General features: G+C 45.9%; 3 protein-coding genes and 1 long non-coding RNA gene across 6 annotated transcripts; 2 read left to right on the top strand and 2 right to left on the bottom strand.

Moving 5' to 3' along the window:
* Window positions 1–657: 657 nt before the first annotated feature.
* On the bottom strand, window positions 658–17,387 carry LOC135237439 (protein SSUH2 homolog). Its single transcript, XM_064304582.1, has 12 exons — window positions 17,192–17,387; window positions 16,481–16,585; window positions 15,987–16,062; window positions 13,649–13,778; window positions 8,338–8,398; window positions 7,415–7,536; window positions 6,819–6,881; window positions 5,925–6,007; window positions 5,055–5,147; window positions 3,854–3,959; window positions 3,049–3,156; window positions 658–2,371 (listed from the first exon to the last, which is right to left on the bottom strand). The coding sequence occupies exons 1-12, from the start codon at window positions 17,214–17,216 to the stop codon at window positions 2,231–2,233; spliced, it is 1,113 nt and encodes a 370-aa protein (XP_064160652.1). The 5' UTR covers window positions 17,217–17,387; the 3' UTR covers window positions 658–2,230.
* Window positions 17,388–21,080: 3,693 nt separating this feature from the next.
* LOC135237241 (uncharacterized) lies at window positions 21,081–26,236 on the top strand. Its single transcript, XR_010324781.1, has 4 exons — window positions 21,081–21,258; window positions 22,550–22,665; window positions 24,060–24,224; window positions 26,069–26,236. It is a non-coding gene; the product is annotated as an uncharacterized LOC135237241 (long non-coding RNA).
* A 1,070-nt stretch (window positions 26,237–27,306) lies between these two features.
* On the bottom strand, window positions 27,307–49,500 carry cand2 (cullin-associated and neddylation-dissociated 2 (putative)). 2 transcript variants are annotated; one of them, XM_064304152.1, is made up of 15 exons: window positions 49,322–49,500; window positions 47,848–47,991; window positions 46,842–46,996; window positions 45,704–45,827; window positions 44,328–44,584; window positions 41,738–41,843; window positions 40,902–41,047; window positions 39,926–40,218; window positions 38,494–38,635; window positions 35,270–36,781; window positions 34,079–34,174; window positions 33,655–33,824; window positions 32,957–33,121; window positions 29,816–29,923; window positions 27,307–27,815 (listed from the first exon to the last, which is right to left on the bottom strand). In XM_064304152.1, the coding sequence occupies exons 1-15, from the start codon at window positions 49,387–49,389 to the stop codon at window positions 27,582–27,584; spliced, it is 3,720 nt and encodes a 1,239-aa protein (XP_064160222.1). In that variant the 5' UTR covers window positions 49,390–49,500; the 3' UTR covers window positions 27,307–27,581. The 2 variants fall into 2 exon arrangements, with proteins under 2 accessions (XP_064160222.1, XP_064160223.1); XM_064304153.1 differs by lacking the exon at window positions 27,307–27,815 and adding an exon at window positions 27,824–28,413.
* Window positions 49,501–49,717: 217 nt separating this feature from the next.
* sec13 (SEC13 homolog, nuclear pore and COPII coat complex component) lies at window positions 49,718–61,665 on the top strand. Of its 2 annotated transcripts, none has more exons than XM_064304154.1 (9): window positions 49,718–49,885; window positions 50,555–50,599; window positions 50,940–51,055; window positions 52,567–52,718; window positions 52,901–53,034; window positions 54,785–54,918; window positions 57,059–57,260; window positions 58,903–59,049; window positions 61,176–61,665. In XM_064304154.1, the coding sequence occupies exons 1-9, from the start codon at window positions 49,883–49,885 to the stop codon at window positions 61,284–61,286; spliced, it is 1,044 nt and encodes a 347-aa protein (XP_064160224.1). In that variant the 5' UTR covers window positions 49,718–49,882; the 3' UTR covers window positions 61,287–61,665. The 2 variants fall into 2 exon arrangements, with proteins under 2 accessions (XP_064160224.1, XP_064160226.1); XM_064304156.1 differs by having other exon boundaries at window positions 49,723–49,885; window positions 57,059–57,179.
* Window positions 61,666–70,529: the final 8,864 nt, after the last annotated feature.

Below are 70,529 nucleotides of genomic sequence, written 5' to 3'. Positions count from 1 at the left end.
AAGAGGTGAACCAATTCCAATTGGTCGGCCTCCTGCACTTAAACGGACGAATACACTGTATCAAGTGTGGCTGAATGGAATCAATCAATCATACTTTATATAGCAGATGTCATACTCCTTAGTGCTACACAAACTGCTTCACCATGAATTAAAAGAACAGATAAGTTCAGAACATACAAAGAAATACAACAAAATGTAAAAGAGGCAGTACAATAAAATGTAAATGAGTAAGAATTCAAGTAAAAGCAATACTAAAAAGGTATGTGTTAAGTTCCTTTTTAACCCATCCAAAGCCCAAACAGTCCTCAGACCCTCCAAGGGCTGGGGCCACAGACACTGAGTCCTGTATCTAGGTGTGAATAATAGGTTATAACCAGTGGATCTGAGGGCCCTGTTAGGCCCATACCCTAGAAGGAACCAAACTGGTAGGGGTGGGGGGAGCTAGGTGATGAAGAGACTTATTAAATAAAATAAGAATTTTAAAATAATACTATAACGAATAGGTAGTCAACAAAATTCTTTTGAAGCAGGAGTTATGTGTAAAGGGCATTACAGCAGTCAAGCCTGCTCATTATAAAAACATGTATTGGTTTCTCAGCAGTCTCCCGTGTTAAAAATGGATGCACCTTAGCAATAATAATTATAAACAACTCAGAATCTGATCCTTTCCATTTTATTTATTGGCGATTTACACAACATTTTTGCATCTTTATTTCTGTATAGGCTACAACATTTGACACGACGTGCATCTCAATCTGGCCGTCCAGGCTTTAAAGGCAGCTTCCAGAGGGAAACCAGTGGTTAGAGAGAGAAGAATACTTTAAACCCAGTCTAAATACCAGATTTACTTCAGGCTTGTCAAACCTCACTGAGTACATTTCTGTGGTTGCCACTCCTCATTGCATCAAACCTGTACATTGTGTACAGAGGGTGAATAATGTGTGGCTGAACCTTTCACTTGAAATTCAAGGCTTCAACAGTTTTAAAAAATGATGTGGAAGACTAAAAGACTAGCTCGGCCTTTTGTGAAGATCACCCAACGACGAACATCCAATGATGGTCTTCAGCACCTCGTTTCCTGACAGTAGTGGTACTCTACCCAATGTGTCAAATCAATACAGCACAAACATGAATAGATCAGAATTACATTTAAAAGGCAGTAAAAGTCCAGTAAAGGTTAGATTCAGCCATCTTCTGATTAAATGTTTTATAGGCACCTTTCACATATATATATTTTAAAAAATTTAACAGACTGCCAGAATACTTTACATGATAACCATAGCCCTGACCCCCCCCCCCCCCCAACCCCACCGAGGAAAAGTCAAAAGTCAATGTAATCATTTTTAAAGAGAGTGAATAATTTCCTGTTTTCTGGCACTTAGGACTGTGGAGATGGGTTAAAGGTTCTGAGGTTAACTGGTATTCTGTTTCACATCACACAAGCAAGGATAACTTCAGTAAAATAAAACACACATCTCAGAATGAAAGACATTCCAGATGCAACATCATTTGCTGAAACTCTCCAGGTTGTGGTTGGCCAAAGGGTCATGAATAGCAGCTTTGTAACAGAATTATTTGGCCACTCTGTTCCTTGGATGTAGCGAAGTCAGTTCTGTGTCCCTCCGACACAATGAAAGCTCTCACCTTCAAAATCCCATAATATACAGTGCAAACCTGTTTCACCACCCAAAGCATTTCTAACATGTTACTCTTAGTTTTTCCACATTTAACTTAGCCAGATAGCCAACAAACTATTTTCTACATCATAAGCTCCCACCAGCAGCTAATGAAATACGCACAGCTTTGTTTTTTGGATGTTAGCAAGCGAGCTAGTCCCAGTTGCACCATTTCTGCAAAGGGGTAAACGCTCACAACCAATGAATACATTTTCAGACTCTTTTGGCTCTCAACCGGTATCAGTGGCTGACCTTTGCACTCAAAAACACAAGGCATAATTTGCAATTGCCAATTCCACAATGAGATGGCGCATGCAAAAAGAGATAGATGTAGGATAATCTGTTCCGAATACACACGTAGACATATTTATATAGTCATAACACTGCATAAAATACTCTTGACTCCTAAAGTAATCAACAGCTGCCTAACCTAAATTTTGCATTCTATTTTGCTTTGCTATACTATTCTATGGTACACTGCATACAGAGGGTGAATATCTATGGTTTGGCAGCAATTTAGTACAGTCATCATTGTTTTCATACACAAGGAGTAATTACATGACAGTGCAACAGCAGGTAGCTGGGTAGTCCTCGGTGCTGACCAGGAACTCGTTCCCATAGACAAAGTAGGTGTGTGTACCGCCTTTCCACTTGTACGTCACTTTGGTGATGGGAATCAGTTCTATAGTCTGTCGCTAAAAGGAGAGAAACATTGGAAAAGTTATCATTTTAGCATCATCTTTTAGGTGTAAGAGTGACTGATCACATGCGTTTTAAAGTTAGCACTGAAGTGCGTGTACAAGAAATCTGGATGAGGTTGTGCCTCTCAGGTTAAAAAATAATTACTGACATTAAAACTTCCCCAAAGGCTGCCTTTAGGGAAAAAAGAGTGATGGCTTACAGAGACGAGGCTGGCAAAGCGGTGAGGGGCCAGGTGGAGGGGCCTGGGACAAAGCGGGAGGGGCCGAGGATGGGAGGGCCGGGGCAAAGCGGGAGGGGCCAGAGGGGAGGGGCCGGGGCAAAGCGGGAGGGGCCGAGTGGGAGGGGCCGGGGCAAAGGGGAGGGCCGGAGGGAGGGCCGGGCAAGGGGAGGGGCCGGGCAAAGGGGAGGGGCCGGAGTGGGAGGGGCCGGGCAAGGGGAGGGCCGGGTGGGAGGGGCCGGGGCAAAGTGGGAGGGGCTGGAGTGGGAGGGGCGGGGCAAAGGGGAGGGCTGGAGTGGGAGGGGCCGGGGCAAAGCGGGAGGGCTGGAGTGGGAGGGGAAAGCGGGAGGGGCCGGAGTGGGAGGGGGCGGGGCAAAGCAAGGGGGCCGGGGCGGAGTGGGAGGGGCGGAGTGGAGCTGGGGGGCCGGGGCGGAAGCGAGTCGGGGGACGTACCTGCTGCAGGATGCGTGCTGATTGGGAGTACTTGTTCTGATGTTCCCTCACTAGCCTCTCTGCGGCCTGTCCCACTGCCGGATCGGGGAACCCCATCACCGGGAACACCTGCACCACACAGGACACCAGGGATCGCCAGGTTAGATCATTACCCTGGCACAGTCCTGCACCCCTTACTTACCCCCCCCCCCCGCCGTTCCCTTGCCAAACCGTGGGTTGGACCCGCCTGGTGGACTGTGAGAGGGGTACAGGAGCTGAGGTGACGTTTCTGTATTTGCGCATTAATAAGGCTTTGTAAGGAAACTTCATAAGGGTAAATATTAATAAAGGGGTGTGGGCGGGCCATCCCAGTAAATTAAGTGGGACTCATGGGTTCAGAGAGTTTGGGAAACTGCTCATTACCCCACGCACTTCCTTTCAGCTCAGAGGTATCTATTCCATGCAGTTGTGGGGGGGGGGGGGGATTTGCAATGATCTATCATACTACAAGATTTTTCTACTTTTCGCAGCATGCACAGAGTTACTGCCGTTGTAATGAATATTGCACCCAGGTTTGCTTAGTGTTGCTGGAGCCACACCCACAGGCAGCGCCACACCTGAATCATCTGATACATTCCAGACCGAGACTACATTCCACAGCTCAAGCCTCACACTGAACTACAGCACAGCAAACTGACTCCATTACCCACAACCACCGGCTACAGCATCCCTTGTGACCGATGGCAGTTTGGCCCAGACACACGTAAGCACACGTGGGCACACGCACACACTAGCGGTTAGTTAGAGTCAGAGACAGGCTCAATACCAGGTACTGCGTGTCTTTGAAGAGTTCTTTCCCAGACACCGAGTTCAAGTTCTCAACCTTCAAACCACTTGACTGTTCCACGACAAAGTCATCCTTGTTATTGGTCCTGGAGAGTGTAGACAGAAATGTTAAGAATATTAAGAATTTGAAACCACAAGTATATCTATCTTAGGCTTAGCTGTACAGAAAACAAGATCTGCAAACCACATAAAATGTAATTCCACACAGAATGCATTCAACTATGGTTATAAAATGACACCGCAACATGCTGTACAGATCTTTTAAAAAAAACAACAAAGTTTTTTACAAGAAGACATCTCTTATGAGGACTACTCTGACCGATTTTTCTTGCTGATGCCTTCTGAAAGGGCTATCAGGCTCTAGTCCTGGAACCCAAATGGTCAGATCTCGAAAAGATCAAGACCTCCCTCGCCAGCTCAGACACTGGGCAGATTCTCACAGGGAGTTTACCACAGAAACCGTTTTCCAGTCAGAAGCGCTACTCACTTCCAGCCAGTCTTCACCGAGTTTCTGCACTCATTTATGAGCGTGTCACGAAAAGCAGGAGCGGGTGGGGAGGGGGTATACGTCTGCAGGAGCGGGTGGGGAGGGGGTATACGTCTGCAGGAGCGGGTGGGGGAGGGGGTATACGTCTGCAGGAGCGGGTGGGGGAGGGGGTATACGTCTGCAGGAGCGGGGGGGGGGGTATACGTCTGCAGGAGCGGGTGGGGGAGGGGGTATACGTCTGCAGGAGCGGGTGGGTGGGGGTATACGTCTGCAGGAGCGGTGGGGAGGGGGTATACGTCTACAGGAGCGGGTGGGGAGGGGGTATACGTCTGCAGGAGCGGGTGGGGAGGGGGTATACGTCTGCAGGAGCGGGTGGGGGGAGGGGGTATACGTCTGCAGGAGCGGGTGGGGAGGGGGTATACGTCTGCAGGAGCGGGTGGGTGGGGAGGGGGTATACGTCTGCAGGAGCGGGTGGGGAGGGGGTATACGTCTGCAGGAGCGGGTGGGTGGGGGTATACGTCTGCAGGAGCGGGTTGGGGAGGGGGTATACGTCTGCAGGAGCGGGTGGGGGGGGGGTATACGTCTGCAGGAGCGGGTGGGTGGGGGTATACGTCTGCCAGGACTGGTGGGAGGTCCTGCGTTTAACCGCCTGAGCGGACGCGAGCACGACGCCGGCCGGAGGGGAGAGACTCGCCATTTGACGTTGAGCTGGATGTAGACGTGGAGCTGCCGCTTGCCTCTGCAGGCGTCGCACTCTTTGGACCCGTGCCCTTGGCACGCGGAGCAGCTGCAGGGAAAGAGAGCAGGGCAGGGCAGGGTTAGGGTGGCAGGGGCGCTGTGTGAATTTCAGCCAGCAGTGCGGCGGTGCCCCAGATCAGGGCTCTCTGGTCCTGGAGAGCTACGCTTCCGCTCAAAGGCTTTAGCACGCTTCACTCGTGTTTTACTACTCTGATTTTCGTGAACTTTAAGCAGTTTAACTCCTGTAAATGATTTCAAATGGCACAAGGTAAGGAGTGAATAGTCAGAAGTTAAAAGGAATCTTTTACTTCACAGAATACTGACCTACATTTCTGAGTTCAAAAAGTAATGTTTGGCTGAAAAATTTAATCTCAGAATTAGATGTCTTTTTTGTCAAATAAATTTTTTTAATCTCTGATTGCTTGAAAATAATGCATGCACAAAAACCTTTGACCGGTAGTGTACACCATAAAAGCAGGAAATCAATTCAGATTGACAAAAGCAGGTGAGGTGTGTTCACTGTGAAATAAACTGCTTCAAACAACTCTTCAACTGCTGCCAAACAAAATATACAACAGACACATTTTCTGCAGCTCTCCAGAAGTAACAGAGAATATCTCTGATCTCGACAGCTGTGAGTTTGACAAAGTGCACTTATGAATATTTTACTGTGGCATCACCTGCTTCTGTTGATCAGTTCAGTGCAGAATAAGGACACAAACAGCAGATCCTGTAGTTCTCCAGGACCAGGGCGGGGAATTTTATGGAATATCAGGGCTGGGAATTTTATGGAATATCACCCAAATCCAGGAATTGGCCCACTCACTTTTCTCTTCCTCTCCCGTTACAGTGGTTGCACTGGTCGTCCCCGGTCCGCACTCCAGCCCCATTGCACACCCAGCACACTTTCTGTGTGGGACAGGGTGCGGACGTACCAGAAAATTAATATTAATACACACAATGAGAAAGGAAACCAGCTTTGTTCAGCTGTGTGACCTGCCATTACCTCAGGTATGGTAAATTCAGAGAGATGCACCTCAAAGTGTTCTCAAGCTGAAGGGAAGGAGGGAGAGAGAGATGGAGGGAGGGAGAGACGAAGGAGAGACGTAGGGAGGGAGGGAGGAGAGATGGAGGAGAGACGGATGGAGGAGAGGGAGGGAGGGAGGGGGGAGGGAGAGAGACGGAGGGAGGGAGGGAGGGAGAGGCGGAGGGAGGAGGGAGGGAGGGGAGGGAGAGGCGGAGGAGAGAGGGAGGGAGGGAGGGAGAGGACGGAGGAGAGAGGAGGAGGGAGAGGCGGAGGGAGGGAGGGAGAGGCGGAGGAGAGAGGGTGGGAGGAAGAGGACGGAGGAGAGGCGGAGGGTGGGAGAGACGGAGGGAGGGAGGGAGGGAGGGAGAGACGGAGGAGAGACGGAGGAGGGAGGGAGGGAGAGACGGAGGAGAGAGGAGGGAGGGAGGGAGGGAGGGGAGGAGGAGGAGAGGCGGAGGGAGGGAGGGAGGAGAGTGGAGGAGAGACGGAGGGAGAGGGAGGAGGGAGGGAGGGAGGGAGGGAGGGAGAGGCAGAGGGAGGGAGGGAGGGAGAGATGGAGGAGAGACGGAGGGAGAGATGGAGGGAGGGAGGGAGGGAGAGGCGGAGGGAGGGAGGGAGGGAGAGATGGAGGAGAGACGGAGGGAGAGACGGAGGGAGGGAGGGAGGGAGGGAGAGGCGGACTTGCGGGCTTACGTTTCCGGCTCCGGCGCATTCCGAGCAGGGCTCCCTGCCCCGGCCCAGGCACTCATGGCATTCCTGCAGGAAGGAGACTGCGTGTGTGACGGAGTGTAATCATTACAGTATGTTACACAGTGCATTAAGCAGGCGCTCTTATCCGGAGCGACTTACACAACTTTTTACTTTTATTTTTTTACATTGCATCCATTTATACAGCTGGATATATACTGAAGTAAGGCAGGTTAAGGACCTTTGCTCAAGGGTACAACAGCAGTGTCCCATCTGGGAATTAAACCTGTTACCTTTAGGCTACAAGCCCAGCACCTCACCCATTATACTACACTGCCTCCCAGCATTGTTCTCCCGCACAGAACCCATTCTGAACACCCTGGACTTCACAGTCACGCCATACACAGATAATCACAGACTAAAAACTTAATCCTAATCCATTATCCGACCACCGGGGAGCATTTGCTGGTGTGCAGGTATTCAGTATGTATTCATTGTCTCATTCTTTTGCCCTGCACCTGAAGAAGCCAGTTGGATGTGCATAATTATGCTATGTTTCACTCAAAAATGTATGTTCTCTCATCGCCCAGCAGGGGGCATACCTTGACCGAAGAGGTGTAAGGAACCATGACGTGTGTGCTCTGCTCCTGAAAGTGGGCGGGGGGTTGCACTTGAATGTCCCAGGGCCCTGGAGCAGGCTGCGTATAGGCGTTCACAGGCTGACCTAAGGAGACAAATCCAGGCCAGGTTTGAGACACCACCACCAACAGCAACAGCAAGCAAGGCCACAAACGAATTAATTGGTGACAGCAGAAATAAAGAAAGAATGAAATAAGGGCGATAAACAGGATGAGATTATCCTAAAAATGAAATAAACAAAGGACTCAGATTCATGAAATTACTGCTGGCGCTAGGTAGAAGTTTGGCCAAACCTAGTCAGATTCAAATTTGCTCAAACTTTCTGATAAGCTTGAATAAATGGTGTTCCCACTCCAGTGTTCTCCTCCCGGTGTTCTCCCCCCGGTGTTCCTGCCCCAGTATTCTCCCCCCGATGTTCCCGCTCCGGTGTTCCCACTCCGGTGTTCTCCCCCCGGTATTCTCCCCCCGGTGTTCCCGCTCCGGTGTTCCCACTCTAGTGCTCTCCCCCCGGTGTTCCCACTCTGGTGCTCTCCCTCCAGTGTTCCCGCCCCGGTGTTCCCGCTCCGGTGTTCTCCCCCCGGTGTTCCCACTCTGGTGCTCTCCCCCCGGTGTTCCCACTCTGGTGTTCCCGCTCCGGTGTTCTTCCCCCGGTGTTCCCACTCTGGTGCTCTCCCCCCGGTGTTCCCGCCCCGGTGTTCCCACTCTGGTGTTCCCGCTCCGGTGTTCTCCCCCCGGTGTTCCCACTCTGGTGCTCTCCCCCCGGTGTTCCCGCCCCGGTGTTCCCGCCCCAGTGGTCCCGCCCTGGTGTTCTCCCTCCGGTGTTCCCGCCCTGGTGTTCCCGCCCCGGTGTTCCGGGTCTGCTGTTCCTGGTCCGCAGCGTACTTGCCGTTGTACTGCTCGTGAGCCCACTCTGTGGCCCTGGCCTCGGTGAACGTCTCCAGGCGGTACTGCAGGGGGCACAAGCAGAGCGAAAGCCCGTCTTCAAGCTTGTCTTCAAGCTTGTCTTAAAGCAGGTCTTAAAGCAGATCTTAAAGCAGGTCTTAAAGCAGGTCTTAAAGCCCGTCTTAAAGCAGGTCTTAAAGCCTGTCTTAAAGCAGGTCTTAAAGCAGGTCTTAAAGCAGGTCTTAAAGCCCGTCTTAAAGCAGGTCTTAAAGCCTGTCTTAAAGCCTGTCTTAAAGCAGGTCTTAAAGCAGGTCTTAAAGCAGGTCTTAAAGCCCGTCTTAAAGCAGGTCTTAAAGCCCGTCTTAAAGCCCATCTTAAAGCAGGTCTTAAAGCAGGTCTTAAAGCCCGTCTTAAAGCCTGTCTTAAAGCAGGTTTAAAGCCCGTCTTAAAGCCCGTCTTAAAGCAGGTCTTAAAGCCCGACTTAAAGCAGGTCTTAAAGCAGGTCTTAAAGCCTGTCTTAAAGCCCGTCTTAAAGCCCGTCTTAAAGCCCGTCTTAAAGCCCGTCTTAAAGCCGTCTTAAAGCCCGTCTTAAAGCAGGTCTTAAAGCCTGTCTTAAAACAGGTCTTAAAGCTTGTCTTAAAGCCCGTCTTAAAGCAGGTCTTAAAGCCCATCTTAAAGCCTGTCTTAAAGCAGGTCTTAAAGCCTGTCTTAAAACAGGTCTTAAAGCCTGTCTTAAAGCAGGTCTTAAAGCAGGTCTTAAAGCCCATCTTAAAGCCCGTCTTAAAGCAGGTCTTAAAGCTCGTCTTAAAGCTCGTCTTAAAGCCCGTCTTAAAGCCCGTCTTAAAGCCCGTCTTAAAGCAGGTCTTAAAGCCTGTCTTAAAGCAGGTCTTAAAGCAGGTCTTAAAGCCCGTCTTAAAGCAGGTCTTAAAGCAGGTCTTAAAGCCTGTCTTAAAGCCTGTCTTAAAGCAGGTCTTAAAGCAGGTCTTAAAGCAGGTCTTAAAGCCCATCTTAAAGCCTGTCTTAAAGCAGGTCTTAAAGCCCGTCTTAAAGCAGGTCTTAAAGCAGGTCTTAAAGCCCGTCTTAAAGCAGGTCTTAAAGCCCATCTTAAAGCAGGTCTTAAAGCAGGTCTTAAAGCCCGTCTTAAAGCCTGTCTTAAAGCAGGTTTAAAGCCCGTCTTAAAGCCCGTCTTAAAGCAGGTCTTAAAGCCCGACTTAAAGCAGGTCTTAAAGCAGGTCTTAAAGCCTGTCTTAAAGCCCGTCTTAAAGCCCGTCTTAAAGCCCGTCTTAAAGCCCATCTTAAAGCCCGTCTTAAAGCAGGTCTTAAAGCCTGTCTTAAAACAGGTCTTAAAGCCTGTCTTAAAGCCCGTCTTAAAACAGGTCTTAAAGCTTGTCTTAAAGCCCGTCTTAAAGCAGGTCTTAAAGCCCATCTTAAAGCCTGTCTTAAAGCAGGTCTTAAAGCCTGTCTTAAAACAGGTCTTAAAGCCTGTCTTAAAACAGGTCTTAAAGCCTGTCTTAAAGCAGGTCTTAAAGCAGGTCTTAAAGCAGGTCTTAAAGCAGGTCTTAAAGCCCATCTTAAAGCCCGTCTTAAAGCAGGTCTTAAAGCTCGTCTTAAAGCTCGTCTTAAAGCCCGTCTTAAAGCCCGTCTTAAAGCCCGTCTTAAAGCCCGTCTTAAAGCCCGTCTTAAAGCCCGTCTTAAAGCAGGTCTTAAAGTCTGTCTTAAAGCAGGTCTTAAAGCCCGTCTTAAAGCAGGTCTTAAAGCAGGTCTTAAAGCAGGTCTTAAAGCAGGTCTTAAAGCCTGTCTTAAAGCAGGTCTTAAAGCAGGTCTTAAAGCCCATCTTAAAGCAGGTATTAAAGCCCATCTTAAAGCCCGTCTTAAAGCCCGTCTTAAAGGCTGTGGGCCTCTGGAATTCCACTCGTTTTCCAGCACCAGTTCACTCGCTGGCCTGCTGGCCTCCCAGCACTAGCCACAGGCCAAAACAAACAACCCGCACACCAACCGTGTTCACAAACCACAGCACGTTTTCATCAGATGACATCATGTTTCCGTCTCGTGTCCACATGGGTATCCTCCAGGTACTCCAGTTTCCAGAGACATGCAGGCAGGCTAATTGGAGACTCTAAACTGCCCATAGGTATGAGTGTGTGTGAATGGTGAGTGCCCTGCGACCTGTCCAGGGTGTAGACCTGCCTCTCGCCCAATGCATGCTGGGATAGGCTCTAGCACCCACCATGACCCTGCCCAGGATAAGCAGGTATAGATAATGGATGAACCCTGCTCAGGATAAGCGGGTATAGATAATGGATGAACCCTGCCCAGGATAAGCGGGTATAAATAATGAATGGACCCTGCCCAGTATAAGCAGGTATACATAATGGATGGATGGATGCATGGATTACATTTTTGAATAGGAGTGGCAAACTCAAGTCTTGGAGAGCTGCCATGTCTCTGGATATATTTATGGTTTACTTTCAATCAGCTGTTAAATAAGGTCTAAAGAACAAGGCTGGTGGACTCTTCGGCCAATCAGTGACTCAGCACTACAGGAATGGATTCAAACATCTGTGCATCAGAGGGCTTTGAGAACTAAGAACAATTCCAGACAATCACTGTAAATAGAACTGTGGCATAAGAGATTTTACCTGTGCAACTCGCTGTGCAGAACACAGTAAACAAGGGACACAAGGACTGATGTATTTTACCAATGATACAAACTGAAAGCCCAACCGTGATACATCAATAAGGAGTGTCAATTCTGGAGCACACAAATAAATAAATAAATAATAATAAATAATAAATAAATGAATAAACAGAAATGTAAATGTAGAGAAGATTCAATTTCACCGAAAGAGCAATGCCTTTCAATTTACACAAGGAATGATTTCACTGAAAGCACTTCACTGATGTTCTAACGCTTTTTCCTGTAGGCTGTAGGCATTGCACAGTATAGCACTGTGCAGCACTAAAAGAACTAGGCTGGAAAAGTGAAGGTCTGTCACAGCAACAGAGGGGGGGGCGCTGTAGGCACACCAATGACAGAGGTACTCCAGGAAAACCCCTCTGCACAACGTAAACCGCATGTAACATCACCCGAGTATCTGTGGGGTTCACAGAATCACCACAGATACTCCAAATGCATGAGATACTCAACTCCTGTGCCTTCTGTCCCATAACCTTCTCAGCTACAGGTTACTCCAGTTGTCAGCGTGAACTTCTGGTGCTATATTAAGTGTGCAGAACACCCAGTGCGATGGTGTTGTATTTGATCATGCCCGTTCACGAAAATACATGACCAATCTAATTGCAATGTTCAAGTTTCAAAGGGAGGAACAAAAGCGCCATGATGCAATTTCTAAAAGTGAGAGCTGGAGACGTGGCAGGGAATGTCTGTTCCGCAAGAGAAGATTGACAGCTCACTAAACAGACAGCAGCTGGCAGGTTATTATTCCATGTTAACATAAGCACTTCAGACCAATACCGCTCCAACTTGCAGTGGGCAGTATGAGAATTTTACTACACACAGAATTTAAAATATAATAATTTCTCAACTGATAAAAAAAAAATGCTTAATATCACATCTTAATATTGCTTTGGGTCCTTACGTACAGTACATGTCTGAATAAATTATTTTAATTGCACAACATTTTTAAGAGCTGAGAATCTGGTGAGTTTAAAGAATCTATAATATCAACACGTGGAATTAAAGAGAAGGGCACACACACTTTTGTAAATATGGCACAAATACGGCTTTCTGGGGTCACTACACAAATCTCGTTAGGCTTATTTCCACGACAACAGATTCCAGACCTCATCCTGGCTTTGAGTTTAAACTAATCCCATTCTGGCTAATGACATAACGATTGACATCACTTTGACTGGACCGCACACACAGTCACAAGCGGTATTGTCAGTGAAAAAATGGGAAATCATGAAAACAACACGTAACACCACAAAATATGAGGACATTTATGCAATGGATAAGTAAATGCTTTGATATCTCCTCACGATTATTAGGATTATTTATGGATTGATCCAATACATCAATCGGCTTTTAAAGAGATATGCATAAATAAGAAAAGCAAATATATAAATTCTAAAAACTAAACAATACGTATTAATAGCAAAATCAATAGAGGACACTGTAACCAATAGCCAGGATGTCTTTAACGTTGCATAGATTTTGTTACCTTACGTTCTGAATCATACTGTTATGGCTTCTACCTGTCATCTGCAGCATACAGTAGAAGACAACTAAAACTTTAATAACAACAATAGTTCAGTTGAAGTAATAGTGTTTGAACAGTGCAATCAGTATATTACACAAGGACCTAGATTACAGTTTAAAACCTACTTTTGATGGATTAGACATACACTAAATTTAAATCCCCACAAATGTAGCAGCAGGCAAACATTCATATAAGCCCTCAAGGCATGACTTGCCAAGCAGTTATTTTCTATAGCCATAGACTATTCTACACTTTCATTTTTAGACTTGTTTTCAGATTCAGCAATTGCTACTGCTATGGCTATTGCTACTGCAACTCCGATTCGGAGGACTGCACATATCAAGCTCGGGCGTGCCCTGGCATTTTAAACAAAAGAAGAGCCTGTGGAGAGCTTCAGAGAGTGAAACTATGCCAGACATTTCTTTTATTCCTTTATTTTGGCAGCAACCTGATATCAGCCTAATCAGTGTAATGGTTTTCTTCCTGTCCTTTCACTTTTTTCCCCACTTTCTCAGGAACCGGTGCTGGTCTTCTGTACTTTGAATGCATTACTGTGCACACACACTTATCCTGATGGAACAGGCCTGCTTCAGTTTGTGGGGAAGGGGCATCCTGTGTGACCCAGAGCCAGCAGAACACAGCCACATTTCCGTGGGAAAAGAAGAGGGGTGGGGCCCTTACCCTGTACGTGTTGAAGGACCCACTAGAGCCTGCGGAACACGGCTACGTTTCCGTGGTTACAGAAGTGGGGTGTGGCCCTCACCCAATAAGTGTCGAAGTCCCCCCAGAACCCGCAGAACGCGGCTACGCCTCCGTGGTTATATAAGAGGGATGGGGCCCATACCCGGTACGTGGTGAAAGGGTGGGGCCCTTAGCCAGTACGTGTAGAAGGGGTGGGGCCCTTACCCGGTACGTGCTGAAGGGGTGGGGCCCTTACCCGGTACGTGTAGAAGGGGTGGGGCCCTTATCCGGTACGTGTAGAAGGGGTGGGGCCCATACCCGGTACGTGTAGAAGGGGTGGGGCCCTTAGCCGGTACGTGTAGAAGGGGTGGGGCTCTTAGCCGGTACTTGCTGAAGGGGTGGGGCCCTTACCCGGTACGTGTTGAAGGAGTCCATGGCGGTGATCATGCCGTCCTTGGCAGGGCCACTGCTCCAGCAGCAGTGGTTCGACACGAACAGGCGAAAGGCTTCGCGGGCGGTGTCCTCGCTGATCGACGGGATACTGCAGAAATCCAAATGCACACACTCAGATTCTCAAACGCCAGCGATGTCACTCACCCCCGCCCCCCCCGCCCCCAATCGAACATGCCCACTCAGATTCTCAAACGCCAGCGATGTCACTCACCCCCGCCCCCCCGCCCCCAATCGAACATGCCCACTCAGATTCTCAAACGCCAGTGATGTCACTCACCCCCGCCCCCCCGCCCCCAATCGAACATGCCCACTCAGATTCTCAAACGCCAGTGATGTCACTCACCCCCGCCCCCCCCGCCCCCAATCGAACACACCCACTCAGATTCTCACCCCTCCCATCGAACACACCCACTCAGATTCTCAAACGCCAGCGGTGAGATTTCCCCACTGCATCACTCAGGGAGATCAGATTTTTAGTTTTTTCAGACCCTACACATCTCCGGGAGCCACAGGCTTCATGGCTGAATATCTTTCCAGCTGTCAAAGTGCAAAAGCCCTTGCTTATGTGTGCTTATGACAAAGTCTTCTGTCCCTGTAGAATCTAAAAAAAATCAGTCTTTCCCAATTAATCAGGGGGGAAAAGATAAAGAAAATCACATCCCTCAATGTCCAATTCAGTTGGTGAATGAAAAGCCTTGGCATTTCTTTTTTTAATCTTTTGCTGAGACACTGTTAATTCCTTGTTCCTTCTGGGTACATTCCTCCAGTTTAGTCTGGATGTCAACTACTGCTACTACTAACTACAGAGAACAACTATAACTGTATACCAGGACGGTCCAACCCTGTCCCTAGAGATCTACCATCCTGGAGGTCTTCACTCTAACCCTAACAATGCCCGGTAGATCTCCAGGAACAGGGTTGGGCAGCCATGCTCAAGCTGTTGAATGAGGTGTGCTTTGTTAGGGTCGGAATGAAAACCTACAGGACAGTAGATCTCTAGGAACAGGGTTGGGCAGCCCTGCTCAAGCTGTTGAATAAGATGTGCTTTATTAGGGTCGGAATGAAAACCTACAGGACAGTACATCTCCAGGAACAAGGTTGGGCAGCCCTGCTCTAGCTGTTGAATGAGGTATACTTTGTTAGGTTTGGCGTGAAAACCTACAGGACAGTAGATCTCCAGGAACAGGGTTGGGCAGCCCTGCTGTAATCCATGCTTGGGTTCCACACAGTCTAACCCACTGAATATTCATACATACTTCACCAGCATGTCACTGTAGTGTTCCACATAAAAAAGAAAATAATATACATACAGCCTAAGGTAAGGAAAAAGTTATGGAAAATGGTATATGGTAATGCTATATCATGAGAACCTAAAATTATAGGCATGGATCTCATGTTTTTATTTTAAGAAGTTATTAATACGAGAATGCTCTTTGTTGTGTTGAAGATGTCTTGCAATCCCAAAACTACCTCCCACTCTGTTCCTGCAGGAGAATGATGTCACTTTCACAATGGCAGGAGAACCCTTACTTCCACTCTGCTTCAATCAATCAATCAAAGTGTATTTACGTATCACCTATCATGCAGGAATCCAATAGAGTGTTTACCATAGAATATATATTTTTAAAAGACCAATTAAGAGACACAATTGATAAAAAATAATACATTAATAATAATAATAATAGAAAGTGAATACATTTAAATATAATTGATAAACTGTAATAAAATGTAGTGCATAAATTAGGAAGCAGGTGGAACTAAGCGGGTGGTTGTGCACTTATTGTACATCACTTTGGATAAAAGCCTCTGCCAAATAAATGTAATATAATGTATGGGTGAACACAGTTCAAAAACAGTATTAGAACCCTTACTTGCGCTCTGGTTGTGTGGCTGAACACTATGTCAGTTTAAGAACAGTATTAGGAGCCTTACTTGTGCTCCGCTTGTGTGGCTGAACACTGTCAGTTTAAGAACAGTATTAGGAGGCTTACTTGTGCTCTGGTTGTGTGGCTGAACACTATGTCAGTTTAAGAACAGTATTAGGAGGCTTACTTGCGCTCTGGTTGTGTGGCTGAACACTATGTCAGTTTAAGAACAGTATTAGGAGGCTTACTTGTGCTCTGGTTGTGTGGCTGAACACTATGTCAGTTTAAGAACAGTATTAGGAGGCTTACTTGCGCTCTGGTTGTGTGGCTGAACACTATGTCAGTTTAAGAACAGTATTAGGAGGCTTACTTATGCTCTGGTTGTGTGGCTGAACACTATGTCAGTTTAAGAACAGTATTAGGAGGCTTACTTCCACTCCGGTTGTGTTGGTGAAGGTTCAGGCGCAGGTGGAGGATAAGCAGGGGCGGGTGGAGGTAGGTATCCGCCTGATCATGGTTAGACAATTATACGGCGAAAAACATAAAATCAGTCAGGAAGCACACAAACACTGTCCAACGCTGCGATCGACAATCTAACAGCACCCTGACAGCGTGCATATAGACTGCTTCACAACAATGAAAATGTGTCCAAAATACTAATGGTAGTTTTTTTTTACCAGAATAATGTAATACCTAACTAAATATTAAGTCAGCTAAAATCAAATTAACATAAAATCATAGCAACTGATGTGGTGTCCATAGGAACATGTTTACTGGACATACTGTTCTTTCCAGGGGTCTGCACAGTCCCCACATCTCAATCCAATGGAATGCGCTGGAACAGGAAGCTCGCGGCATGAATGTGCGTGAAATTCCCAGTTCACATATGACCATCTGCACGTACACGTGCAAGTGTTATACATACCACCACCTCCCATGGCTGTGCCCTCATACCCAGGCACATTGTCGAACATACTGGCAGGGGGCGCGGTGGCTCCTAGGAAATTTGACCCCTGCGGGGGAAACATGGCTAAAAAAAATAAATAAAAATTAAACTTTGTTTGGTTGGGACTTCACAGCACGGTGCAACTCCTCATACTACAAATGTTAAGCAGGCGACATTCACGTCCGTGTGGTTTTTAATCAAGGCATTAGACTGCGGACACCTGATTGACGTTTTGTACAGTCATCCGATCTCGGTGAATTCTGAAAGTTTTCCCCATTAACGCTGGAGACAGCTGGGTACAAATAGCCTACCACTCGAGCCCAATTTGCCTCTCAAAGCCGTAGCATGCTTTCACATTATTTTCCAAAGAGGTATTTTGACAACATTAAAACATGTCCAAAGTAACCGCGCAGTGTAACAATTTTGGTCATTTAATATGAACAACGGTAGCGCAGGACTAAATTACTTGTTTGTCAACTAAGGAAGACATGCGCAGCAAAGCAGCTTAATGATTTGAAAAACGTTGATCACTTTATAGCCAAATACTTGATCCGCATTCTTCCCAGTGTTGAAAGAAATGTTGCAGGGCTGCACTCGCTGCACTCAGGCGTGGCTTTGATCCCAGAAGTAGCCTAGCAGCCATTATAAACAGGCTATTAAAAATAAGGGAAAACGGAACCAGCTACTCACCGTGAGCTTCCTGATTATTGTACATTTTCCGCGAATACTGGTTTGAAAGCGCTGGTTACAACAAGAAAGAATCAACCGCAAAGAAGATCGGTCTTCGAATTCATGTAGAATGGAATTCGTCGTGGTCTCCGCCCGTAGTGGAGGCGACTTCTTTGTAAGCCTAAGTGGGCGTTTCCAAAACATGGAGTTTACATAGAAACTGGAGAGCGATTTCTTTGGAAGAAAAAATCCCTCTAAAACATGAAATTCACCCAATTAAGAAATATTAACGGCTTGCTAAAATTCTGGGATTGTGGTTGTGTTTGGAACGAAAACCAGCATACACAGTGGTCTCCAGGATTGACTTTGAGAACCACCGCCTTAAAGGGCGAAATCCCGAACCTTATGATATGGGATATCAATCAACAGGACATGTAGTCATTTTCATATGACAAAAGTGATTCTTTCAGAACAGAGCTGTCATCAGAGATGGCTTGATTTATCTACATAATGCAATCAAACTTTTTTCACATACATAAAGTGTTTTTAGAGTGTTGGGTTAACCTAATATTCAACCTTTTTCTATAGACCTTGCGATTTTTTTTATTCTCTCCTGAAAATTCATTCAAATAAAAAAAGCCTTAAAACCTCCCGCAAATTACAATGTATAGTCAATAATTTAAATACGATACAGTAATACACTGAATATACTGCATAAAAAGTAAAGTGGATTCCCTCTCTTCTCTCTTGTTCTTTATTGGCTACCTTTTTATGTATGTATTTTTTTTCTTGTCTAACATTAATGGTATATCTTAGTCGTATAGTTGGCTTTATGTAAAAATTCTTTATTTCTAAAATTTTGTCACATAATATTAATTCCAGTAACAGTATAAGTGTCCTGTACTTTTCTTATATGAATTATCACTGAAGAATTGTATATTGTACTGTTGTTTATGTTTATTTTATTATGCTACACACACACACACACACACACATATATATATATATATATATATATATATATATAGACGGGTGACAAATTAAAGGAAAAACCAACATGTGTCTTAGTGTCTTAGTAATGTGTTGGGCCACCACAAGACTCCAGAACACTTTCAATGCACCTTGGCATAGATTCTACAAATATCTGGAACTCTGCTGGAGGGATGGAACACCATTCTTCCAAAATATATTCCCTCGTTTGGTGATTTGATGACAGTGGTGGGGAACGCTGTCTAACACGTTGGTCCAAAATCTTCCATAGGTTGAGATCTGGTGACCGCAAAGGAAAGAGCATATGATTCACATCATTGTATTACTATCAAACCGTTCAGTGACCTATTGTGCCTTGTGGATGGGGCCATTGTCATTCTGGGAGAGACCACTCCCATCAGGATAGAAACGTTTCATCATACGATAAAGGTGATTACTTAGAATAACTTTGTATTGATTTGCAGTGACCTTTCCCTCTAAGGGGATAGTGCACCCAAACCATGCCAGGAAAATGCCCCCCACAGCATAACAGAGTCACTGGACCCCCTCACAGTAGGGGTCAAGCATTCAGGCCTGTACCGTTCTCTTGGTGTATGCCACACATAACATTGCCACACATACCATGGCCTGCCTACACACATCACCTACTTCTCAAGAATATGATGAAGGATGACTCATCTGATCATATCACTTTTCCATATCTCAGTAGTCTAGTGCCTATGGGTTTTGCACCACTGAACTCACAAATGTGCATTCATCTTTGTAATGAGGGGTTTATGCACACCAACCCTACTATAATATCCCTCTCTGTGTAGTTGTTGGTGGACTGTTCTTTTTGTTCTGTCTGATTAGTTCCTGCATTGACTTTCTCAGTCACCTGAGGCAGAGTTGCTCTTCTGTTTTTCCTTACGTATTGCAGTAATGCATGAGCCAGCAGCCACACCACCACGCACCCTGCACCTGCTGAACGGCTGAAGCTAAGCAAGTGTGGGCTTGGTTAGTACTTGGATGGGTGACCACCAGGGAATACAGAGTTGCTGCTGGAAGTCCTGTTGGTGAGCCAGCAGGGGGCAGTCTGATTTCTAATAAACCCTCAAATAAACTCCAGTGCAGTGAGGGGGACACTGTGCATCTTGATTCTGTCTCTTGGATGAGACCTTAAACCATGGTCCTGAATCACTGTGGTAAGTGAAGTTGAAGCCCCCATGACATTTGTTACAAAGAGTAGGGGGTTCCCTGATTCCCTGGTGTCCTGGCTAAATTCCCAACCAGGTACTCTTGAACGTACCACCTAATCATGCCACAGAGTATGATAGGATGTTAATTGCTTAATTGTATCATGCAGCACACCTGTATGGAAGCATCTGCATTCGTTATGTTTCTCCACTCATTTATTCAGATTTTCCCTTTAATTTGTCACCCATCTGTATATAAGATGGTAGGGGCACATTTCTATCAGTAGTAGGGGGCCAGGCCTGCCAAGCAGTAAAGTCTAGACTCTGAAGCCTTGCAAGTAACGGGGTAAAGAGGTTCTTTTACACATATTGAGTGGAATGCAAAAGAGCTTCCTGTCCATTTAATTCTATGTACAAACCAAGCTGTTTTGACAACCAATGAAAACCTCATTGGTCAATTTTTTGAGATCATAAGTTTCATTATGTTTAGCAATATGTGAACCAATGATTGTCTTGGTCCATAGGTTTGGGGGAAATGTTACGTTTTAATATCTTTTTATAAAGGAAATCCTACAGCCATGTCTCCAGTCTGCAGTCTCTATCTACAGCCCAGTGCCTCAGTGGCTCAAAATGCCATTGGTCAGAATTGATTAAATAACTGCACTTTCACCGCAGCCTCGGTGACGTGGATGTATTTTGGTATTTTGAATGGATGGCATTTCATAATCAAGCTCAAGACAAATTGTTTGGGAAACAGGTCATTATAACAAGGTCGCTTTATGCGTATTTGCTAGCTGGTTGGCTTGGAACATAGGTAATAATCGTAAAGCACGTCGCGTCATTGCTAGCAACATTCATGTCATATTTACATTACATACAGCACACATTCCCCCGCGAATGCGGGTATAGATAATGGATGGATGGATGGACAACACACATTACATTGCAGGACTGGACATTAACGGTATAATTAAATTAACGGTAAAATGTAATGTAGTGGTATTCTTGGGCTACCAATCAATTGCAAATGAGCAATATTGGCTACATTTATTTGCTATTTAGTTGCTGGTGCGGGCCAACGTGATTAGTTCCCATTACTTTTTAATATGGTCATTATTAACTAATGTTAGCTACATTGGTTCCTAACGGTAGCAGCCACTCACTAAGAGGAATGGTGGACACGAAATGTTAGAACTAAGCTGAAATGTAATAACATAAATCTAAACGTAGGCGTAGATTTAGAGAACAGTTGATAGAAATTAGCTTGTGTAGGTGATAAATATAACAGCATGAACTAAATTTGAATGTACATTTTGAAATATCAGTATGTTCCATAATTAGCACAATTTCTTAGGAATGTAAGCATTTAAGGTCCTTATTATTATTATTATTAGTAGTAGTATTATTATGAATAGTAGTAGCAATCTAGTAGCAATACTATGCGTGCAAAACCAGTGCATAACAGCATGAAATTTGATTTAACAGCCTTTATTGAACTGATAATAACCTTGCTATTATCAGTTCCATAAAGGCTGTTAAATCGAATGTGCTGTTATACACTGGTTTTGTACGCATAGTTGGTGGGGGCTTAACAATGTTCCGGCAGGAGCGGCACTGTTCCCTTTCTTAAATTACCACATTATTCATTCTTGCACGGCCATTTCCCTCTCACACAAAAACAGCTACTTTTCGTTTAGTCTACGGGGCAGTTTATTTAGTCGTATGAGCTGGTTACACAAAAGCAGAGACGGTTTGTGGTACAAAGTACAGTAGTAACGTAGCCCACACGAGTTTGGTGCCTCCGTCCGGAGGAATTTGGCGTTTGGGACCATTTCCCGACAGCCTCTGCGCTGTTGTCCTTCGGAGAAGGCACTGCTGTAGCCAGAGCCATTATGGCTCTGGCCGTAGCTGGTTGATACTCTGGTAAGTGAAACAAAATTCACAGCGATCCTTCAAAGCAGTGTTTAAGAATACCGTTTAAGGCATTTTGTGCTATTGTACTGAATGTGTGCACCGTTATTTGCGTTTGCACGCATTGATTAAACTGTACTATTATGGCCTGAAAGTGAATAGAGTACGTTCAACTTTAATCAGCCAGCACAAAAGCCTGTCATTAAAACTGTCATTTTAGGCTTGATCCATGTTGAGTCAGTAGTGTTGACTCAGTGTTGGCCTGACACGCTGGCTTTACGTGGGCGGTTTTGCTAGTTGGATAGCTCGCTAGTACTGAATGTTCAGCTGCCAGTACACAAATATAGAGGTGTGTCAAAAATACTGTAAACGAGTTCGCCAATTGACTGTTGCCAAGTGTAACATTAACCAATTAATGTCATCTGGTTGTCTTGCTTTTCGGCAGTGAACTAGTAAGTGTACCGTTGGCTATAGCTAAATTAGTAATGCAATGCATGTATTCAGCATACTAGATGATTTTGATTGGATCTAAGCTCCTTTTCTGTTTAAAAGGATTGATGTATTTGGTCTGTCGTATGTATTTCCCGAACACGTCTCCTGTCTGTTCTGGCCTCACGATGGTGGAATGACCTCCCCGTGGAGATCAGAACAGCTGAGACACTGACCCACTTCAAGCGACGACTGAAGACTCACCTCTTCAGGCTGCACCTCTCCCCATCCCTCCCTAGCTCCCTGTAATCTCTTAATTGACTGTAAGCTTAGGGTTGTAACTTGGTAGCTGTTTCGTAGGTGACATAGTTAATGCACTTGTCTTAACTACTGCTTGTATTTTTGCATAGACTGCGTTGTTGCTGTTCTCGTTTGTGTTAGTGTTAATCAGTTTAACCTTCAGGGTCCAAGTTGAACTATGCGGTTGTTCCCTGCACTTGGAACGGTACTTCTCTCTAGGGTTTTCGACATACTTGTTCCTGGTTATGGTTATACACTTTGTTGTACGTTGCTCTGGATAAGAGGGTCTGCCAAATGCCTGTAATGTAATGTAATGCAATGTATGACAAGGACGCTCACTAGTTAAAAGTTCCACAAATGCATGTTGTAGGATATCTGTTTCTTCTTAAAGTGTTGACAGCAACAATGGATTAAATACTTACAAATAGCAGAATATTCAGCTGCAGTTGCCGGAGCAAAGTTGCCAACTGTCTTTTTTTTGCATAATGTTAAAGTCTGTAATGGAGCCACTCGAAGTTGCACCGTTTTAACGGAAGGTTAATATGGTTTTAAATGGCACAACTTGATTTTGTAGTTTCCTGACTCCACGGCATCATGGCGGCCCTCAGACCTCTAATTAAGCCGAAGATCGTAAAGAAAAGGACGAAGAAGTTCATCTGACATCAGGCAGATCCTTATGTCAAAATAAAGGTAAATTCCCTGGATGTCTTTCCTGCTCCCATTGATATCGGAAGGTAAATGATAGATTAAACGTTAAAGCAGTGTCCTTACTGGGTGGTTCTGTATGTTCCCTCTCGGTACATTGCCCCACCACCTCTGACTGTTTCTTCTGTGCACTGAGCTGTACTGAAAATTCATCTCATTCAGTCCCCTCCAAAAGTATTGGAACAGCAAGGTCAATTCCTTTGTTTTTGCTGAAGACAATTGAGTTTGAGGTCAAAAGATGTACATGAGATGACAGATCCGAATTTCAGCTTTTATTTCCTGATATTTTTATCTAGATTTGTTAAACAACTTCGAACATATCACCTTTGGTATCAGACCACCCACTTTTTAGGTGAGCAAAAGTATTGGAACAGAGAGTATTTAAGTAAATGAAAGCAAAGAACACTTAATATTTGGTAGCATATCTCTTGCTTGCAATAACTGCATCAAGCCTGCGACCCATTGACATCACCAAACTGTTGCATTCTTCTTTTGTGATGCTTTTCCAGGCTTTTACTGCAGCCTCTTTCAGTTTTTCTTTGTTTCGGGGGGTTTTTCCCTTCAATCTCCTCTTCAGGAGGTGAAATGCATGCTCAATTGGGTTAAGGTCTGGTGATTGATGTTGATCGATGTTCTAAATAGTTTAACACTTCTAGGTGTAAATACCAGGAAATAAAAGCTGAAATTCTGAACTCTTGTCTCATGTTCATCTTTTTATTTCAACCCCAAATGTGTTCAGTGTATTGCAAAAACAATGGAATTGGCCTTGCTGTTCCAATACTTTTGGAGGGGACTGTATGTCCAGTAGAAAAACTGGCGAAAACCAAGAGGTATTGACCACAGAGTTTGCAGAAGGTTCAAAGGGCAGATTCTCATGCCCAATATTGGTTACGGTAGCAGGGATGGGGTGTGGGGGGGAGATGCTTATGCCATCCATCACATAAGCACCTCACCCCCACATCCCACCCCTACTGCACACACTGCCCCCTCCCCTCCCCACATGACATGCTGGATCCCCCCCTCTCACACACACACACAGGAACATCCCCACATTACACACACACCTCATGTGGACTACACCTCTCTGCTCCTGCAATGGACATTTCATGACTACCCTGCACCGACACTTTATACCGGACCATCATCACCACTGTGCCTCCTGTTTATACTATGTATACTTACCACTGACGTCACTGGTTAGGACTTATTTATATTACTTATATTCTTATAGTTTTTATAATTACATTTGTACTGCATTATTTATATTTATATTTTCATAATATTCGATAATCATATTACTTATCCACTGTATTTATTCTGCTTTTATTCTGTTTTTATGATGTTTCGTGACCATGTTGTATTTTTTTTTTTTGTGTTAGCACCTTGGTCCATGAGGAACGATATTTCGTTCCCGTATACTGTGTATAGGCTAAACAAACTTGGAACTTGAAAGCAAGAAGACCGAAGCACATGCTTTCTTCTGGTTTCAGAAAGTTTCTTGTGCACAACATCAAAGAGCTGGAGGTTCTTCTGATGAGCAACAGGTAAGAGATCAACTTGTGCTGGTTTTGAATGGTGCAGTGTTCTTGTCATTACACTATATCTACAGGTTTTGGAATGTTTGCTTGTAGTGAATGGTCTAATCTGTATGTTTGAGGAGGACTGTTTTTAGCTCTGAGTGACCCTACTGTATTTGGTAAGGGTGACTTGATGACATCAAAGTAACCAATGCCACATAAAATGTGGTTAGCGAAGAAGGGGGCTCAGTTCCATTTCAATTTGGGCAATTCTAGAAAAACTGAAATTCAGTTCAAATTCAGATCGGTGGAAATAATTTTCGAATAATTTCTTGCATTGGAAAATCCTGATGGAAGATGGGGATTTTTCATGAATTGAGTTCCAGTTTATTTGACTGAATGCGAGTGGAGTTGACAGTGTTAGTGTTAGTTAGTTTGCTGAGAGGTGTCGACTGGTCCTTTTGCGCACTTGCCTTCCTCCTCGATGGTCCCTGCGGGGTCAGCCATACCCTGGCCAGGCTCAGGCGGAGGAGGTAAGAGCACTGCAGTGGAAGTACCCATTCCACCCCTGGCTCGACCCATAGCCTCGCGGTGGAAGATAACCTGCAACACTCGCAGCTCCCTGCCCATGGAATCAGTGTGGGTTGCTAGTCCTAGCGACGGGAGGGTTAGTTGCCGTGGAGCTGAAAGTGGGCGGGGCTAACTTACTCACCGATATTAACAGTGCGCTTTGCTGTGGGAAAACAACGGCTTTTGATTTGTGCTGCCGGGTTGGCTCCTTGTTGCTCAAATCATGGACTTCATTAAAACCTCACACTTGGCCAATGTATGACATTCTACATACAGTTTAAATTGTGTTTTGGAAATATATCGGTGCATAATTTCATAATGCATTCATGTTCTCAGTGTGTGTTCGGCTACCAATAATAATGTAGAAAATAAATTTAATAAAAGTCTTAAAACTGAGAATGCGTGGGGAAAGGCAGAAAATGTTTTGTTTTGTGCGTGTGCTGCAGTGCCTGGCAGCATGATCTGCAGTGGTGAAGCGTGGCTCTTTGTTTAATGACTGAAAGGCAGGCTGAAAATGTGACATTTCCCACATTCACACGCGCACCGCGTACCGCACACACACACACACACACGCACCGCGCACACACACACCGCGCACACACCACGCACACACACACACACACCGCGCACACACACACACACACACCGCGGACACACACACACGCACCGCACACACACACCGCGCACACACACACCACACACACACCGCGCACACACACACCACACACACACACACATACCGCGCACACACACACCACACACACATACACACACCGCGCACACACACACACCACACACACACACACACACCACGCACACACACACACCACACACACACACACACACCCCACACACACCGCACACACACACCACACACATACACACACCGCGCACACACACATCACACACACACACACACACCGCGCACACACACACCACACACCACACACCACACACACATACACACACCGCGCACACACACACCACACGCACACACACACACCGCGCACACACCACACACACACACACACACACACACCGCGTACACACACACCACACACACACACACACACCGCGCACACACACACACACACACACCGCACACACACACACACCGCACACACACACACCACACACACACACACACACCGCGCACACACACACCACACACACACACCGCGCACACACACACCACACACACACACACACCACCAGGAGCAGGGTGCCTGGGCAGCGTGATGGTCAGTCCTCGCTCAGGCTGCTGGTATGGGCTAACGTGTCGGTTTCCCCTCTGTCTGTAGGAGGCACTGCGCAGAAATTGCTCACAATGTTTCTTCTAAGAACAGGAAGCAGATTGTGGGGAGGGCGGCACAGCTGGCCATCAAAATCACCAACCCCAATGCCAGACTGCGCAGTAAAGACAGCGAGTGATCATTCCCTCCTCTGTACAGTGTAATTATTTTTTTATACATTTTTAAAAATGTAAAAACAAACCTGTTTTTTTTTGTTTTGTTTTTTGAACAAGCTGATGGGAATATTATTATTATTATTGTCCTTAATGTTGTAGCTTGTACTGCCCCCTAGTTTAACTTAGCATGGGTTAGGTCAGAATAATGTTCCCTGTGTGAACTGGACTTTGTGTTCTTGGCTATAAAAAAAACTCTACAAAATGAGTATTGTACCTTATCAAACCTGTGTTTTGTAGTTGTTCCAATGTGACCTTGATATGCACTTTTATACGTCGCTTTGGATAAAATTGTCTGCTAAATAAATGTAACGTAATGGAATATGTGATAGCTGGCCAAGGAAACAGAAGCTACTTGGCTACAAAAACAACTAAAGCTGGATAAAGCTGTTACTTTGGCTGAATTCTAAGACTTGATTAAAAACAATAGCTGAGGGGTATGCATGTGTTTTGGTGCCACTGAGTTTTATCCCTCAGTTTTGTATTGTTTGAATGGTCTTGTATTGTCTTTCTTATTGTATTGCTCGCTGATGCTTGGCCAGTACACCTTTGTAAAAGAGACTTTGCTCTGCTGGCAAACAAACAATAAACGAAATTATTTTTCATGCAGGAAAAATCAAGATTATACAGTGTGTTCTGTAGAACGGTGGATTTAAAACGTTGAACGATGTAACCACATAACACCGTATTAATATGAACTGTATTAGTACTCAACAGATGGTGTGCACATGATCTGTTGCAATGCCTCACCATAACTCAAACTGACAAACTGGGGAATCTATATGCACGGGAAGGGAACCAATCGGACGTCGGGGTGATGATTTGGTGGGCAGGTGTACAGAGGCGGTTTTGTGAGAATTTGATCAGGGCATATTGATAAAGCATATTGGGTATAACTGATCCGAGATCAGTGCTCTGAATCTGAGAATCTATGAAAACAAACTCTAGACACCAGGATTGGCAGTATTCTTTTTTTCTGTAGGCACTGTGAGGTTGTAATGGTATTTGCACACAGATAACTGCAGTTGGTTTAATGGGGTACAGGAGTCATTTTCAAAGATAATAAATTGTACATTTTATGGAAAGGTAGAATGGAGTTTTATTGGAGAAATTGAGCGTTTGGCACAGGGGGGTGTAACTGCAGTCCCGGAGGGTTGGTGCATTTAGGCTGTTTTTTTGTAAAGCACTGTATGCACAAATACCGGGCCACAGCAGAACGCTTTCATCTAGGGTGACATGCAGTTTTGAAACTTGTTGCTCATGACTCAAAATAATGTCACATAAAACAAATATTAGAGCTAATTAAATTTTTAAGAGCCGGGAAGGGGATGCCCTTGCACGCCCCCGGTTTAGCTGGTGTCCATGGCGTCTGTGGGGCCGCAGGCCGAGGAGGAGGTGTCCCTCTGGATGCTCTCGAAGATGGAGGACATCTCGGCGCAGGAGCGGATCTGGCTGGCGAAGTCCGCCATGGCGGGGCTCTTCTGGGCCTCGGCGATGGACAGCAGGGCCGCCACGGCCCTCATCGCCGACCGCCGCAGCTCCTCCTGCTTCTCAAACTCCTGCTTCACAGAGCCAGCCTTCACCTGCAATATCACACACAAACTCCTGCTTCACAGAGCCAGCCTTCACCTGCAATATCACACACAAACTCCTGCTTCACAGAGCCAGCCTTCACCTGCAATAACACACACAAACTCCTGCTTCACAGAGCCAGCCTTCACCTGCAATATCACACACAAACTCCTGCTTCACAGAGCCAGCCTTTACCTGCAATATCACACACAAACTCCTGCTTCACAGAGCCAGCCTTCACCTGCAATATCACACACAAACTCCTGCTTCACAGAGCCAGCCTTCACCTGCAATATCACACACAAACTCCTGCTTCACAGAGCCAGCCTTCACCTGCAATATCACACACAAACTCCTGCTTCACAGAGCCAGCCTTCACCTGCAATATCACACACAAACCCCTGCTTCACAGAGCCAGCCTTCACCTGCAATAACACACACAAACTCCTGCTTCACAGAGCCAGCTTTCACCTGCCATAACACACACAAACTCCTGCTTCACAGAGCCAGCCTTCACCTGCAATATCACACATAAACTCCTGCTTCACAGAGCCAGCCTTCACCTGCCATAACACACATAAACTCCTGCTTCACAGAGCCAGCCTTCACCTGCAATATCACACACAAACTCCTGCTTCACAGAGCTGGCTTTCATCTGTAATAACAGGGTCGGCTGGATAACCACCACAGAGATCTGCACATCCAGGGGTCACTCCAGTCGCTTATTTATTTTATCTCCTTGCTTCCTTTCCTCACATCCTTTCCTTGCTGCTAGCTCCACCCATCGGAGGACACAAGGAAAGGAAGCAGGGACAGGATGTGAGGAATCAAGGAAACATGTATTAGGCTATTGGAACGTCCTTGCTCTTTCAGGCGTCAGCTTGAAGCCACATCAGTTACAGACATGGCAGATGGGGAGAGGTGGATCCACTTATCGGTAATTTATACGTCACGCATTCAGAAAAAAACAAGATGGTGGACCTCGATCGATTTTTAGGTCAGGCATAGACAGAGGAGACAAGGATGGATAAAATAAGTGATTGGATTGGGCCCCGGTACACTGCTGCATTGGGGAGGATGAGTGTTCACATGCTTAACTAGTGGCTAGGATTGTAAGGTGCCCCATGGCTGCTGCTTCAAATCCCTGGTGGATGCACAACCATTGTACCTCTGGGCAAGATAATTGACCTCAGATGCTTCACAGAAGACATCCAGGTGAACCAGTGGACCTCATCATACAGAAACATAACCTGCCTTGGATAAGAGGGACTGGAAAGAGAGTGAGCAGAATCCGGAGTTTAGCTCTCCGCGCCCAAATTGCAAACTGGCTGTTTAAACCAAGAGCAGTTAAAGTTTCTATTCACTTTATAATTCCAATTTCCATCCATTTCACTTGTGCCGACTGCTGCACTGTGCTGTAAATGTATTTGCTATTGGTTGTGCCACAGTTAAACGTTTCATTTAGAGACACGGAAACAGCCTCCAGCTATCAGTCATGAGCTTACAAGAAAATTTAGCAAACATTCTTGCTCAAGCGTGTGAAGTCCAGAAACAGATATACCCACGTTGGGCACCACTGCACAAGCTGGAAGCAATAAGTAATAAAATCATTGAAGAGCAACATTCTTACATTACAACCAAAGTGCTTTACACAATGAAAGCATAGATAAATCACAGAAGATAAACGTAAATAAATCAATGCTGCTAGTTATACAATGTCGGAAGAATAAAAAAATTAATAATCATTCCATGATCTTAAACTATAGCTGCCAATGCCATGTCCCATCTTGTTCCTTAGCATTGCTTCAAGGTTAACCCCCATTGTGAAATCGCTTGGCATTCACCAAATGGAGGGTAGCAGGTTTGCGTGCCTACCCTTTTGTTCTGCACAGGGGGTGGGTGGATAGCGGCTGAACTGGTTTCCTTTGGGAAGGGAGGGGCAGGCATGCCGTGGCGGGGCGGAGGGGGGGGCCAGCGGGTGGCGGGTGCTCTGGGGAGGGGGGGGCGTTACCTTGGTGGTGCATGTAGCTCTCAGTGGCTCCACCAGCCTGTCCAGCCTCTGCAGAACCGCACTGGGACTCAGAGAGGAGAGCCTGGCCAGCATGATAAAGGTCAGCATCTACAGAGAAGCACAGCGTTAGTGCTTCTGCTCTCTCTGTTCTTCCACTTACCGTCAGTATCACAGCAGCGTCTACTGCAGCACTGTGTTGTAAATGTCTTCACTACTGGTTGTGACACTAGTACGCTGGTATCGTCCCTGGCCTAACCTTTTCATATGCACGGTGTATTTCACGCTGGATTACCGCTCACTGACTAAGTGTTTATTCGCCTGGATCCTACAGGCACAGACATGTTATGGAACATTAAGACGATGCTAGTACCTCTGAAGAATATCCTGGTGCACCTTATTTTCACTGTAATTGTAAATTTGGCCTTTTGGTACATTTCAAAAGTATGTGGACACCTGAACATCACACCCACATGTTCTTGTTGAACATCTCATTCCAAAATAATTAATATCGAGTTGGACTCCCCTTTCCTGCTCTAACAGCCTCCACTGGAAAGGCCATACTAGATGTTGGAGCATTGCTGCAGGGATTTGCTTCCATTCAGGCAGAAGAGCATTAGTGAGGTCGGGCACTGATGTTGGACGTAAGGCCGGGCTTGCAGTCAACATTCCAATTCATCCCAAAGTGGAGCAGAGGTCACGGCTCTGTGCAGGCCAGTCAAATTCTTCCCGACCAAACCCAGCAAACCATTTCTTTATGGACCTCGGTTTGTGCACAGGGGCGTTGTCAGGCTGAAACAGGAAAGGGCCGTCCCCAAACTGTGATCTTAGGCTTCTGTACAGCTGCTCGGCCGTGGAAACCCATTTCATGAAGCTCTTGATGTCAGCACAAGCTTCTTCATTAAGCTTGCGCTGACATTGTTTCCAGAGGTTGTTTGGTACCCTGGGACAGGTGAGTGTTGCTGCTGAGGACAGGTAGTGTTGCAGCCGAGGACAGGTGAGTGTTGCTGCTGAGGACAGGTGAGTGTTGCTGCTGAGGACAGGTGAGTGTTGGAGCCGAGGACAGGTGAGTGTTGCTGCTGAGGACAGGTGAGTGTTGCTGCTGAGGACAGGTGAGTGTTGCTGCTGAGGACAGGTGATTGTTGCTGCTGAGGACAGGTAGTGTTGCAGCCGAGGACAGGTGAGTGTTGCAGCCGAGGACAGGTGAGTGTTGCTGCTGAGGACAGGTGAGTGTTGCTGCTGAGGACAGGTAGTGTTGCAGCCGAGGACAGGTGAGTGTTGCAGCCGAGGACAGGTGAGTGTTGCTGCTGAGGACAGGTGAGTGTTGCTGCTGAGGACAGGTGAGTGTTGCAGCCGAGGACAGGTGATTTTTACGCACTATACGCTTCAGCAGCCAGTGAGCCAGTGACCAACTGGCAAGACAGCGCTTGTTAACCAGAACAAGTACATGCTATTTATTTCTGTTTTTCTACAGTGTACATCTGTCTTACTCTCGTGCAATACCATTGTCACCACTTACAGTTGACTGGGCCAGCTCTCGCAGGGCAGAAATTTGACAAACTGACTTGTTGGAATGGTGGCATCCAATGACAGTGCCACGTTGAACATGACTGAGCTCTTCAGTATGAGACATTCTACTGCCAATGGGTCTATGGAGATTGCATGGCTGTATGTTTGCTTTTATGCACCAGTTAGCAATGGGTGTGGCTGAAGTAGCTGAATCCACTAATTAGAAGGGGTGTCCACATACGCTACAGTTCCAAACATATCAATTATCCACAGCCATGAACATCACTTCTAGTTCACAGGGTAAGCATTGGATAAGTAAGTTATGGCAAGTCATACACTAGAAGTGAGGCATCATTGCAAGAGATATGATAGAGAGCTACAACATGAAGACAAATTTACAACAGTAACATGAATGTGCTAGATGAAGGTTTCTAAGAAACATGGCAAGTGATGTGGTAAGTTCAAGAACCGCGAGCGACGTACTGATGTTGATGTGACGTGCCAACAGTAGGCCTAAATGTTCTTTTGGGGTTTTAATTAAGCGATATGTATTTTAATGACATTTATTTTGGCTTTTGTGAATGGGATTTGTTTATTTAAGTTTTTTAATTCATTTGAACATTTAAATGGATTTTTCACACGGCACACCTGACCTCGCCTGACGGCACACCGGTTGGGAAACACCGGTTTAGGTATTTATGTAGTCATGTGATTTAGTGTAATGGTGGAAGAGTTCGGTCTAGTGAACCCGTAAGCTGTCAGTCACTGACTTGTTTGAACCAATCAAATGGGTCGACACTCTTCCTCATTCTCCCATCCCATCACTAGTTTAATAATGATAGTGATAATTGTGCAGTGTGTTATTTAGGGATTGGTCAAAAAAATAAAAAGGTAGCAAGTTTCATTGTGTGATTTGTATATTTCTGTGTTAGGAAGTCTATTTCAGTGAGTGATCTGTTATGGATATGGCCTATGCCAGGAGTCTTCAAATTCAAACCAGTGTGTATGTTCCTGCCATAACTGCAACCTCAGAATAGTACTGAGCTGTTTAATAGACCCTTTGTTTAATAGGACTGTGAATTCTGTGTACAGTAATGGACTGAATTCAGTGTGCAGTAATGGGCTGTGAATCCTGTGTACAATAATGGACTGTGAATTCTGTGTACATTAATGGACTGAAAGTGCAGTGTACAGTAATGGACTGTGAATTATGTGTACAGTAATGGACTGAATTCAGTATACACATCTCTTAATGGGGTGACATAGCTCAGGAGGTAAGACCGATTGTCTGGCAGTCGGAGGGTTGCCGGTTCAAACCCCGCCCTGGGCATGTCCTTGAGCAAGACACCTAACGCCTTACTGCTCTGGCGAATGAGAGGCATCAATTGTAAAGCGCTTTGGATAAAAGCGCTATATAAATGCAGTCCATTTACCATTTACCCTTTAAGTCTACTGAAGAATGCTCACCTCTTAAGGTCAAATTACGTCAGAAATAGCTATGTATGCCCTGCAGAATACATTTTCCATGGAGTGTAGCCTATGTCAGGTATCTGCATGTCTGTAAGTGTTGGGCACTGTATTATGTGTTCTGGAGTATAGCCAGCAAGCTGTCAGCTGTCAGCAGTTTCCTGTTACCCTGATGTCATAGTGATCCTTGAGCCCCTCCTCCACGTGGTTGAGGTACTCAAAGATGTCCAGGCAGTCGAGGCAGCTGTCCAGCAGGGTGTACATGCACTCGAACGCTGCTTTCCGAACATCCAGCCCATCGTCCACAGTGTGCTTAAAGGGACCCATCTCCACCTAGAGTGAGACATCAGCTCAGCTCAGTTATGTGTTCACTTCTGCCATCCGTTGGTGCTTTCTGCTGTTCATAAAATGTGCCTGTTAATCATAGCAACTGAGACTACAGGCTGTTTTTCCTGTTTTTACAAGGTGACATGATTGCTAGTGGAAAACACTGAATATTTACGAGACCAACTGGCAAGACAGCACTTGTTAACCAAAACAAGTACATGCTGTTTATTTCTGTTTTTCTACAGTGAACATCTGTCTTACTCTCGTGCAATACCATTGTCAACAAGTGCCTCTGCATGAACATTTTTCAGAGGGATTCAGAAACAGTCCAAGTGTGCGCCATTAAGCACGGTTCTCGGTGTAAAACACTGAATACTTATTAGGTCATTTGACCAGAAAGTGCTCATTAACATAAGAAATGGAAACCGTAAACCATGTTTTGTTTGTTTAATTGATTACTTCCTTTTATCTGTGCTGGCGGACAGAGGTTTTAGCGGTTTACTACGGTCTGGAGCGGAGCGGTGAGGGCGGGACGCTACCTCCCGGATGAGCTCCTTCCTGATCTGCGTTTCGGCGTAGAGGTGCGGCAGCACCGCCCCCAGCAGCCCCCGGATCAGCGCCGGCTTGTTGTGACCTGCCGAATTGAACATCACCAAGGCGACCCGGCGCACGTTCAGGTCTGGGTCCTGCAGCGTCTTCAGGAAGTCGCCTGAAAAGGGGAAAGAATACTTCCTGTCGACCTGGACATTTACCAGACTGGGGTCAAATACCTGTTTAAAGCACCTCGACCCTTTTGACCCCAGTGAAGATTTCTTATTTTAAAAGGAGCCTCTATTTGTAGCAAGTGTTACCAGCATTAACAGAATGAAAGTATTTCAGAGACCTATGTGACACAGGTCTGTTCAGGATGAGAAAGGTTAGCATGGACAACATTAGCATGATGTGTTTAAGGCCTCCCCTTACCTATGCAGCCTTTAAGCAGTGCGTCTATGGGCTGTGGCTGATCCACGATGGTGAACTTAATGGCTGTGACCACTGTGCTGCGGGCGTGAGGAGACCCTGCAAAGTGGAGGAGGAGGGTCACTGTGAGTCACAGAGGCAGTGATGTGTGATGTCACTGTGAGTCACAGAGGCAGTGATGCCTGATGTCACTATGAGTCACAGAGGCAGTGATGTGTGATGTCACTGTGAGTCACAGAGGCAGTGATGTCTGATGTCACTGTGAGTTACAGAAGCAGTGATGTCACTGAGTTACAGAAGCAGTGATGTCTGATGTCACTGTGAGTCACAGAAGCAGTGATGTCTGATGTCACTGTGAGTTACAGAAGCAGTGATGTCACTGAGTTACAGAAGCAGTGATGTCTGATGTCACTATGAGTCACAGAAGCAGAGATGTGTGATGTTACTGTGAGTCACAGAATCAGTGATGTCAGTTTGACTGTAAGTTACAGAAACAGTGATGTGTGATGTCACTGTGAGTAATAGAGTGATGTCAAATGTTACTGATGACAACATTCTTGCGGCGTTGCAAACTTAGTGACTTTGTTGCTAGATCTAGCGACTCTTTGGACTCCCTTAGAAACTCTTTCTTGTAAAATGGACAGCAACAAAGTGCATCTATTTTCAGAATTTTGAATCGGGCTACTTTTTTATTTTTAATTTCTAATATTGGTCTAATATGCCTAATTTACTTTGACAAAGTACAGTCTCTAACACTACAATTTACCAATAAAAATGTATTCACTCAGAAATGTATTAATACTGTAAGAAGTAAATAATTGCTGTCTTCATTACTTACATGAAAATAACAGTGCACATGCATGCATTCCCTTGCATCCTCAGGTAAAGTTTCATTACATCGGTAAGTTATCACTTTTCGTGGTGTTACATTACATTGCAATCACTAAGTGTAATATTAGCCTATCAAACAACACTTTGCATTGTAACAAAAAGGTATGATTAGACATGATTAGCTACCCTATCTCACACAGCTATACCTATGACAGTATCCAAAAGGAAACCCAGAGAATGTAACAAAGAAAGGATATATAATGTAAAGGGGTCTGGGGAGACATTGTTTGAGCCATTATATCCCAGCTTCTATGCCTCCTACTGACACCCCTGGAAAGTAAAATGGCGGCTGTGTTCGCGTACCTGAGGACAGCTGCTTTTTGAGTCGGGGCAGGAGCTGAGAGGGGTTGACCAGGGTGAGCTTGCCCAGGCACTCTGCCACCACGTTGCGGGTGCCCTCCTCCGGGCACTCACAGTGCTTGAACAGCAGGGCCCAGATCTCCTCCACGTGGGCCTTGAGGCTGTGGGCCGCCGAGCCGCTGATCACCTCCTTCAGGGAGTGCAGGAGGAGGTACTGCCTCTTGGGCTGGCTGCCGATCTCCTTCAGCATGAAAGGGAGGTACTCCTCCAGGTTGCCCACGCAGATGTTCCCCAGGGCGCTGGAGGCGGCTGACTTCACCTCCTCATTGCTGGAGGAAAAGGCCTCCAGGATGATGGTCTTCAGCTCCTTCTGCCCGCCCAGGTTCATCGACCTACCCACCTCTCCCAGGCAGAGGAAGGACAGGATCCTTGCTGGCTCAGACGACTTGGCGCTCTTGACCTCCTGGATGAGGTTTGTGATCGTTCCGGAAGCTTCTTTGGGGCACGCTGAAGCAAGGGCGGCCACACACTTGGCCACAGAGTAGTACGACTGCCTGTGCATGACCATGGAGTCCGGGGACTTCTGGGACCCATAGAAGGGGCCTGTCAAAGCTTTGAGGAGTTCGTGGTAACCCATGTTGCTGGCTTTAGTCCCCACAAGCGCCTGGAAGAACTCCAGGATGGCTCCGAGCGCCCCGCCCTGCAGCAGCGGGGAGTGCACCAGAGCGAAGACCTCCGGCAGGGTGGAGCCGCTGATCTTGGACAGGGAGGCCGGGCACACCTTGGCCATGCAGGTGAGCAAGCCCAGGGCCACCTGGGACACGTGCATGTCGCTCTCGTCGATGAGCGCGGGAAGCTCGTCCAGCACCGGCTCCATGGCGGGAGGCTTGGGGCCGTCGCTGTAGTTCCGCACTATCACGGTCAGAGCGGTCAGAGTGCTCAGCTTGAGCGCTCGCTGGTTCTTCCGCAGGAAGGAGCCCAGGATGGGGATCCCCTCGGTCAGCACGGGCCTCAGGTCGATCCGGAGGGGAGACCCGGCCACCAGGGTGAGGGTCTTCACCGTGGTCAGCCTGGTGATCTCGTTTTTCAGCCTCTCCAGGAAGATCTGCAGGGTTGGTTGGAGGTCCTGGCCCAGCTGGTCCCCCAGGTGACAGATGATGTGGCCCATGCAGGAGATGGCCCTCTCCTTCACCTCCTGGTCGATGTCTGCAGCCTTCAGCCTCTTCAGCGTGCCGGTGAAAAGGTCCTTCAGATAGGGTTTGACATCGAAGGCGGGGGAGGGCGCGTCCTCCAGAGGCCTCATGATCTTCACCATCTGCTGGGTGACCAGCAGGGCCTCGGAGGTGATCTTGTAGAAGGGGTCCTCCACGCACGCCACCACCGGCGGCAGGATGACCCGGATGTGAGGGTAGAAGACCCCCGGCGGGTGATTGCACAGAAGAACGTGGAGGAACGACAGCGCGTCAATCTTCATGTTGGAGGACGTGGATTTATCCGTGAGGGAGTACAGGATGCCTGTGGGGAAAGATCAAACAACATTCAAAATGTCTTATTTTAATGTTTAATGCGGGAATCTCTAACTCCAGTCCAGGAGGACCGTGGTGTTCGCCGTTTTTTGTGGTTTCCTTTCGGTCAGCAGCCAGTTTACACTTTGGAAATAAGATTAGACTCTTTAGCCAATCAATGACTTTAATTCAGTGAATAAGTCAATCAATGACTGAAGCACTGAAACACACAGGAAACCAGAAGCTCTGGCACTCCAGGATTTTTTTTTTTGATCACTGCTCTACACATTTCAATAAACACGCAAAACATTTTGTGGAATCGTAATTGTTTTGCTTATACGTGATAAGCTACAGTTATTTATTTCCCACTGCAAGTGCGCTGAAGTGTATGTTGTTAATTCAGAAATTCTCTTGTCTTCTCCAGGGCCTCTCAACATTGCGCAGATGCGTAGCGCACACAGGAGCCCTAAACAGGCTAGCGTGCTAAAGTGGCTAGTGCACTAAAGAGGCTGGTGTGTTAAACAAGCTAGTGTGCTAAACAGGCTAGTGTGCTAAACAGGCTAGCGTGATAAAGAGGCTAGTGCGCTAAACAGGCTAGCGTGATAAACAAGCTAGCATGATAAAGAGGCTAGTGTGTTAAACAGGCTAGCGTGATAAAGAGGCTAGTGTGTTAAACAGGCTAGCGTGATAAAGAGGCTAGCGTGATAAAGAGGCTAGCGTGATAAAGAGGCTAGTGTGCTAAACAGGCTAGCGTGATAAAGAGGCTAGCGTGATAAAGAGGCTAGTGTGCTAAACAGGCTAGCGTGATAAAGAGGCTAGTGTGCTAAACAGGCTAGCGTGATAAAGAGGCTAGCGTGATAAAGAGGCTAGTGTGTTAAACAGGCTAGCGTGATAAAGAGGCTAGTGTGTTAAACAGGCTAGCGTGATAAAGAGGCTAGTGTGTTAAACAGGCTAGCGTGATAAAGAGGCTAGTGTGCTAAACAGGCTAGCGTGATAAAGAGGCTAGTGTGTTAAACAGGCTAGCGTGATAAAGAGGCTAGTGTGCTAAACAGGCTAGCGTGATAAAGAGGCTAGCGTGATAAAGAGGCTAGTGTGTTAAACAGGCTAGCGTGATAAAGAGGCTAGTGCGCTAAACAGGCTAGCGTGATAAAGAGGCTAGTGTGTTAAACAGGCTAGCGTGATAAAAGCTAAGTTTTCCTGAAAAGGCTGAAGGTTGTTATAAAGAAGTGCTCCAGGCTTTAACATTCAGAGCTAGCGTGGGGTAAAGAGGCTAGCGTGATAAAGAGGCTAGCGTGATAAAGAGGCTAGTGTGTTAAAGCAGGCTATAAAAGGCTAGTGGTAAACAGGCTAGCGTGATAAAGAGGCTAGTGTGTAACAGGCTGTAAGTGTGTAAAGCTTGAAAGGCTAGCGTGTTAAACAGGCTAGTGTGCTAAACAGGCTAGCGTGATAAAGAGGCTAGCGTGATAAAGAGGCTAGCGTGATAAAGAGGCTAGCGTGATAAAGAGGCTAGTGTGCTAAACAGGCTAGCGTAATAAAGAGGCTAGTGTGCTAAACAGGCTAGCGTGATAAACAGGCTAGGTGTAAAGAGGCTAGCGTGATAAAGAGGCTAGCGTGATAAAGAGGCTAGTGCTAACCAGGTAATAAAGAGGCTAGTGTGCTAAACAGGCTAGCGTGATAAACAGGCTAGCGCTAAAACGCACGGGTCCACACATGGGCTGTTACCTGGGATGAGTGCGGGTATGTGGTCCCCCAGGGCTCCGGGAAGCACGTTGGCCAGCTCTGTGAGCAGGGAGAAACAGCCCTGCCGACACTTCATGCTCTTCTCCTTCAGCTGCCTGTGGAGAGCCTTCACCACCGCGGGAACCTGGAGCACGGGACCCCAGACGGCACAGTACTGCAGGAGTATGCTAAACACGGCACAGTACCGCAGGAGTATGCTAAACACAGCACAGTACCGCAGGAGTATCCTAAACACGGCACAGTACCGCAGGAGTACAGCAAGCGCATACTACACGGCAGTGTAACGGGTCAGGAACTGGCCTTCTGTACCGTTGTGCCCTTGAGCAAGGTACTTAACCTGCATTGCTTCAGCTATATATCCAGCTGGATAAATGAATACTATGTAAATACTATGCAAAAAGTTGTGTGCAAGTTGTTTTGGATAAATGGTAAAAGGTAAAGTAAACACTTGGATAGTTTTGTGCATTCTCCCCAAATGGAGGGCAGATTATTGAGGAATGTAAAACAGATGGAGAAAGCTGAATAATTAGATGGCTGCTCTGTACAACTGGGGCCTGGATTCAAAACATTCTTATCCTGATCAGCCTGGAAAGTATGCACAAAGTCAGCCAAAGAGCACATTTACAAGCAGCACAACATCCCATAGTGCAAATCTACAGCACTAAGCTACCTAGTAGGTGGAAGAGAGAGTTTGACCTTATAGTCCTGTAAGTGGCATATTTAATTTGAGAGTGTAGTATTAAATGTAGCACAAGTATGTGGGTATTTCAGCCAGAGTAATAAACCAAGGGGCAGTTTGAACAGATGGGTTTTCATCCACAGGGGAATTTGGACACCGACTGGGCTGTTTGGGGAGCTCATGCCTCCACTGGGATCCGGAGTACAGAAGAGAGACATCCCTGAGGTTAGAGACCCTTATGGGAAGGGATGGCGAGGCATCTAAGTTATAAGCTCTGACTGAATCCATGCCTGATTTTCCTTATGGTGGTTTATATTTATTTTCCTTACGTGTTTGTGTTTTAGACGGGTACCGTGCATAAATGACATGTCAGTTGTACCTGTTAGCTGTTGAGATAACTTGCACCTGTAGTCTCCAATCAGGTATAAAAACATTTTTAAAAACACACCGATAACTCCTCACAAAGCAGGAGAATACAGTGCATGACAATACACATCAACAATACACCACACTCATATGGACCATTACAAAACATTTAAAAATCTCTTTTCAAACTAAAAACAGTGGACGTATGCTGACTGAATCCAAGCGTGGATTTCATTATGGTGAGGAATACGCTCTGAACAAAATCTCCCCCGAGCCCGTTTTTTGTTTTCCCTGCGAAAGGTCGTCATCGTGCATGTATTGCCAGAAGGCGTTAAATGGGTGGAGAATTTTAAGATGGAGAAAGCACACCTGTTTCTGGAGCAGAGAGAGCGAGGGGTCTTCCTTGGCCCCGGGCGGGGCCGCGGTCGGACCCCCCTGGGGGGGGCGCGTCTGCTTCAGGAGGGCGATGAAGGCGAGGAAGATGTCGGTCTTGACGTTCTCCTCGCGCTCTTTGAAGCGGGAGACCAGGGCGGGGCAGACGGACCCGTACAGCTCCGGCAGGAGGTCCCGCCGGGTGCCGATGACCGCCTCCAGGCACTTCACCGAGGAGCGCCGCACCTTCCAGCTCACGTCGTCATCGTCGCTGTACTCGTCGTCCGACTCTGCGCGGGGGGGGGGAGGGGTTGCAGGGGGCGGGGCGGACAGCACAGAGGACACAGCTAGAACAACCAAGGATGAAAACTGTGGGATTCATGGGCTCATTCTGCAGCAACCAATCTGAGGTCCTGACTTCCTTTGGCCAATAAGGACCCCATGGTACTTGCGAATGGGAGGGGTGTTACAACCTGCCTTACTACACCTGATTGGTTACATAATCTTTTGTGTACCCAATGCACTTAGATTCTTTAGCTCATCACTGTAAAAGGTAGTTAAGTGCTCAGTTGTCATACCCGTTTAAGTAAAATAAAAAATTGGAAAAATGGTCACTGCTCCATGTTTAAGATAATGACTTATAAATGACATAAGTGTCATTGGGGTAGTCATGGGCTTGGAATTGAAGGTTTCTAAAAAAAGTTTGACAAACATGCGTGATTATATCAATATGGGAATGCTTTTAATTTTGTTTTGTGTTCTATGTACCAGATAAAACACCTGAAAATATGTTTTAAAAAATTGCTAAAACTAACATAAATACCATACAAAATAGTGCAATGACATGAGAGTTAAAATTTCCGAAGCTCGATATCCTAAACTGCACAAGCTATGTAAATCTTTCCCCTATAACCCCAGGGTGTTTGCGCGGTTGTGTGGTTATGTCCATGGAGCTGAGAGGCTGATGCAATACCTTGGTCTTCATCTTCCCCGTCTTCTGTTTCCATGGAGTCCTCCTGCTCGTCATCAGCCTCGTAGTTGTAATTGGGGTCGTAGGTGATGTACTTCAAGCACAGCTTTATGACAGTGGGAATGTGAGGGGACATCTCCTTCGGGCACCTTCCACAAATGAGACGCACAGTCTCAGTGATTATGGTACACTTTCTCCTGGCTCTGGGACTCCACTGAACCACAGTGAGACAGCATATCCATCCAAAACTGACGTATTTCAGTTTTATCCCCATCTCTTCTGAAATTTCCTTTGATTGCGGCATAGTGTGCTTTTGGAAACTTGGTGGTGACTACTTCACTCTGATGGTAAGATTCAATATGAGTGAGGTTTGGATTCAACAGGGCTGCCTGCAATCAAGCCTGTCTGTGGTCAAACAGCTGAATCTAATGACCAATTAAATTTGGTTAATTTGTTGATTGAGTAACTAAGGGGGCAATTACTTTTTCACATGGATGAAGTGGGTGTTTGATTACTTTTTTCATTAAATAAAAGAAATAATAATTTTTAAAATGTGTTTTGTGTTTACTCAGTTTCCCATAGTCTAATATTACATTTTGTCTAAAGATCTGAAACCACTCAGTGCAATAAAAATGCAATGGCAGAGGAAATCAGGAAGGGGGAAATACTTTTTCATGGCACTGTCAGGTTAAGTTTAATAAAGAGTGGGTTTACTTTAAAACTGGCTCACGAGTTCCTACAGTTTGGGAGCCACCCAATTTGGGAATAATTTGGGAATCATGCCATGAGCTGACCATCTTGCTGTGGAATTTCGTGAGGATGGACGTCGCCATCTTTACCTGCGGACGAAGGCTTCAAACGCCTGAAAGCAGTGCTCCCTCAGCTCGTCATCCTCCACGCTGCAGAACTTCACCACCTTTGGGACGATCTTCTCCAAGTGCTCTCCTGTGACAAGGGCAGTGTTTGGGGAATAGTTTAACTACACGTAGTTACAGTAGTTGTTTAATTACATATTATTTTGGCTGCAGTTTGCCGCTAGTACAACCACATTCAGTTTTGTGTCGTGGTTATAGTAGTTAATTACTTCTTTGTCATTTTGAGGTGTAGTTAACTATAGGAACTACCAACTACTTTCGGCCATAAAATAATATTTTTTCCAAACCCCTTTGACAAAATACCACATCCTTGCTCTCATTTCCCTCCATTTCTGATTGGTGAGAAGTACTTCGCTGCACTTTGGTTTCTAATGGTCAACTGCCAGTTGCCACACATTTTTCATTTTTTTTAACCTTCATGTTACCGGAAGAGTCCCATTGAGACAGAATCTCTTTTACAAGGGAGACCTGGCCAAGAGGGCAGCTCAGTTAAAAGATATTACAAGGAGAAACAGCACATTAAAATGAAATACAATACAGTACAAAGCAGACACAACTATTAGGGGTCATGCAAAAATAAAAACAGAATGACAGAGATACATACATGTAACCAGAATGACATGATAGATTAAGTATTAAAACAGGTGCAATTAACAGTTAAGATTTCTGATATCTTTTTTTATAGGCAGCCAAGGAGACGAGTGTGCCAAGCTTGAGCTTAACCTGCAGCTCATTCCAAGACCAGGGGCCATAATAAAACAGACTCCTCTTGCCGGCTTCTGTCCGCACATTAGGTACCTTGAAATGCAGTCCAATATTAGATGTTAAATTATGTGTATTTTGTGTGGGTAAAAACTTTGAACTTATATATATAGGTAACTTTCTAAGAATGGCCTTATAGATGAATATATGCCAGTGTTTCATCCTGCGCATACCACGGATATCCCCCTGAGCTGTATAGTGGCTGTATAGTGGCTCTCTCCGTGTGCAAGGAGAAGGCATTGCTCACACGCACGTCTGGGGAACATGAAAATGATAACTTTTACATAATTTGTTTTGCAAAGTAAATAACATGTTCGAATAGCTGTAGTTTTGCAAGCTACGTTTATCTTTGATGGTACCTTGGCTGTATTTCAACTACTTTCAGTGCGAAGTAATTGTTTGTGCAACGGCTTTTACAGTAATTTCCCTAACACTGGATAAACGCCAATCAAGAAGGCTGCAGAGTGAATTATTCTACACAATGCTGCCCTCTGTGAGTCATTTTGAAGGATTGCGCCCTGTGCCCATCTTACCAGCTGTGTTTATTATGGGCCAAATTCAACATAAAACAGTCGCTAACACATTACAAAAGTAAAATCAGATTTACATTTGTTAAAAAGAGCACAGTACTGTGCAGTAACACAATAGCATGCACATGGAAATACAAATTCATGCTTCTATTCATTTTAAAATGACCTTATTATGAGAAATCTGTCTTGAGATACAGCACACGATAAACCAAGATTAAAAATGGGATCAGATTCATTTTTAGATCTACAACCTAATCTCAACCAGATTTAATTGCTGATTGTGGAGTCCTATCTGACTACAGTACCGACATACAGGATGAAGTGATCAATCACTAAAGTCCTGAACTACGAGTCTCCTCATAGACAAGACCCACAGGAGCACGGAGATCAGAGCTTAGGATATAATTAATCCTAATTATAGACCAGGGCATTCCTGTGAACACCAGTGATCTAACAAGAGGCATCTCTGAAATTTCTGATCTTAAGGTGGCCCATCAAATTCAATCAACATAGAAAAGCATTAAAAATGGCACACGTTCAGGAAAGACTCCTGACAGATATTTTAAAGCTTGAATCAAACATCTACTACCTGCCTTTCCTGTGATGCCTGAAGAAAACAAAGTGAAAACGTGTTTCCTGCATTGCCTTTTCACAGGCACAGACATTAGTTTTTTTTTACTTTGCAAGGAGTTTTAGTGTTTAGAGTTTGTTCTGAACCTAAAGTTCTAAATTTCCTGTTAAGTTCAGGAAACCAAATAAAATGAGCAGGAGTGCTATGGGATGTGGTGGGGGGGGGGGTGGTGAGCGAAGTGCTATGGGAAGGGCTTAGGGGTGAACAGGAGTGCTATGGGGGGCGAGGGGGTGACGGAGTGCTATGGGGAAGGGCTTAGGGGTGAACAGGAGTGCTATGGGGGGGTGAGGGGGTGAGCGGGAGTGCTATGGGGAAGGGCTTAGGGGTGAACAGGAGTGCTATGGGGGGCTGAAAGGTGAGCAGGAGTGCTATGGGGGGCGGGGGGTGAGCGGGAGTGCGATGGGGGGCTGGGGGCGAGGAGTGCTATGGGGGTGAGCGGAGTGCTATTGGGGGCGAGGGGGTGAGCAGGACTGCTATGGGGGAGGGTGGGTGAGCAGGAGTGCTATAGGGTGTGGGGAGGTGAGCAGGCGCGCCAGCATGCAGTCTGAAGCGATGGGCATCAGACTCGTTTATTCGGGGGATATTTTGTGTGTAGTGTAAGGCGGCCCCTCTGTGCCCGTGCCAGCCTTACCCACTCGGTGCCCGCCCTGGCGGCTGACGGTGGCCAGGCACTGGATGTAGGTACGGGTGGAGGAGGTGGGCGGGCCTCGGGCCAGCTCGGAGAGCAGGTGCTCGGTCAGCTGGGTGAAGAGGGCGGGGCTGCAGCCGGGCACCAGGTGACCCAGGGCGAGGATGACCCTCTTCCTCACGGCCAGGCGGGGGCTGGTCAGCTGGGGCAGCAGACTGCTCAGGATGGAGGGGTGGAAGCTCGCCAGTGGGGCACTGAGCCTGGAGGGGGAGGGAGAGAGGGTCAGTGGGACAGCGGGTCAGTGGGAGAGAGGGAGAGTGGGTCAGTGGGAGGGCGGGTCAGTGGGAGAGAGGGAGAGTGGGTCAGTGGGACAGCGGGTCAGTGGGAGAGAGGGAGAGTGGGTCAGTGGGACAGCGGGTCAGTGGGAGAGAGGGAGAGTGGTTCAGTGGGAGAGAGGGAGAGTGGTTCAGTGGGAGAGAGGGAGAGTGGTTCAGTGGGAGAGAGGGAGAGTGGTTCAGTGGGAGAGAGGGAGAGTGGTTCAGTGGGAGAGAGGGAGAGTGGGTCAGTGGGAGAGTGGGAGAGTGGGTCAGTGGGACAGAGGGAGAGTGGGTCAGTGGGAGGGCGGGTCAGTTGCGTAGTGGGTCAGTGGAAGAGTGGGAGAGCAGGTCAGTGGGAGAGAGGGAGAGTGGGTCAGTGGGAGGGCGGGTCAGTGGATCAGTGGAAGAGTGGGAGAGTGGGTCAGTGGGAGAGCAGGTCAGTGGGAGAGAGGGAGAGTGGGTCAGTGGGAGAGCAGGTCAGTGGGAGAGAGGGAGAGTGGGTCAGTGGGTCAGTGGGAGAGCGGGTCAGTGAGAGAGCAGGATAGTGGATAAAAGAGTAGAGAGCTATTCGGTGGGAGAGTGTATCAGTGGGAGAATAGGAGAATGTGTCAGTGGGAGAGTGGAAAGTGGGTCAGTGGGAGAAAATGGAGTGTGGAGGGGATAGGGGAGTGTCCAGGGGTTGAATTAGGACTGAGCCAAAACCTCAGTTTTAAACCACCAGAACACAAAAGGTATGTAGACCAGGAATGGGCCCTTTGAATCTATGAGATAAGGAGCATCTGTTCCAGTCATAATGCAATTCAGTGCTGTCCAGAGTCATAAACCTGAGTTATAAATCGCTGGTAAGTTTACAGCAATCGACGTAATCAGAAAAACTTTTTTTGTTTGTTTTCTCATTGTCTTCTCCACATGTGTGTAACTGTTGATTTAATCCTTAAGATTGAAACATCGTTCACAGAAAAGAAGCGTGAACAGACAGGCAGTGAATCAGGCCTGGCACAGTCCCAGGTAGCCCGACGGGGTCGTGATGGGGTCGTGACGGGGTCGTGACGGGGTCGTTACCGGGCCAGCATGTCGGACAGGATGTCCAGGGCTTCCAGCTGTACGGACACGTCGTCCTGTTTCCCCAGAGCACCCATCAGCTGGGAGGTGATCTTCTTACAGACGCTGGCAGTCAGAGTCTGGCCTGCAACCCACGCAAAGCTTTCCACAACAATCCTCAGCTCAACCATCCACCTTATATTATTTTTTTATATAATTTAGTATTCATCCATTCATGAGTTTCAGAGGGATCATAAGAGATATCAATGGGCAGTGTCTTTAACTGGGACAATTACTTTGTACGAATAATAATAATAATAACAACAACAACAACAACAACAAAAAGCAGAAACATACAGAGAAAATTACAATGGCTTGTCAGAATTATAGGGTTCTCTCTGCAGATAGTACAGGTCTCATACATGAAGCTTTAGAATTTCCAAAACAGTGTTCCATTTGTGTTATTTTTTAAATGATAGAAAAAGTGTTTAGTCTGCTGTAGACCAAAAAGACATGACAAAAAGCATTTCCGTGCTTATAAATCATTTCTGATTAAGATGTCAGTTTTATAACCCTATAATTCTCAGCCTTGGTAATGTAATGAAATGCAACCTGATGCAGACGGTAATGTGATGAAGACAGTGGTATGATGAAGACAGTGGTGTGATGAAGATGGTGATGTGATGAAGACAGTGGTGTGATGAAGATGGTGATGTGATGAAGACAGTGGTGTGATGAAGACAGCGAAGTGATGAAGACAGTGGTGTGATGAAGATGGTGATGTGATGAAGACGGTGATGTGATGAAGATGGTGGTGTGATGAAGACAGTGATGTGATGAAGATGGTGATGTGATGAAGATGGTGGTGTGATGAAGACAGTGATGTGATGAAGATGGTGATGTGATGAAGACGGTGGTGTGATGAAGACGGTGAAATGATGAAGATGGTGGTGTGATGAAGACAGTGGTGTGATGAAGACAGTGATGTGATGAAGACAGTGATGTGATGAAGATGGTGGTGTGATGAAGACAGTGATGTGATGAAGATGGTGAAGTGATGAGGTCAGCGGTGTGATGAAGACAGCGATGTGATGAAGATGGTGATGTGATGAAGACAGTGATGTGATGAAGACAGTGGTGTCATGAAGATAGCTCCCACCTGCGGAGGACGAGGGCAGCTCGGCGATGACTGTTTTCAGGCCCATGCTGGAGATGTCCCTCAGCTGCTCTTTCTCTGACATCATGTTAGAGCACAAGGTGTCCACCATGGTTTCCACCTGGTAGTCCTTTACCTTACTCACCAGAGGGCCTAAACTACACACACACACACACACACACACACACGCACGCAGGCAGAGCACAGACACACACACGCACGCACGCACAGCACAGACACACACACACATACACACATGTGCACGCACAACCACGCATACACACACAGGGCAGAGGCACAAATACACACAGACAGTTTAGTTAGCACAGCTCTAGGGGTTACCACAAAACACTAGTATCATTAATAAATGATCTTTCATAGGCATAGCCCAGTGTTACATAGGAACAAATAGAACGTTGCAAATGGCATAATAAATTACAAAACAAACTCGGGACGGAAATGTAAACACATTGAGAGGTCTCTGGGATTGCGAACAGAAAGTTATGGGTCTCAGATAGGACATCCCATAGCAATGCACTCAGCCCACATTGCTTGTGATAAGTACATAACTGCATGAACTGATTAGCATCTGTGAAGCTCCTACATAAAGAACAAATCTGCAGAAAGCATCGCAAGAGTGTAGACACTTTAAAGTAGTAAATATGTAGCAAAAGGCACAAATCACAGCATTTAATAGAAACAGGCTATAGTACAAACCATCGGGAAATACAACGGGCCCCTGCACCAGAACCAGAGATTTAACAGGAAAAGCATCACTAGAAAAATCCTAACAGTCACTCATTTTGAAAGATTACTGGCGTTCTCTCTGCAGATATGTATGACACTGTTTCTGCCGTATCCATTTCTTTTTATATTTTGTCACGTTAATAATGCATTTCATTATAAGAATCTCAGACAGAACACTATAATTTTAAGCTCTTAATAGCCAGACTGGCCATGACCCTGCTGAGGCACGGAAGCTTCCGGAAGGGGGGTGGTGTCTCCTCACCACTTGACCGCCAGGTTCTGCACCTCTCCGTTCTTGTCCTCCAGCAGCTTGAGCAGCATGGCCACCACCTTCCTCTCGCTGTCCTCGTCCAGCTTAATGGAGTCCTTCTGCAGCTCCATCATCAGGTCGTTGGTGGCCATGAACCTGGGCGTCAACACTGCCATTTTACAAACACTCAGACACTAAGCAGACATTCATCGACCCATTTTCATAATAATATACTCACAAAAAAGGATGTGTCAATATCCAACACACTTCTTGTGTTACTACTTTTGTTCTACTTTTAACACACGGGTCAACACTACTACTTTTGTGTTACAAATATACAATTTCCTTTTACAAAAGGAAACTTTTTAACACAGGCCGTGTTGAAAGCAACACAAAATGTGTTGCCCTTAACTACACATAAAGGTGAGTTAAATGTTTAAAAGAGTTTTAAATACATCTGTTTTGAGTATAATAATAATAATAATAATAATAATAATAATAATAATAATAATAATAAAAACCTGCATTTATGTAGAGACCTCAAAGCATTTTACAGCGAAGGGGAAGGGGGGTGGCTCACCTCAACCACGTTTTTGATATGGGATGCTGGAGCTGGATACATTTATATGTCTTTAACACATTCTAAAATGGAGGATGCTACTAAATGAGTGATTTTTCTAACTGTAATTAAAACAAATTAATTAAAAAAAATTTTCATTTACAAATAACTACCTAGGTGATGCATGGCAGACATTTTGTGCCATACTGCTCACCAGGCATCACCACCCCACTTTAGATATCACCTGACTGTGCTGTTTGGTTGTGAAATCCAGTCACACACTGGAAAACAGCAGCACTGGAGGATAATGGCAGTGTAGTGAAATGGTTCAGGAATTGGACGTGGAACTCTCACTTTGCAGGGTTGATTCCCAGGTGGGCAACTTTGTGCTAGGTTTTTCACCTAAATGGCGGATTTATACAAACGGATATTAAAAGGTTAATATCCGTTTGTATAAATGGATTGTTGTGTAATGTGAGCTGTGATGGTTGCTCAGAAAAGAACATCAATACTAAAATATACTATATCTATCTAAAGTATTTTCAGTTTCACTTTGTATTACACAACTCAATCCAGCAACTGTCAGACAAGTGGAAACTATAATAATAAACTTCACACACATACACGCGCGCGCGCGCGCACACACACACACACACTTTCGTCTTTTGGTTACTTTCCAGTAGCATAGTCCTACTAGACTGCCCATAAATACCACAATATAAGTAACATCGGAATATATAAATTAACAAAGCCATCCGTTTAGTTTCTACTATTAAAACAACATGATTTAAAAAATTGAATACATTTATGTTCATGGGATGCTTGTACTTCGTGTATACACTGCAGTGACGAACAGGTCGTTTAACTGGAAGAATGTTCTAAATGTTTGCCTGCCAAACATGCAAACAAATACGGACTGTCTCTTACCTAAAATCTTTGTCAGTAGATGTCATTTTCTCCAGTAGGTTGGAGATGTGATATGACACATTTGTCATCCTGATTGAGTATTTAAACGCAGAGTTAAACGTAGAACTTAAACACAGAGACTTTAAATGCTAAATATGAGAACTTAAGAAATGGAGAGAATTTTAACGGGAGAACATGGCGAGAGAAGCGGGCAACAGTGACGCTCTAGGGCCAGGAACAAACTGGGAAACATGACACTGAGGCTGTGTTATAAATAGATAGAGGCAAAATTAATTTGCTATGGTTGCTGCCCCCAAGTAGAACTTATGCACACTGCATAAACTTCACACCAAGCGTTCGACGGAACTAAGTACATGTTCATCTTTGTTGTAGCCCGGAACTAATAGTCGCACGGCAAAGAGGTGGGAGGCGGGTGGAAGAAGATAGGTTTGCCACGTCGGAATTAAGGAAAGGTGCTGTCGGAGGCTTACTTAAAAAAATCATAGTAAAGGGAAGAGTGTCTACGGGCTTATTTCTTATTCATTTTTATATTTTCTTTAATCAGCTATTTCCAGCGGAACTATGGTGAGTTGGCGAACCTGCGCGAGGACTAGTTGTTACAATGTTCCTCTCGCCAGCTACATAGCAGCTTGCTAACTATGTAGTAACTAATGTTAGGCTGCATGCTTCGGCTAGCCAGACAACACAGCTGAGCATAAACTGTCAATCTATTAATTCAGCATAGTTATGGTATAAGTTGTCTATTGAAGGTGCAGCTGGCTGTCAAATCTATTAGAATCATGTTGATAATAGCTAGGTGCCACGTAATGGGTTTGCAGTGTCCCGGCAGTGAGCGCCGCCTAGCTAATGCTAGCTAGCTATTTTTACGGTTTCCCGTTTCCATCTGGACTTTATTCAGAAATCTGTGCTACCACAGCCATTATTGGAAGCTTTTTTAGTCACAATATTTTGTCTGCATCATTTAATAACGAACTGTTAAAGGTTTAATGATATTCCATGCTAATAAATAATAGGTATTTCAGTTTAAATACTGTTATCAGTTAGCAAATTTGTTAGGAAACGGGTAGCTACCGTTTTAGATATGTAAACGGTATTATGACTTGTTACCCCAATGTAATGCCATGGAAATATATTGCGCGCTAGCTATTTAGCTATCAGGTGCGTGCATTGCCCTGTAAATATGTATCTCGAGATGCATTAGTTGATTAACGGTTTGTTCTTCACTGCCACCAGGTTTCAGTCATCAACACTGTGGACACGTCCCACGAGGACATGATCGTGAGTAATCTTCAGTGGCTTTCCAAGTTTTGTGGATGAAAACTCCCAGTAGATGCCTATGTCAACCAATTAAGTATGAATGCTCTGAGAGTACCTAATGCGTCTTACTGGCTTTCTGTCTCTTGCAACCCTGTGATGTACTTCCTAAAAGTCTTGCCTGGGAAACCAAATGCTTTTCTGATTTTAACCTTTGTATTACACTGATATTGCTCTTGTGCTGCTGTACCTTTGCTGATGTCATCAGTAATGGACGGATATAAACACTTGTCCCATAAAAGGAACTGTCACCTTTGTCCTTGCCTATTTCTAACCCCCATGGGTGTTTGTCCTGTATTTCCAGCATGATGCTCAGATGGACTACTATGGCACAAGACTGGCCACGTGCTCCTCCGACAGGTCCGTAAAGATCTTTGATGTGAAGAACGGAGGCCAGATCCTCGTGGCAGATCTGAGAGGGTGGGTTCTGGTGCGATGTTTCCTCTCCAGTCTCAGTTGCTCCTGATTTCCTAACGGCAGGAATGTCGTTGTGGCTGCAGGGCGTTCTAACCCGGTTTAGTGTTAGCATTGTCTGTTATTGCTTCATGCTGGGTCCCCCATACATTTGTTATTTTATATGGAGCTCAGGTTCAGGGAGCTGAACAGGATTGTAGTGTCCCAAACTCTCCTGGACTTTTAAGTGTGTGATTAGTGTGTGTATTGGCTGGTTGCATCTAGATGGCCACATAGACTAAAGTTGTCCACATGACTAAGTGTCATCCTTCCTTGCTTGGGCTGTGAGTTTTACCACTTAGCTTAATACCTCAGGCTAAGGTCTGCCCAACCACTGCCCCGTCATTATCTGCATCGATAGAGTCCTCATTACCTCCCTATAACTGCTTTAGCCTGATTTTAATTACTGACAGCAGGGGGTTGGCTTTCCCTCTATATCCAGGTCCCTACCAACTGTTCTTCCCCCTGTGGATTTTTTCACACCACTGTTTTTTTTCCCCCCTTCCCCCTGAGGACTTTTTAAAGTGGCTCCATAAATGACTTTATTGGTAATTTATCAGATGCTGTAATCCAGAGCAGAGTACAACATAACATGACTGCATCCAGTCACTTTAGTTAAGTGAGCAATGTTTGCAGACTAGCAATGGTATGTGCACCATCATTAAAGTACTAAGTGTAGGCCTAAGTTTGCTTGTGCCAACTGTAATACAAAAGCAAATATAATGCAAATCAAATGCATAATAATAATGCATGGAACAAATCAGTCCTATAGCTAATGTCCATATAAAGTAATAACGCATGCAATTGCAGTCCTAGAGTAATTGCATAAGATAGGAGTGCTAGGGTGTGGGAATAGGATGGGAAATGGGGAAATTGCAGTACATAGTATGAAGATGGTGTGTTGCTCTCTTCTCAACGTCCCTCCTCAGTGGATACTCCTGCATTTAGATTTGCTGTGTTGGTCTGACTGAGCCTTATTCAAGACAAGACTGCGACTGTAGCCCATCCAGGCAGGGTCAGATTATAATCTGATCACACTGCTGCCATAGCCCATCCAGGCAGGGTCAGTTTATAATCTACTCAGACTACTGCTGTGTCCCATCCAGGCAGGATCAGATTATAATCTGCCCAGACTACTGCTGTAGCCCATCCAGGAAGGGTCAGATTATAATCTACTCACACTGCTGCTGTAGCCCATCCAGGCAGGCTCAGATTATAATCTGCTCAGACTACTGCTGTAGCCCATCCAGGCAGGCTCAGATTATAATCTGATCACATTGCCGCTGTAGCCCATCCAGGCAGGCTCAGATTTTAATCTGCTCACACTGCTGCTGTAGCCCATCCAGGGAGGGTCAGATTATAATCTGCTCAGACTATTGCTGTAGCCCATCCTGGCAGGGTCAGATAATCCGCTTAGAATTGGGGCGGCGGGGGACCCCTGTTTGTGTGCTGATCCGTTTGCTCTGTGCTCCGTGCAGGCACGAGGGCCCTGTGTGGCAGGTGGCCTGGGCCCACCCCATGTACGGGAACATCCTGGCCTCCTGCTCCTACGACCGGAAGGTGATCATCTGGAAGGAGGAGAACGGAACCTGGGACAAGATGTACGAGTACACGGGGCACGACTCCTCAGGTGATTGGTCTTTTTTGCGGTATTCCTATCGTAATTTTCTGGAGCTTGTACTGGATATGTGAAGACCACCGAAATGTACCAGCTGTTAGTTTTTTGCTAAAATGTGGAGTACATTTGTGTATTCATATACTCTTTTTCTCCCTCTCTCTCTTTTTCTCTCTATCTCCCTCCCTCCCTCACAGTGAATTCTGTGTGCTGGGGGCCATATGACTTTGGGCTGATTTTGGCCTGCGGCAGCTCCGATGGGGCCATTTCCCTCCTGACCTTCTCAGGGGACGGACAGTGGGGCGTCAAAAAGATCAGCAACGCACACACTGTGAGTATCCCACTCCAGCCTGTTTCTGTAAAAAAGATCAGCAACACTCACACTGAGTATCCCGGTCCAGCCTGTCTCTGTAAAAAAGATCAGCAACACTCACACTGAGTATCTCGCTCCAGTCTGTCTCTGTAAAAAAGATCAGCAACACTCACACTGAGTATCCCGCTCCAGTCTGTCTCTGTAAAACGATTAGCAGCGCACACACTGAGTATCCCACTCCAGCCTGTTTCTGTAAAAAAGATCAGCAACACTCACACTGAGTATCCCGGTCCAGCCTGTCTCTGTAAAAAAGATCAGCAACACTCACACTGAGTATCTCGCTCCAGTCTGTCTCTGTAAAAAAGATCAGCAACACTCACACTGAGTATTCCGCTCCAGCCTGTCTCTGTAAAACGATTAGCAGCGCACACACTGAGTATCCCACTCCAGCCTGTCTCTGTAAAAAAAGATCAGCTACACACACCCTGAGTATCCCGCTCCAGCCTGTCTCTGTAAAAAAAGATCAGCAACACTCACACTGAGTATCCCGCTCCAGCCTGTCTCTGTAAAAAAAAAAAAGATCAGCAACACTCACACTGAGTATCCCGCTCCAGCCTGTCTCTGTAAAAAAAAAAAAAGATCAGCTACGCACACACTGAGTATCCCGCTCCAGCCTTCCACTTTAAGGTGCAGGGATTTGGGCTAGCAACTCTGAGGTTGCAGGTTCAAATTGTAGGCAGGGTACTGCGTAAGTAGCTCTGAATTAGAGCATTGTTCCTCTTTCTGGGGTTTGCTCAGGGCAGATATTGCCCTTAAAGTTTTGGCATTTAATTTAAACATATGGGGCAGTTTCTCAGTAAATTTTCACTCATGTAGATGAATGACATGGTGCTTTTTTAGTTTAGCGTACATTGTCAGCATGCACATACACTCAGAGACAGCGGGTTACAGACCTGCGTTAAAAGGTGGCTGTTAGTTTGTGAGAGGGGGTCTGATGGTGCTCTGTGGCACTTTGATGGCGCTCTGTGGCACTTTGATGGCGCTGTGTGGTGGTCTGATGGTGCTGTGCGGTGGTCTGATGGTGCTGTGCGGTGGTCTGATGGTGCTGTGTGGTGGTCTGATGGCGCTGTGCGGTGGTCTGATGGTGCTGTGCGGTGGTCTGATGGCGCTGTGTGGTGGTCTGATGGCGCTGTGTGGGGATCTGATGGCGCTGTGCGGTGGTCTGATGGTGGTCTGATGGCGGTGTGCGGTGGTCTGATGGCGCTGTGCGGTGGTCTGATGGTGCTCTGCGGTGGTCTGATGGCGCTGTGCGGTGGTCTGATGGCGCTGTGTGGGGATCTGATGGCGCTGTGCGGTGGTCTGCGGTGGTCTGATGCTGCTGTGCGGTGGTTTGATGGCGCTCTGTGGTGGTCTGATGGTGCTGTGTGGTGGTCTGATGGCGCTGTGCGGTGGTCTGATGGCGCTGTGTGGTGGTCTGATGGCGCTGTGCGGTGGTCTGATGGCGCTGTGCGGTGGTCTGATGGCGCTGTGCGGTGGTCTGATGGCGCTGTGTGGTGGTCTGATGGCGCTGTCTGCGGGTGGTCTGATGGTGCTGTGCGGTGGTCTGATGGTGCTGTGTGGGGGTCTGATGGCGCTGTGCGGTGGTCTGATGGCGCTGTGTGGGGGTCTGATGGCGCTGTGTGGTGGTCTGATGCCGCTGTGCGGTGGTCTGATGGCGCTCTGCGGTGGTCTGATGGCGCTCTGTCTCCCTCCCCCCTCCTCCCCCCAGATCGGCTGTAACGCGGTGAGCTGGGCGCCGGCGGTGGTCCCTGGCAGTCTCATAGACCAGCCGTCGGGGCAGAAACCCAACTACATCAAGAGGTTTGTGTCGGGAGGCTGTGACAACCTGGTCAAGCTGTGGAAGTAAGTGAACCACGCCGCGAGTGCTTTCACTTTACATTACATTACATTACATTACGTTACTTTACATTTCATTACTTTACATTAATTTACATTACTTTACAATACATTTCATTACTTTACATTAATTTACATTACTTTACAATACATTTCATTACATAAAATTACATTACGTTACTTTACATTGCATTACATTACATTACATTACTTTACATTTAATTAATTTACATTACTTTACAATACATTTAATTACTTTACATTACATTTCATTACTTTACATTACATTAATTTACATTACTTTACATTTCATTACTTTATATTACATTAATTTACATTACATTACTTTACATAACATTACATTACATTACTTTGCAATACATTACATTGCATAACATTACTTTACATTAGATTACATTACAGGGATTTAGCCGACGTTCTTATTCAGAGCGAGTTACACATTTTTACTTAGCATTTACATTGCATCCATTTATACAGCTGGATATATACTGAACAGGTTACCTTGCTCAAGGGTACAACGGCAGTGCTCTATCCAGGAATCAAACCTGTGACCTTTAGGTTAAAAGACCAGGTCCTTACCTGTTATACTGCACTGCCCTTTATGTGAAGAAGGAAATGCAACAGAAGCAGGCATATCCCTGGGGACATTATGGAATAAGGATGGCTGTTTAAAAAAAAAAAAAAAAAAAGGTCAAGGATAACACTGCCGTTGTGATATTTCTTGAAAGGCCGGCCTGCATCTTGATCTCCACACATTTCACAGTGTGCAGAACCAGTATAAATGGCTATAAAAATACCAAGAACATTATAAAAGTGCAAACTAAGGGTCTATAAAATTTAGATTTTCCTAATGTACTGAACTGTACTTTTGTATTAGTGCTAACTAAGGGTCTGTAGAATTAGCTGTCCTTAATGTACTTTGCTGTACTTTTTTGTTAATCTCTTCAGAATCTTAATGGTCTGTTTATAACAGCTTATTAATTTGTTTAGCAGCTGAAAGTGATGGGTGGTCATAACTCGGTTCATTAAATCAAGTCCATTCTGGTTTGATAGCTCAAAATTGTAAGGCGTAAATATTGATTTTCTTAACACACACATGCACACATTCTCACAGACACACACACAAAAAGCTAAAGTAAAATTTAATTGCAGGCGAAGAACAAGTGCTCAAACATTGTTCCTCCTGTGAGAAACGACATGGAACATTTTGAGATCCGGAGGCTGGGGAAAATACGGTGGCTGACAAGTCCACTTTTAAAACACAGCCTTTGAAACCCAGCTAGCTAGCTAATTAGTATCTGACCATTACAAATCTACAAATGTCTCCTTATATTCAACATAGGTAACGTTAAAATATTCATATCGTGATTACATGCTAACTAGCAAGCTACATTTATGATTATATTTTTAATTAGCTGAGTGTGAGTTACTGTCAGTTGCAGCTGAAGTTGTTGTTTGTCAGATGGCTAGTCTGGCTGAATTCATCAAAGTGCTTAGTTAACTAGCGAACGCATTATTTGTATAACGGAAGTATTTACACCCTGCAATGCTGTATTTCACTTACGGAAACATCCTCTGCAGTGCTGCTGGTTTGTAAATCAGAATGACAGCGTATCGCCACACTTCTCTTCTGAGCTGAACAGTGTTTTTTTGCTGCGTTGCCATCACTGATCACAGCCACCGCCTCGTATCTGAAGAGTCAAGCCGTGTGCTGTTTGCACCCGCTACTCGTTGCACCGAGTGTAATATTTACGTTGGTACTTGTATTTATATGTATAAGTCACTGAGCTGTTTTGATTGGTTTTAAAAGTGCTGTGGCCATCAACAATAACATATGAGAGGGAGTGCTGTATTCAGTTCCAGGTTATAATCAGTTTGCAGCCACCATGTGGCGGACACGTAATACTACAACGTGACAAATGAACTGACAGAGACCCCCCCCCCCCCCATTTCATCAGGTGGGGGTAAAAATAAGTCAGCAGCGGTGCTGAATGGCTGCCTGTATTTAGGGGAAACACTGTGTATAAATACAGAAACAATGGGCTGATGGGAAAAAGTGACTTCCCCATTTTCAGGCTGTCAGTGTGGCAAGCGCACTCAGGTGCTTCTCTCTTCTTTCCCTAAGGGAGGAGGACGGGCAGTGGAAGGAGGACCAGAAGCTGGAGGCGCACAGCGACTGGGTGCGGGATGTGGGCTGGGCTCCCTCCATAGGCCTGCCCACCAGCACTATCGCCAGCTGCTCGCAGGTAGCCATTACGGCTCTGGAGGAAAGTCTTTTCCTCAGGAGTCATCTCATTCTAACCAGCACTATCGCCAGCTGCTCGCAGGTAGCCATTACGGCTCTGGAGGAAAGGCTTTTCCTCAGGAGTCATCTGTCAGTAACTGCACAAAGCAGGGCTGGGGTCCATTTGGCTCCAGTTCAGTGAATAAGACTAATTTTGCTAATTGGGAAGATTCCCTGAATGTTCCGTGGGAATTTTCATTGGATGGGCTGAATGTCTGAATTGAAATGGGACTTGAGCCCAGGTCCATAGTTAAGCTCTTGTTTTATCTTTAAAATCAGATGAAAAGCAGTTGACCTGTCGGTTATCGGTGGATATTCCTCTGGTCTCCATGAGTCAGCACTGGGAGAGATGTGGAGTTTATCAGTAATACACTCATTCGGTTTCATTTGGATTAAAGCCTGAACAGATCATAGGAGCAAATATTTGTAGGAGTATTGAGTATTTTAGCAGTGAGGTGGATGTGATCATTAGCGGTATAATGAGATAGTGAGAGGTAGCTTATTGGCGGTTTTGAGTATAGGGATGTGTAGATGCTAACAGACAAGCTGGTGACGACTGAAGGTACAAGCCAGTCCGTGCCTCACCCTTTCCATGGATGGGCAGCGCCAACCAAGAAAGCTTTTAATGTGAATTAGTGATGCACTGTGTTAGCAAGTGGTGCGAGTGCAGCTTTATCAGGCCGTTTCTAAGACACTCTTGAGGGGTGGGGTGGACACCAGGGCTGGGGACCCCAGCAGACCCGGTGTCTCTCCAGGACCAGGGCTGGAGACCCCAGCAGACCCGGTGTCTCTCCAGGACCAGGGCTGGAGACCCCAGCAGGCCCTGTGGCTCTCCAGGACCAGGGCTGGGGACCCCAGCAGACCCGGTGGCTCTCCAGGACCAGGGCTGGGGACCCCAGCAGATCCTGCGTCTCTCCAGAACCAGGGCTGGGGACCCCAGCAGACCCTGTGGCTCTCCAGGACCAGGGCTGGGGACCCCAGCAGACCCTGTGTCTCTCCAGGACCAGGGCCGGGGACCCCAGCAGACCCTGTGGCTCTCCAGGACCAGGGTAGCAGACCCCTGGTTCAGAGGGAGCTTCATGTAGGAATGGGTGAAATTCCCCACATCTTTCCAAGCCGGCCCCCTTTTTTAAGGGATTTTCTGCTCGGGCAGTTGATGTGTGATAGGACAGTCATGTGACCTAAAGCTGATAACCCATTGGCTGCGACTTTCCCACTGCGAGAGAGGGAGACGGGTAGAAATTCCTAAGGATGGTAACCATACAGAACCTGTGAGCCAATCAAAACAAGCAGCCCGATAATGTAGAAGTCTGCGCTTGCAGTATGACACACTGCTGCGTGACGCAGCATGAAACTGAGCGATGTATCCTGGGTGAATTTCAGACGCTCACATTTTGGAACGTGCCCATTTCAGGACCACTCCAGTCGGTGTAAATGAAAGGCACCGGTTTTAGAGCTGAGCGACTGTTATTTAGATGTTTATTGCACGTGTAGGCCATGGCACCTGTGCCGCAAACATTACTTTCTCATACTCCGTTCCATTTCACAGTTTTGGTGTAGCTGTGGACATTTTGGCTCTGGGAGCAGTACAGGCACGCGGTGTTAACGAGGCCTTATCTGTGAAGCAGAAGATGCACAGGCTCTCTGAAGCGGCCGTCGCGTTTTTAACCCCCCTGCCCCCCCAGGACGGACGGGTGTTCATCTGGACGTGCGACGACCCCGCGGGGAACACCTGGACGGCCAAGCTCCTGCACAAGTTCAACGACGTGGTGTGGCACGTCAGCTGGTCCATCACCGGCAACATCCTGGCCGTCTCCGGCGGGGACAACAAGGTGAGAGGCCCGCTCCGCCCCGCTCGGCCACCAGGGGGGGCCAGAGGACCGCTCGCTCCTGTCCGGCCAATCAAAACTCAGAGCGGGAGCGTTCTGTCTATGTGCTGGGGTAATCTGGGAATGGGAAGTTTTGTTGTAGGACAAAACAGAGCCTCACATGTGAATCTCACTCTATCCGTTTTCTCTCCTCTGTCTCTCTCTTTCTCCTGTCTCTCTCCTGCTCGCTCTCTCTCTCTCTCTCTCTCCAGCTCTCTTTTCACCCCACCCCACTCTCTCTCCCCCCACCTCTCTTCTCTTTCTCACACTGTTTTTGTGGATCTACCCACTACCACAGCATTATGGTTTAGTCACCTGGGCTTTTGAAGCGGCCTTATTAGATGTTGAGCTATGAAATGCTGACGGCACATAGAGCCGGATGAGAACTTGCAATTTCTTAAAAGCCAACATGACACAAATGTATGCACAAGGTTTTTCTTCTTCCATGGCACAGGACCATATGCTAATAGTAGCGCTTCATCATCTGCGTATGCTAATTGTAGCTTCTTGGCGTCTGTGGAATATTCCAGACGCAGTCCTGCTGCGTCTCCGTCTACACACTCACTGAGCGACAGGTTCAGGGGAGGTCCTGTGAAACTGATTTGAAATCGGTGGCGTGGAAGCGATGAGAGCGTCGGTGGAGGGTTAACCAACGCGCTGCTGCTTCTCTTTAACGGTTCAGTATCAGCGGGGACCGATTAGAAAGTTCCGGAATGTTAGTCGAGCCCGTTGCCTTGGTAGCCCTGGGCAAACGAAGCAGCAGAACTTTGTTACCTTTGACGCTCCGACAGCCATCTTTAATAAAGACGGGAAGTATTTCATGTCGCTCAGACTTATAAGAGCGACCCTCAGAAATCCCGCTTATGTCTGTAAGCGGACCGATTCCTGCTCGTCACATGCTTATCGGACACTGGGATCAAACCCAGCACAGGGGCGGGGCCAAGAGGTGAGCGAGGAGGTCAGTGCTGAAGATCAGAAGATGCGACGGTTTCCTTGGCAAACCGCCGTTTTATCGCGCGCCGATGAGTTTATTTATTTATTTATTTATTTTATCTGCAGCGCTGGGTCTTTTCTCTCCAGAGCACTTTTGAGCTCTGAGGACGTGATTGATGAGGAAGGCCCAGAGCAGCCCCGGCAATAACGAGAATTCCTGAGTTTGAGGAGGGAGCGGTGCTTTGTGGGAAAGGGGAAGGAGGGAGGTTTGTCCCGCAGGCTCTTGATAGCCTTAAGTCAGCGGCGGCCATCTTGAGGTCATCTATCACCCCTCCTCCCCGGCACTTAGGTGGGCAGGAACGCGCGGATTAATAATTACAGAACTCCGCCCGACGCTAAGCCAAACTAGCGGCCTGCTTGGGGCGAAGCGCCCCGCCCTCCCACCACTCTCACTGATCGTGCCGGCTCGGCTCCGGAGCTGGCTAATTAAGCTTCTGGAGTGAGACGTAGAATTTTAATTGTCAGCGGTGCGGAGAGTTAATTTAATGCTGCTGTTGTGCTTGTCGTTTTGAGGAACTGACTCTGAATAATGAATATTATGTAATGACTATTTTGTCAACTCTCTTGCACTTCATGCAGACGGCTTCAGACAGATTAAGATGCAGTATTTACTTTTCAGTGAGTCATCTTTTATTATCTGCTGCGTGGTTAGAATCAGGCTGCCCCACTCAACGTCAGAGTGAGTAAGAAGGAAAGAAAGACCCCTTAAAGGCAGTCAAGCTGGACTGCTCCAATGGGGTGGGATCCACATGAGAACTGCACTTTTACACACTCAAACGGACTGGAGAAAATAAATAGAAAATACTCAGGGGCCCCAGTCTGGCCCTGGAGGAGGGCAGCGGTGTCTGCAGGTTTATGTGGGTTCTTTTTAACCGGAAGCCATTTTTAGGCCTTGGAAAGGAGGTGCAATTCTTTACAGGTACAGTTTACAGATGCTTTTTCCAAAGTGGTTTACGGCATGCTAAGTGATCCCCCATCAGGCCTAGAGATGGACAGTTATAATGAGATTTGTACCATTATCAGTGTGTTCACCACCTGACGTCTGCAGACGTGCCCCAGGTCAGTTCTTTATGTGCGTTTCCACCCCCGTCCTGCAGGTGACGCTGTGGAAGGAGTCGGTGGACGGCCAGTGGGCCTGCATCAGCGACGTTAACAAGGGCCAGGGCGCCGTGTCGTCCCTCACGGAGAGCCAGCAGAGCGAGCAGTGAGACCCGCGGGGCGTCTGGCCTTCCCGGCTGCGTGGCCCCGCCCCCCGGCTGCAGGGCCCCGCCCCCTGCCTGTGAGGCTCCGCCCCCCGGCTGTGAGGCTCCACCCACTGGGGGGCATCTGTCACTCCTGATAAGAGCCTGCCCGGGTGTGGCTCCTCGGGTAGCCCCTTTCCGCAAAGACATTTCTCTCTTTTATAACGTTATATCCCTGTATGTATCAGCAGATTGACCTGGACCAATCAAAGGCACCGATTTGTCTTCAATTTAGCCTAAATACCCTCTCCCAAATGACAGCATTTCATGAAAAGCCGATCTCTTGTATGTCAGATGACCCAAGCAAAACAACGAAGTAGAAATAAATTATCTGTGTTAAAATGTTTTCCTGGTATTGTTTTATGACTTTGTAACTGCAATCATGGGTTTGAATAAACTTTGAATGAAGTAAGAAAATTCTCAGTTTAACAACCTAGGATGTAAATTCCTGCTTGTGCTAAACTGCACACACCTCGCTGATGTGTGTGCTGAAATTTTAACTTTTTCTCCCATTTTTAAATGGCACAGAAGGAACTGCCAGATATCTCACATGAAATGAAACACTGTTGTGAAATGGATTTCTCCAATTTGCCGGTCGGAAATGAAGCTTTACATTTGCCTTTTTGCAAAGTGGATTAAACGAGCTTGGATAGAATCCTGTGGGCGATTTTCTTTTTGGATGAAATCCAGTGGCATTCAAAACAAATTCCTTCCATTTTTTTTTTTTCTGAATTTTTTTTCTTCCAAGTCAATTACTGGTTTAGGAAACTTGACGTCAATTTCAAAAGATGGCTTATCTGAAAACGTGCCTGCAAGGGGCCCACGCTTTGCATGAACCTGCAAGCAGTTTTATGGAGTGTGCTCCTGCTTTCTGACTGATTTATTGGCTGTCAGCCAATGAAAGTATTTTTTGTCGTTGTTTATTTTTGTTAAACAACACACTGACTAGGATAATTTTCCAAACATAAAAGGCTTTTAAATCAGACTATGAAAATATTTCTTAAAAATTTTTCAGTTTAGGACTAAAAAAACATATCTTTCCTGTTTCGTAAAAACAGCTGTTGTCTAAATGGTACAAACCTTTACCGACCCTGACATAGGTTAAGATATGTTGGGGTCCCCTCGGTGGGGAGGTAATTATGTATTTTTTGCAAATATTGTTTAGGTAACATTGCACTTTTCTCTGTGAAACCTGGACAATAATAAGAGTAATCTTGTGTAACAGCAGTATTTAGTAGTTGCTCCCTTAATACTGGAAGCATACTTGTATTTTGTTGCGCTACATGTATGCAAAGTTGTTGCGTCCCAGACGACTATGTACACATTCGTCTGCTTGCTTTGTCGTCTGACTGGAGGTTCAAAAGGTTTATCCACTAGGGGACAGATCTGAGCTTCTCTGCAAATGATTCTGCTATCTAGTGTCAGTCACGTCACTAGGCCACTAGTATAGTGGTCATTTTTGAGGATGTGCACCGAGAACGTGCTGAATGACCGCAGGGTATGCGTGGCGGCCATCTTGCGTTTGCATTTGCGTGATTTGAATCGGGCAGGTTTCCAGCCTCAGGCTTCTGTCCGCTGTACAGCCGGAGCGGAGTTGTGCCAGACGGTGGGAGGCGTGAAGGTCCACACCGCCGCTAACAGTCCGGCCATACAAAGGAAGTGAGTTACGGCACAGTGCACGTACGGGCTGGTCTACGGCACAGTGCACGTACGGGCTGGTCTACGGCACAGTGCACGTACGGGCTGGTCTACGGCACAGTGCACGTACGGGCTGGTCTACGGCACAGTGCGCGTACGGGCTGGTCTACGGCACAGTGCGCGTACGGGCTGGTCTACGGTGAAGTGCACGTACGGGCTCATCCACGGCACAGTGCACGTACGGGCTGGTCTACGGCACTGCACGTACGGGCTCGTCTACGGCGCAGTGCACGTACGGGCTCCTCTACGGCACAGTGCACGTACGGGCTGGTCTACGGCGAAGTGCACGTACGGGCTCATCCACGGCACAGTGCACGTACGGGCTGGTCTACGGCACTGCACGTACGGGCTCGTCTACGGCACGCACGTAGGCGACGGCACTACGGGCTCTCTACGGCACAGGGCTACGCCAGCACGGGCTCGTCTACGGCACAGTGCACGTACGGGCTCGTCTTGCTGTCATAATCTGCCCCCTGCTCTGCAGAGTTCCTCACGACTGAACGTTTAAATGGGGAGACCGAGCCTGCCTTAAACTGTCTGAAAGCTGACAGACTTGAATATTAAAGTTGCCTTATGTTGTTGGAAGCAGGGCTAAGCACGATGATGATATCCTCAAACGGTTCATGGTTTGAGCGTCTTTATAAAGAGACCAAACATATGTTAGGATTAGGGTTGTATGTTAGCTCAGCTATTGAATACTTATAAAAAACATGGAAGTTTACTTCTGCTTCTAAGACCAGAGGCAAAATTTGTTGACAAATAATTGTTAAATCTAGCTAGTTGTAATCTCCACTTTCAGGCAAATATTTTCCTTGTGACAAAACCAAATCACAGAGCGTTGGTTTCTGAAACTGGAACTGCTTGTAAAAATTTTGATTTCAACTAGCAGGCCTCAACAATCATTATCTAAATAAACATTAAGATTTTCAATGAGTGATTTCAGTTAAATGTCAGAGATTGCATTCAAGATTGAAATAAAAATATGTATTTATGCTTTCTCTAGCCACATTTTAATTCTCATGTGCTGTGTCTTCAAGTAATAAAGTAGTAAAACGTTAAAAAGAGAGAGAACTGCAGGACACCTCAGGTTTGTATACATTTAGTAGACCTTCGGCATGACTCTTAATTGCCCAAAGACATTAATTCCCATGCCTGCGGGGGGTAGGAGGGTGAAGACAGAGGGAGAACAGACAACATTCATGTGGTCGCACAGAGCAAGTTTGTCTGATCAAATTATATTGTCTGTTTCTCAAAGGTAGTGACCACAGAACTAGATATCCAATGAGCATGTTTGCCACCTTGCAACCTGTTGACGTTCCCTCCTAGACTTCCTATTAGATCACAATGGGTCGGGTACTTCAATTAACCATGAAGTAAATGCATTGCAGTTGTCAAATTGTCGTTCATGAGCAGTGACTATTTTAAGGCCGTTTGTATTTTAGGGGAAAGCAATACTGTACTTTCTCTACTCTGTAATACAGATGTGTTTTACCCCTGCTCTCTCGTTTCCCTGAAGATGCAAAGGCAATTATGTGATTCGCTGAGGAGGAAAAGGGCCTGTTCTTCAGTTTCTGCTCCATCACTGTGAGGGTGGATGGGAGAGTGAGGCCAATCCCAAAATGGCTGATTCCTTCTCGTGTTATCGGGACTGTAACAATGTGCGCCAATAATGCCGTCATGCTTTGGAGAGCAAATCTTCAGATTCATTCAATAAAGTCAGAGCAGAGGCTTGTTTCACCCAGGAACGTTTTATGGAATTTCTTATTGAATTATTTGTCTTAAGGCCTTAGTGGGGTTATAACTACTGAATATTATCCAGTAAAAGATAATTGGTTTTCACATACTAGATTTCCTAAACATCAATTTTTCATAATAAAAGGCATATGTTTTTGGAAAGCTCAGGTAAGTATTATTGGATGTTTATTCAAGTGAGTGAAAAGAAGCTGGTTGCTTTTTATTTTAATATATATTTTTTTGCATTATTTTACGAAAAATTTCAATAAAGATACATTTAAAAAAAAAAAAAATTGTATTTCCCCCAATTCTGATAGAACTGCTTGTTGTTTGCCCATCCCTTTCGGAGCTGATGGAGTCATTCTGTGATTTTATCCAGAGGTGGAAAATCCACATTCAGAAAGTAAAAGTCTTCCCCAGTATTTTGTTCCAATCACCTGCATTTACTTATTAGCACTGTTTTTCAGTCAAGAGGTAGGATTATTGAAATCAGGCGGCTGAGTTCATGGGTTTCAGGAAACACATATCAGGACTTTTGCACTCTCGCTCCACCTGTTTTTACATCATACCAAATGATTCTATTGCCACACTGGTTTGTTTGATTTCAGCATCCTTAAGGAACATATTTAAATTATATGAGAATACAGTTTTTTACCCTTTGTGTTTATACCCAGTCTTTATGGACGTGTCACAGGAGAGAACGTTGCAAGGTCATTAATGTAGTTTTGATGATGTTCAAAGTTTGGATAAAGAATAATAATTCACATTGCCTGACTCAGTAAAGAATGAGCTTCATGCTTGTATGGGATTGTAGCTGGTTAAGCCCAGAGCTTAGATTCATTATAGGTACGAGAGAGAGCAGACTGAGGGACTGTCTGAGTTAAAACGGCTGCCCTCTTTGGACCACCTTAACCCTATACTGTACTCTTGAGGGCGATATAGCTCAGGAGGTAAGACCGATTGTCTGGCAGTCGGAGGGTTGCCGGTTCAAACCTCGCCCTGGGCATGTCGAAGTGTCCTTGAGCAAGACACCTAACCCCTAACCTCTAACTGCTCTGGCGAATGAGAGGCATCAATTGTAAAGCGCTTTGGATAAAAGCGCTATATAAATGCAGTCCATTTACCATTTACCATTACTCTAGTGCCCTATCAGACAGTATGTACTCAGAGCTAGTGCCCTATCAGACACTATGTACTCAGAGCTAGTGCCCTATCAGACAGTATGTACTCAGGGCTAGTGCCCTATCAGACAGTATGTACTCAGGGCTAGTATCCTATCAGACATAATGTACTCAGGGCTAGTGCCCTATCAGACACTATGTACTCAGAGCTAGTGCCCTATCAGACAGGGCACTAGCTCTGAGTACATACTGTCTGATAGGGCACTAGCTCTGAGTACATACTGTCTGATAGGGCACTAGCTCTGAGTACATACTGTCTGATAGGGCACTAGCTCTGAGTACATACTGTCTGAGAGTATGTACTCAAATGGTAAATGGTAATGTTAAATGGACTGCATTTATATAGCGCTTTTATCCAAAGCGCTTTACAATTGATGCCTCTCATTCGCCAGAGCAGTAAGGGGTTAGGGGTTAGGTGTCTTGCTCAAGGACACTTCGACATGCCCAGGGCGGGGTTTGAACCGGCAACCCTCCGACTGCCAGACAATCGGTCTTACCTCCTGAGCTATGTCGCCCCTTCAGCTAGTGCCCTATCAGACAGTATGTACTCAGAGCTAGTGCCCTATCAGACATAATGTACTCAGGGCTAGTGCCCTATCAGACAGTATGTACTGAGAGCTAGTGCCCTATCAGACAGGGCACTAGCTCTCAGTACATACTATCAGACAGTATGTACTGAGAGCTAGTGCTCTATCAGACAGTATGTACTGAGAGCTAGTGCCCTATCAGACAGTATGTACTCAGGGCTAGTGCCCTATCAGACAGTATGTACTCAGGGCTAGTGCCCTATCAGACACTATGTACTCAGGGCTAGTATCCTATCAGACACTATGTACTCAGTGCTAATGCCCTATCAGACACTTTTTGTACTCAGGAATAATGTCAATGCTGAACGAGCCTGAGTGCATCTTAGGTTCATTATGAACCAGTTTTATGTCATATTTGCATGTGTGTTTGAGGCACGTTATCCCCCAGCAGCCTGGCATAATGGCTACTAAGACAGCAGAATGGATTACAGCGTGCGTGAGCGCCCAGATGCCTCTGCTATGCTTTGCCACTCTGTGCGAGTGTCCCGCACTCCAGGCTTTTCAGTAATAAGCTCTTCTGGGTCCGTATTAGCGGCTGATACGTCAGCTTTCGTCAGCTCTTTTCCTTTTCCTGTGCACGCGACAGATCTGGCCGTCTCCGGGACACTCTCCGTCGGCCGGGGTTTAGGGCGGTGTGCCGCGTGTGGCGACGCTCGGCCCCGTTCCGTTTGCTGAGTCCGCGAGATGCCGACCTGCTTTCTCAGGGCATCGCTGCCCGTCGCGTGCTATTAACGTCCCTGAGAGGCGACTGGGTGTGCATGCTGAGGAGCTTCTGACGTATTCGTCTAATTCATCGTCACTTTTCCCCCACGGTGGTGATTGACGGGGTCAAGGAAGATATGTTATTCACGGCCCGTTGCTGTCAAGTGCAAGACATCGGAAGGGACGCCTCGGTAACTGCCCTCCGGTGTTCTTCAGATGTCACAGACTTCTTTCTCTTCCAACTTGAATCGCAGCCAAACCTGGCTCATTCAAAATGATTTTACCCCATAGACACCAGTAATGATTCCTGGAGATTACTGACAACTTTAAACGAAAACATAATATTCAGTTACAGAACAAAATAAAAATTAAAAAGTATTCTTTTGTAGGCTATATTTCATAAGGATTTTCACAGAAAATTCTCAACAATCTGGATTGTTTTCAAATTCTCAAACTCTGAGCTTTTAAATATGTTCTTGATTGTGGGAACTAAAAATCTTTTTTTGGTTTGAATCTTGCCATGGCTCCTTTATTGCCATAATTATTTCTTAAATATGTTTGTGTCCAGTGTTCTATGGGAGCTGTGTGTACCATTGTATTATATACGATCTTCTCTTGAAGACATAACGATTTATTGTCACTTCTGTGTGGAGAAGCAGCCTGACGCTCAGTTTAATTCGAGAATTCGGCCTGGCATCTTTCTGGCATCACCTTCAGCAGCTAATTTTAAATCATGCCATTTTAACTGACAACTTTCAATATGTGATCACATTTTTTTTACCCACTTCCTTGGTTCCTGTTCTCTGACCATCTCAGAGTTATCTGCCACTCTCACATATAGCCAAAAAACCGGCGGTCAGTCTTGGTCAGCGGTCCCCAGACTTGTGGATCAGAAACCCCCTGGGCCCTTGAAGGGGTTAAGGGAGGAGCTACATGTGTATATTACATGCTGACCATTGATTGACATCGACACGGGTCATATTAAACTGTGCACTGGTTAACTTCACAGCACTTATTGTCTGCGACCGCAGCTCTATAGCTCTGTCTGTCGGTCGGTTGGTTGGTCGGTTGGACGGTTGGTCTACAATAAGTTTTCGCCCCAGGAGACTGAAATTTGGCATGGAGGTTGGTCATGACAGAAGGTAGAGCTGAGTAACTTTCAAGGCCAGTTGGCCAAGAGGGGGTGTGGCCTATCACAAAAAGGTGCATAACTCCCGAATGGATTCACAGATTCCTACAAGATTTTGTGGAAAGGTTGGTCATAAGCCAAAGAAGAGGTCACGTGTTTGTGTGTGGGTGTGTGCGTGGATGCGATGCATGCACGTGTGGGGTCGCAGCTATTGCGGATTCAAGCTTGTATTCAACAGTGGTTGTATTGCACCTAGCCTACAGTTTTTTTATTTTAAAATATGCGTTTTAAAGTTTCGGTGGAACGTAAATTTAGAATTTGTATGGGTATAGTGGGTGACAGAAAATGTAGGGGAGAGTGGGGCAAAACCTAACGCGGGGTAAAATGTAACATGGAGTAGGTTGATGCATCGAGCTTGAACGATGTATTTCAGGTTAAACCTTGGGTTAAACGCGCAGAATTAGCATACCATCTTTATGACTTTAACGAACGGCGGGAGATTCAAATATATATTTTTTTAACTTTATTATTTGGCTATTGTATTGTATGTGTAACTTAGGCACAAGTGTAGACACGCCCCCTGTCCCCCCGTCCCCTATTAATTAGACTATTAATGAACCTATTGGTAGGATTTGTTCAAATCACACTGGATCTTAGTGCATTTATTTAACTCAACTTTAACTTTAGCCTACGTGGTGACATGTGACATCGACTGATACAGCTGTTTGGATGGAACAGACATTAGACGGGAACCAGAGAATAATGTAGTTACGATCTTGTGACAGATTCTCGCCTGGTAGGCCTCGAAAAACATATAAAAGTAATCAAAAAATAAATTAAAGACTGTTTGTATCATACAACATAGAATTGTATTTAATCGCCTTACTTTGTTTTAACTTTTAAAGCTATTAAGACCGTTAGCTAGTTTTTACCCCAGCCGGTTAACATTTTCCTCTCTGTACTTTCGGTTAGATTGCTAGTGAATGGTAGTCTTTGTCCCAGAAATTTAATTTTGGTGTGTAATCATAGCCAGTGGATGTAGGTTGTTTCTATTTAAAAAGTATTTATCTACCTCTAGTAATATTTTTTGAATTGAGCCAAATACGAAAACCGTTGCTTCCCCGCTCTCCCCTGTTCTTTCTTTTAAGTTGGTGTATTACGGGCTTAGAAAGTTTGGGAACTACTGCTCTTGATGTCTTTCGTACCTATCAGCATGCCATTCTAACATATACTTTCCAATTAATTAATTTGTATTCATTTGTAATTAAATCTCCAGTTCCTATTCTACAGTTGTCTTCGTTGGCTATTTGTGCACATAATAACGGCAATTATCTGTTCACTAGCATCTATGCTGATCTTAAGGAATAGGCATCAACATTTTATTGTTAATATTTAGTTTAATACTTTTTTGTGCGAATATGTTTTTTTTGCATTCAATTCACATTTATTCTGTTTACCACTGTGTGTCCCAAGCCTGCTCTTAGACGGGAAATAATCATAAAAGATGATTACGCTTTACATATTCTCGCATGCCAAACATTTATTTCCCACAATAAGTATTACGCAAAATGCACAATGTTCTGTTGTGCAGACTGAAGTTAATTATGACGTTGTGAAGAACGTGTTCGTGTTAATAGGACTTGCTTTGTTGCGCACTCGGTTCTAGAATTTAAAAGGAAAGATGTGGTGTGCTGTTAGGAAGGTCTTCATTCGGTCCCCAACGGTTCGTCCATTTGGTTTGAATCTGGAGTCAAATACCGAAGACTTCAGGAGCATGCGGCGCGGCTTTCACACTTTGGCGAACAATTATGTGACAGTAGCGCGCGAGTCAGTTGCTTGATCAGCCTTCAGTACTGCTGAGTTGCGCGTGTATGTCCAGAAGTGGTGGTCGAATAGGCTAATGCACCGCAATTTAAGCGCTTTACGGTTCCATACCACCGAGGTTTCTGTGACCCACCTGCTCGTTTAACCGCTGGAGACGGTTTATTTTCGTATTTCATATCTGGCCTTTTCACTTGAACGAAACGTGCTCTGGCTCTGTTATCGTTCTTTACATTTTTTTTGATTATTTAATTGTTTTTTTCAACTCAACACTGCTTCTTCGTCTTGATTTGCGATGCCTGGCTGGAGGGGAAACCTGACTTTGTGTCTGCAGCGAATGCACGACGAAGGTAAGAGG

This window comes from Anguilla rostrata, chromosome 13 (genome assembly GCF_018555375.3).
Source record: "Anguilla rostrata isolate EN2019 chromosome 13, ASM1855537v3, whole genome shotgun sequence".
Lineage (NCBI taxonomy): Eukaryota > Metazoa > Chordata > Actinopteri > Anguilliformes > Anguillidae > Anguilla > Anguilla rostrata.
Note: the sequence above shows the minus strand (reverse complement) of the source record. Positions and strands in the feature narration are given on the sequence as shown.

Bases quoted from the DNA above. Each gene is read 5' to 3' on its own strand.
- LOC135237439 (XM_064304582.1), bottom strand. From the start codon at position 17,216: ATGTACAATAATCAGGAAGCTCACG. The intron at 6,882-7,414 runs GTATGCCCCCTG...TCCTTCCTGCAG, and splicing joins CTTACACCTCTTCGGTCAAG to GAATGCCATGAGTGCCTGGG. The intron at 5,148-5,924 runs GTGAGTGGGCCA...CTTTCCCTGCAG, and splicing joins AACGGGAGAGGAAGAGAAAA to CTGCTCCGCGTGCCAAGGGC.
- cand2 (XM_064304152.1), bottom strand. From the start codon at position 49,389: ATGACAAATGTGTCATATCACATCTCCAACCTACTGGAGAAAATGACA. The intron at 41,048-41,737 runs GTAAAGATGGCG...CATTTGTGGAAG, and splicing joins TTTGAAGCCTTCGTCCGCAG to GTGCCCGAAGGAGATGTCCC. The intron at 33,825-34,078 runs GTAAGGGGAGGC...TCCCCTTTTCAG, and splicing joins ACTGCTTAAAGGCTGCATAG to GCGACTTCCTGAAGACGCTG.
- sec13 (XM_064304154.1), top strand. The intron at 50,600-50,939 runs GTGAGTAATCTT...CTGTATTTCCAG, and splicing joins CGTCCCACGAGGACATGATC to CATGATGCTCAGATGGACTA. The intron at 53,035-54,784 runs GTGAGTATCCCA...TCCTCCCCCCAG, and splicing joins AGATCAGCAACGCACACACT to ATCGGCTGTAACGCGGTGAG.